The sequence below is a fragment of the Mauremys mutica genome, chromosome 20 (assembly GCF_020497125.1).
Source record: "Mauremys mutica isolate MM-2020 ecotype Southern chromosome 20, ASM2049712v1, whole genome shotgun sequence".
Lineage (NCBI taxonomy): Eukaryota > Metazoa > Chordata > Testudines > Geoemydidae > Mauremys > Mauremys mutica.
Genome location: NC_059091.1, coordinates 20,747,314 through 20,808,261, shown reverse-complemented (window position 1 = coordinate 20,808,261; position 60,948 = coordinate 20,747,314). Strand labels below are relative to the sequence as shown.

The window sequence follows — 60,948 nt, the reverse complement described above, 5'->3', positions numbered from 1 at the left end:
TCTGGTGTGATGAGCAATATTTCTATTGCTGTTGTATTGGCAGTGGATTCCATCTGAAGGACTCACAGGAACTCCTGGGGTGTTAACACAGTTCTTCTGTGGATTCAGATATATGAGGCTATTGTGATAATATATAATCTGACCTCCTGTATATCACAGGCTAGAGAATTCCACCCAGCCATTCCTACCTTAAGCTCAAAAACCTGGTTGAATTAGAGCATATAGTTTATAAAGATAACAAGGCCTTTATTGGCCTTTACTCTAGGGCAGGGGTGGGCAAACTTTTTGGCTTGAGGGCTGCAACAGTTTTCCAAAATTGTGTGGAGGGCCGGTTAGTGAAGGCTGTGCCTCCCCAAACAGCCAGGCATGGCCTGGCCCCTGCCCCCTATCCGACCCCCCCTGCTTCTCGCCCCCTGACGCCCCCCCCCCAGGATTCCTGTCCCATCCACCCCTCCCTGTCTCCTGACTGCCCCCAGAACCCCCGCCCCTGACTGCCCCGCATCGTGCCATCAAACCTCGCCTCTCATTCCTGACCCCCCCTGCCCCATCCAACCAGCCCTTCTCCCTGTCCCCTGACCACCCCCAGAACCCCTGCCCCTCACTGCCCCCTGCTGCCCCATTCAACCCCCCCTCCTTCCTGACTGCCCTGATACCTATCCACACCCCCGCCCTCCTGACCACCACCCTGAACTCCTCTGCCCTCTACTCCTCTACCCCCTATCCAACCCTGCCCCCTTACTGCGCTGCCTGGAGCACGAGGTCAGGCCGAGGCTCTGCAGCTGTGCTGCCCCAGGAGCTCGCAGCCCTGCCTCCCAGAGCATTGCGCCGGCGGCGGGGAGAGCTGAGGCTGCGGGGGAGGGGGAACAGCAGGGGAGGGGCCGGGAGCTAGCCTCCTGGGCCAGGAGCTCAGGGGCTGGGCAGGAGGGTCCTGCCTGCCGGAAGTGGCCCACGGGCCGTACTTTGCCCACCTGTGCTCTAAGGTCTCTCCAGGGCAGAGTCACGGGACTATCAAAGAGTGTAACTGTAATTACTGTAGCATAGCAAACATAACATGGCATATCCATGCTTCCCCACGGCGACTGCACAATGATAGATTCCATGTTTTCTGGTATAGACGTTAATTAATAATTGTTTCCATATTCTTCTGTTTAGATGTTAATGAATGTTCTCAGGACCCACCAGTCTGTGGCCCTCACAACCAATGCAACAACACCCGAGGGAGTTTCACCTGCCAATGTTCTCCAGGTTATTCTTCCCCCAGTGGGACCTCTTGGAAACCTGGTGACTCCCACACCTTGAACTGCACAGGTACCAGTCACTACAAGCCGCCTTGGGAAACCCAGGGAATATAATCAGCTCCTGATGGCCCCAGAAGCTAACAGCGGTCTGTGAGCCCTCTAGTGGCACGTGCTGTGGTCTGTGGTTTAGAAACTGCCCACAAACCAGTGTGGGTGTAGCTAGGCCCTTGCATGTTTGTGTATGTTTGTAGGCAGTAGCATACGGGAGCTAACGGCCCCCCTGCAATTTTTTCATATTGTTGTTAGGGGGAAAGTTGCATCTGGAGTGGTGCCACCTTCCTGGGCCCCATAAACCAGTCCCTTTAGCTTTAGCATCAGCTCTGCTGTCGACTGGACTTTGCGGGGTTTCATTTCTGTGCCCGGAAGTGTAATGATGCTTTGATCCCATCACAAAGAGATTTGATCCTTATAAGAGAGGCCCCAATGTTGGCTTCCTCCTTCCTTCCCTAGAAAATCTCATCAGCTGCCAGCCCAGGATTCTGCAAGGAGACGATTTCAAAAGCCTGTGCAGAAACAGCACCCAGCACGTATGTGTCGAATGATTCCGAACTGGGTCATCTTCGTGTGCAGGGCAAGAGGGGAAAAGGGAGAGAATGGATGTAAGGGTTGTGTGTGTAGAGTTTGTGTAGTTCACTCAGACAGTGTGTGTGCTGCTTCTGGGTTGGGTAGTATGGATGGATAGAGATGGAGAGGGATGATGGATGGGCTAGAGCTGGTACCTAGAGAAGGCTGGAGGTGGAGAAGATGGGTGGATGGAGAAATAGCCAGAGCTAGACAGAGAAGATGGATAGAAAGTTACAGTGGGTTAAAAGGAACAGAGAGGCGTAGGGACATGGACACCCATCTTCCACCCTCCAGTAGGTAGGTAGGAATGTTACAGCATTAACTCCTTTTTCCATGATTCCCCTATAGGGAAACCAACAAAACAACAGATTTTGCACCTTCCTGAATGAGACCTCAAAGACCCTGGAATCTGCATGCGGCAATGGAAACCAGTCAGTATCGCTGAAGGTCAGACGCTGTGCGCCTGTATTTGCCAGTCCCTTCCCTCCAAGGCAAAGTCCTTCCTCCTCGTCCCCAGCTGCTGCAACTGGTCTCCAGATACTTCCTTCCAGAGATAAGCCTGGGGGGAGTCTTTAAAAGCAGCTGAAAACAAGGTTTAGTTGCTTCAACTCTAGAAGAGTAGACTGGAGCCAACAGCGAGTGGAATTTCAGCTGCCAGCCAAGAGTGGGTGATGAATGTCTTGGGGCAAAGGGAACGAGTCAGTATCTTGATGGGAGCAGGTACCTGGGTGCCATGGGAGCCATGTGGAGCAGAGGGCCAGACTATAAGAAGCATGTGGAGGGGGAGGGGACCCTAAAAGCCTCCCTAACATCACCCAACCATGTAAGCAGTTGTAGCTGCCCTGGGATGTTCCGTGATGGTAAATGGGGAGAATAAGTGGTGGATCCTTGGGACCATCTCCCTGTTAACCAGTGGGCCACTGTTTGACAGCCCCTGCTTTACCCAGGGTGTCTTCTGTTTAAACCCCAGGAAGTCTCCACCTCTATCGATTTGCTTTTCTATGCCACTGCCCAGCAGTCTAATGGGAGCAAGGAGGAGGTCGCATTGGTAGCCACCATCTTTCTGCAGAGCGTAGAATCAGCAGCTTTGGCAACTGCTCGGAAAAGCCCCGGGAACGAGACGCAGACTGTCACGGGAGAGACAATGAGTAAGAAAAAGGAAAAACGTTCACACAGCTCTGAGCACCACCCGCGGTGCTCTCTGCAATGAAGGGTGGCGTCGGGGCTAGGGTGCTGGGCTAAAGCATAAGAGAGCTGGGTGCCGTTCCTGCCTCTGACACAGGTTCTTTGAGGGACCTTGGCAAATCACTTGGTGCTTATGTTTCCCTGTCTGTAAAATGGGGATATGAATCCTTCCTGCTGTTTGGGGCAGAAGCAGTCTCTTGCTCCATTTGCTTATGGTGCCCAGCACAACAGGGCTCTGATCTCAGCAAGTAGCAGGATTGTGGTAGTGCCTATGAGCCGCAGTCATGATGGAGCAGGGCCCCATTGTGCTAGGTGCAAGGCACAAAGGACATAAAGACAATCCGGGCTCCTGATTCTTCTCTCGGCTCTGCTGGTTTTACTGCAGCGTTGCTCCCTGCCGCCACGGGAGTGGGAGGAGAATCAGGCTCTGTGCTAAAGGGAGGGTAGTTTTCAAAGCAGCGCAGTGAAGAACTTGTCCTTCCGCCCCCAGCCATCGTGGCCCAGCGGGTTACGGATAACTGCAGTCGGGCAGGGAAGATGATCGAACTGACCGCTGAAAACGAGTTGATGAGCATTGACTGCACGACAGTGGTTGACGCCAGGGAACAAGGTACCATCCAGGAGTTGTCTGGACAGGCAGTGGAAGGAATGCAACCACTCCAAACCATTCCACAGCTCCAGCTCTGAGGCCAGATCTTCCAGGGCTGCAGAGGAACCTTGAAGCAGCCCTGACAGACTCCCCAGGGGGTCTTGGGTTGCTTTACACCAGCCCTCTGTGCAGTGCGTAATTTGTAATGAAAGTGGGGCTGGGACTCAAGCAATTAGGTGCCAGGACTCAAGCAACATTTTTACTTTCATAACTGACGCAGGAAATCCGGAGGTGCCGGGGCTCTGAACTGCCAAGCCCGGAGGTCCCGGGGCTCTGAACTGCCAAGCCTAGAGGTGCTGGGGCTCTGGTCCTCACACAAATTAAGCAGTGCCCTTGTGGCTTCCCTGGTGCAGAGGGCATGTCAGGGCTGGAGGGTTAGGAGAGACCAAGATGAGGGTGGATTTTCCAGGACTAGCAGCAGCGGAGCTGGAGTGCAACATGCTCTGCTGAGTCCTGGCTGGCTGATGGGCCCCTAGGAGGAAGTGTTATTCGTTGGCCAGTGCAGGGAGTAAGGAGTCCTGGGGTCTAGTCCCAATTTAGCCACTAACACTCTGTGCAAACGTGGGGAAGCTGTTCCATCTCTCTGTACTTGTGTCCTTCTCATCGCTGGTTCGGCTGTGCCCACCAGCCAAGAGCTCTTCCAGCTCGTTGCGGTGTGAGACAGGACACAGGCTGAACTGGTATCACCTCTTGCATCTTTGCTCCTGCAGGCTCTGGAGTCGTTGCCTTCATATCGTATGCCACTCTCGACTCCATCCTGAACAATAGCTTTATCGACCAGCAAAACCTGAGAGAGGATGACAAACTGGGTAGCACTACGCTGAATTCGAAGGTAGTGAGTGGGACCATTGGGAAACCCGGACCCCTCTCCAAACCTTTCTACTTCACCCTGGAGCATAAACAGGTGATTGGCAATCATGTCCCTGCTTGAAATGGAAGAGGGGCCCCTCTTGGCTAAGAGCTTTTCCCCACTGTTTTCTCTCTGTGCTTCTGTTGTCAACACTGCCGTCCTCTTCCAGTTGGCCTCACTAACGAGGGTCATCTTCAACTCCCTCTGTTTCCCTTTCTACCCCCAAGATGAGTCCAAATCTTGATGCTGCATCTTCCCCAAAAATCTGGCTTTTCCTCTCTGCCCTCGCCAAGGTTCTGGTCACCTTCCACCTATCTACTGCGGCCTGCTCTCTGGGCCCTCCAGTACCCATAATGCCCCCTACAGTCCTGCTAAAATGATCTTCCTTGCCCATCAGTACCACAGATGCCCTACAAATGGCTGAATGCTAAGGGTCCCCCAATACCACCCTAAAGCCTTGAAAAAGCCTTGAAATTCCCAGGTGAACTTGTAAACCGCAATACCTTGTACCAGTGGGGTGTCAGCTTGGAGGTCTGACTCTGCTCTCATTTACCCCAATCCAGATCAATGGACTTATACTGGTGTGAAACCGATATCCATTATTATAGTGCACATAGAGGCACACTGAGATCAGAGTCTGATTGTACCAGGCACTGCACAAACATATGGGCCCCGTCCCAAAGAAGAGAGACAAAGGGTAGGAGGGTAAACAGAGGCACAGAGACTTCTCAAGAGCTTGCACATCAGGTCAATGGCAGAGCTAGGAATACAATCCCAGTGCTCTGTCTGTCAAGCTCTGGCTCCTCTTTGGTTTAGTCTGGGCTAAACTAGCCCTTGGCTCTTTAAAGGACGAGGCTGACGCTGGTGCTGCAATTTCCGTTTCCAGAGAAAGCAAACAGAAGACAAGATTATCTGTGTTTTCTGGAACCTCACTGGCACCTGGTCTACTGAAGGCTGCAGACTTCTCCGTGCGAACAGCACTCACACCACCTGCACCTGTAATCACCTGTCCAGCTTTGCCATCCTGATGGCTTCACATGCGATCAAGGTATTTCAACCGTCCGCTTAAGCTCATGGTCCACGTGTAACAAGCTGGGGTTGCATTCGCACAGAAACTGCTGCTGTTTGCAAAAACAAACCTGAGCCCTTCGACACACAAAATGCAGGCGTCCACCACTTACGCGAAAGGAGTAATGCCTCTGGCTGTAGTTACAATGGCTGGAGCCAGCCAGTAGGAAAGTCATGATCAGGTGCACTTGGTCAGCATGTTAGATGTCAGATAGGTGGCACGGGGCGTGAGTCAGCCGGGTATTGGTTCCAATTAGTTTACAGTCATTACGAGATCCAGAGATCATCTGGGGACTGCAAACTCAACACACGTGTTGGTCCTCTGAGTTTCCTAGCGAAAGGGGCAGGGAGCAGATGGGTCCTCCATGTTCTCCAACAATGGAGCTAGAAATCTGATTGCCCTAGGAAATTATCTGGTTATTTCAGAGCCCCTGTTTCTCCAATGTGAATTTTACTTTTCCTTTAATTTTTCCTTTTGCAGGACAGTTACCCACTGATCATCATCACCTACGTGGGACTGACCCTCTCCCTGCTCTGCCTCTTCCTCGCCATCCTCACCTTCCTCCTGTGCCGCTCCATCCGCAACGTCAGCACCTCCCTCCACCTGCAGCTCTGCCTCTGCCTCTTCCTGGCGGACCTGCTCTTCCTCACCGCAGTGAAGAGCGTCACCAATAAGGTAGCGAAATCATGCAAAATCCACCCGTCCCTTATCTATCCTGTCTATTTAGATCGTAAGCTCTTGAGGGCAGGGACTGTCTTCTAAGGTGGATCTCCACTGCAGCTGGGGCGGGGGTGCCCCCCCAGTGTGCTCAGACACATGTTAGCTCCACTTGAGCTAACACACTCAAAATAGCAGTGTGGCCTCAGCAGCTTGGGCCAGCTAAGTATCCAGAGGGTCAGGCATGATTGTATGTGGGTGGCTAGCCTGGGCTGCTGCCTGGGGACTCATGCTCCCAGCTATAGCGTAAACACACTCTTACTGCGTTTTTGTACAGCGCTGAGCACGACGGGTCCTTGAACTCGTTTGAGGCCCCTAAGTGCCCCTGTAATGAAATAACAGGGGGAATGGGGCACATATGGAGCCCTTGGCATGGGGGGAAGAGGAAGCAAGGGGGGGCACACAGAGACCTACCAGAGGAGAATGGAGGGGACAGCGAATAAGGGATGATGGCATGTGGAGAGATGACAGTGGTGGGGTGGGGGTTGGGGGAAACCCAGCCCCTGGCATGAGTCCAGGCATGTGGGGATTCACAGGGAGTCCTTGAGGAAGAGGAGAATGGGAGGATGGCACAGAGAGCTTGTGGAGGTTGGGATGGAGGATGCATTCAGACTGCAAGCTACAACCTGTGTGATGCACTAATAATCAAGGTGGATTGGTTTTGCCCTTAGGCCCCTTCCCATGCCTGGTATCACAATGCCCAGAATGAATTCAGTGGTCCGTATTCTGAACTTGCTTACGCTGCTTTGACACCACTGGTCTCAACGGAGGTACCCCAGATTTACACCAGCGTCAGTAAAATGAGAATCGGGCACCAGAATTTAATTATCCCTTAGCCTCAACTCCCCAGCCATAGGAGGGACCCTGGACTGAGCCACTTAGGGTATCAACTTCACAACCACGAACTGCTGAAGATGCGCATTTGGGCCAATGCAGCTTTCCAAGGTTAAAAAATGCCCTTGGCCCACATGTGGAATACATCTAGCTGTGACTATGAGCTGGCTCAGAGAGTGAGGACAGTGCGTATGTTTCAGTCTGTGTGTTTCCTTGGTTTACTCCTCGCCCTGAGTTCTTGCCGGAAAAAAAATTAATATTGTGACCTAGTATCTGGTGTGAGTGAAACAGCGCTGCCCTCTATTGGACAGGGTCAGAACTGCCTCAACTGTTATAGTAGTTTATTTGTACTATAGTAGCCAACGAGACCCAACTGAAATCAGAGCTCCGTTGTGCTGGGCACTGCACACAGAGCAAGAGACAACTGCTACCCTGAAGAGCTTATGGTCTAAGCAGATGAGACAATGGGTGGGGGACAGAATTCCATTATCCCCATTTTACAGCTGGGGATCTGAGGCACAGGGAGATTAATTGACTTTCCCAAGGTCACATGTGAAGTCAGTGGCAGGATTGAGAACTGAACTCAGAGCAGCCTGTCTCACTATGTGTCATAAGCCCTATATTGTTAACCACTAATGGAGATTCTCTTTTAGTTTATGAGGTAGGAGCTAGTGCTTTTGGACCAGGAGGATCTGAGTTCTACCCCTGGTGCTGTGATGAATTTGAATGGCCACAGTATGCAGTGTGTTGTCCTAGATGGTCTAGGGGGTTGTTAAATATTTCACAGGTCTTGGATGCCATTTTCTCCCCAGCTTGGAAGGGACACATAACTAATGCTCAGGGCTGGCTCCAAGTTTTTTGCCGCTCCAAGCAAAAAATTTTTCCAGTGTTCCCCCGGCCCTGCCTCAACCCCGCCCCATTCCAACCCCTTCTCCAAATCCCCAGCCCCGCCTCCTCCCCCGGGCGTGCCACATTTCCCCTCCTATTCCTTCCTTCCCAGGCAAGCTGTTTTGTGGCAAGCCTGGGAGGGAGGGGGGAGAAGCGGAGGTGAGCTGGGGGTGGGGAGCGGTTCCTCTGCCCTTCCCAGGGTTATTTCCTGTGGCCCTCCCCGTGCCCTCTACTGCTGCAGCTCACCTCTGCTCAGGGCCGGCTCCCAGCTTTTTGTGCCCCAAGCGCCAAAAAAAAAAAAAAAAAAAAGGAGCCGGAGTGCCACCCCTTGGAAAGTGCCGCCCCAAGCACATGCTTGGAGCGCTGGTGCCTAGAGCTGGCCTTGCTAACGCTTCCCCTATCTCGGAGAGCTAGATGTTCAGAGTCGCTGAGCTCTCTGTCTCCCCAAGGTGGCGTGTGCTGTCATTGCTGGCCTCCTACACTACCTCTTCCTGGCCTGTTTCACCTGGATGTTCCTGGAGGGGCTGCACCTCTTCCTCACCGTCAGGAACCTGAAGGTCGTGAATTACACCAGTGCCGGCCGGTTCAAGAAGAGATTCATGTACCCGTTCGGGTATGGATTCCCAGCCCTGGTGGTGGCTATTTCTGCAGCGGTGAATCACAAAGGCTACGGAACTTCCGAACAGTACGTGCAGCGCCCATCGCAAGGGGAGAACAGATATCTCATTACCCACTCAACTCATTGGCTGAATTACAGAGAGACAATATATTCGACAATCCCCGTTTCTTCATGTTTCACACAATGCACAGTCAACCTGTGGAACTCCTTTCCAGAGGATGTTGTGAAGGCCAAGACTATAACAGGGTTTAGAAAAGAACTAGATAAATTCATGGAGGATAGGTCTATTGATGGCTATTAGCTAGGATGGGCAGGGATGGTGTCCCTAGTCTCTGTTTGCCAGAAGCTGGGAATGGGCAACGGGAAGGATCAGTTGATGATTCCCTGTTCTGTTCATTCCCTCTGGGGCACCTGGCATTGGCCACTGTCGGAAGACAGGACACTGGGCTAGATGGACCTTTGGTCTGACCCACTATGACCGTTCTTATGTTCTTATAAGACTAGTTTCTGCAAGCGATATCCATGAGACTGTCATAAAGGGAAGCAGGCAGCGTTCGCCCTGCATCTCCCACCCCACCCAGAGATCAACTCAGACAACCAAAAGGAGAGAATTCACTTCATTTTAATGCCAGGGATAATTTGTTACCCTTTTTCCTTCTTGCCTTTTAGCTGCTGGCTCACAATAGACGGAGGCTTCATCTGGAGTTTCCTTGGACCGGTCTGCCTTATTATTGTGGTGGGTATATTTAGGATGAATTATGTTTATGCCACAGGGAAAGGACTTTGATAGCGAGATGAGTCAGACATTGGGATGTTTGCTTAAGGAGTGAGTTGTGGCCTAGCTACTGTGGATTTACTCTCTGGAAAGTGACAAGGTAACAGTGGCACCTTCTTTATTTGTATTACAGTAAATTCATAAATAATTAATAAATCACACACAATTTGTTTCCAATGGAGTGGAACAAATTGATACCAAATGCTGGGGTTTGTCAGAGTTCAGCACCTCCTTAGTTCCAAAGTTATCCAGCAGAGAAAATGGAAATGTCTGGGCTGGGTGTTACGAATGAAACCAGAGCTTCGGCTATGGCAGGTATGAAACTGGACAGCCGGAGGAACATGGACAAGAGGGCAGCTGAAAGAATCCGTCTATGATCCAACAATACGTAGAGAAGGAAAGTTTATGAAACGTAACACAGAGGACAGACAGAGCAGCTGAGAAGAGAGAGGGATGGCGGAGCCTTATCTGTGCTCAAAGTGATGTCTTGTGGTGCAGGAAGGATTCAGATGACAATCGCAGCTAGAGGCTCCCATCCGGGGTCAAAGTACCATTGTGCTAGGCACTGTAGAGCCATGAAGAATTTTAGCAAGATTCAAAAAGAGATTTGGGCATTTATATGGGGAGCAAGGATAATATCCAGAGTTGTTCTAATCAGGGCTAAGAAAAGTTCTGGAAGGGATATTAAACCCCAGGCTTCAGGATTTAAATCAAGCTCTAGCTACCAAGACCAAGGGGAGAACTAATATAGGGGGAGCTTATCCCTGCCTCTGAAGCACTTGGTACTGGCCACGGTCAGAGGCAGAATCCTGGACTAGATGGACCTGGGGTCTGATCCACTCGAGTTGTTGTGTTGTTTCCACAGATGAATTTAACATTTTTTATCACAACCCTCTGGATCCTGAGAGACAAAATCTCCTCCCTCAATGCAGATGTCTCCACCCTCAAAAATACAAGGTAGGAAAGCGCTAAACCTGCCTGAGAGGTCCAGTTAGTCTTCTGCAGGGGGGGTTGCTACAGGCACTCTTGGCTCAATTAAACTGAGGAAATACCAGAGTGAAACGGACATGGTAGCAGAAAGTCATGGAGAACAGAACACTGAATACCTGGTCCTGCAAGCAGCTGAGACCCTTCAGTGCCTATTGACTTAGGTCAGAGATGAGGGTACGCAGCACCTTTTAGGAGGTGCTGAGCACCTCATGGGACCGGGCCCCGATTTTGTATGCTGGCTTTTATGTAGCACTTTTCACCCACAGATCTCAGAGCGCTTCACGATCTTTAATGCATTGATCCTCCAACACCCTGTGAGGCAGGACAGGGCTCTTATCTCCATTATAGGGATGGGGAACTGAGGCACATAGAGGCTAAGTGACTTGCTCAAGCTCACACACAAAATCTGTGGCAGAGCATAGAATTGAACCTGTGTTTCCCCAGTACTAGATTAGGGCACTAACCACTAAATCATCCTTCCTCTAAAATCAAGGGAATTTTCAATGTAATTAAAAAATTGGGGGAATCCTTGTTTGGCATAACTGAAGTATGGATAATCAAGACTGCCTTGTATAGAGCTTTCTGTTAGATCCTCCTGCATCTTCTCTTTTGGCTAGTGTAAGAACTCTTAGCCCTTTTGGTCAAGCAGAAAGTTATACATATCAGCAATGGACAAGATGTGTTAGATCATCCAGTCCCGTTTTCCTCATTCAGTGCAGGATTCTCTCCTCCAGGAAGGACACTTTTTCTAGTGTTTTGTTCAGCCTAGTTTGATGCCTTTTGCTAAACACAACTGAGACAGCATGAGGAAAACTGCACAGTGTTTTCTTGGTATCTAATTGCTAAATCCGTGTTTTCTGGAAGAGCTGGACATGTGGCCATGGTCGCTGGGATTTATAATTCACAATGGTGAGAAGAGACCCAATTTGAGGAGGGTGGGCATAGCAGTAAAAACACTTGCACTTAGCAAAGACCTTCTGTAACTGTCAATGTTTTATTGTCACAATGACTAGTTTAAATAAAGCAATTTAAACCAGTGGGACAGTATAACAGTGTGAGAGCGACCAGTGTGAGAGCGACATTACCTGTATATGCTACTTTATTTTGGGGGAGAGCTTTAAGGAGTGAGACAGATTTTGGTTTGTCTTTGGCATGCCAATGGAGAATTTTAATGGCTGTTCCTGAGAGTAGATGTTTTATAGGCTCTTGTATTTTTTATGCATATATAAACCACATATTTTTAAACCATATTTTAAGGTTTTTACCTTTATATTGTTGGGGTGCTCTTATTCTACAGGTTAGTATATTAACTTGGCTAAGCTCATTAACATATGTTAATTGGATTACTGTGGTTACCTGCGGTTAGGCATTTGTGGATGTCCTCTTTTAAAAATACTTTAAACTGGTAGTAACTGTCTTTTTGCAGTTACCCATCAGCAGTTTGCAACACAAGTGATTATTACAAAACAAGAAACAAAAAGCCTTCTAACATTTTGTGACTTATGATAACTGTTAGTTTACTGACTTATGCTAACGTATTGAGCAACTACTACTACTTAGGCTGTAAGGCCTTGCACTCATGCTAACTGCTTAAGCTATTTTATAGGTGTCGGTGAACAGGTATTTTTGTTTTTGCTACTCATTCCTTAGCCCGTTGCCCTTTATTCTTACTATGTCACTATTATTACTTCATGGTCATATGCTCACTGCCCGCGCTACAAAACGGATGTGAGGGGAAAGAGAGGGAAATTGACATGGTCAGTGTTACACCACAGGCCAGTGACAGAGCTAGGAACACAACACTGGTTTAAGTCAGACGTTACAATGCTGGGTGCTATACAAATATCTATACATGAATTAATCTTAGGTAAAATCTGTAACTCTGCTGAAACCAAGGAAGTTACACAAAGGTTCTCTCCGTCTGCTTTACTCCAGGTTACTGACATTTAAAGCCATCGCCCAGCTTTTCATCCTGGGCTGCACTTGGAGTCTTGGTCTGTTGCAAACAAAAGCGGCAGCCACGGTCATGGCGTATTTATTCACCATCATCAACAGCCTGCAGGGAGCCTTCATCTTCCTGGTGCACTGTCTCCTCAATCAGCAGGTAAAGCCAATGCCCTGTTACCTGTTCAGCTCCATTAATGTCCAGCCAGCAGAGCTTCTTTGTTCACATTTGTCCTGGTTTCACCCTTTTCAGGTGTTGTGTGCTGTTGCTCCTTTCCCTATTTTGAAATTCAGCCGTTCTCCTCCAATCTCTTTTCTCCTGCAGCTTATATTGTCCTGCTTTCATAGAGTCACAGATCTTTTTAAGGCCAGGAGGGACCATGTCTATATAACACCAACAGCCCTTGGTGGGTGGGATCGAACCTGGGAGCTCGGGAGCTAAATGCATGAGCCTCTACTGCATGGGCTAAAAGACACATAGCTCTTAGTTAAGGCTGTAACAGACTCATTAATCTCTAGCTGACCTAGGTGCCACTAGAGGGGGACAGAGCACCACACCAAGCAGACATGGGTTACATCTACACTAGAGACCTTACAGTGGCACAGCTGTACCTATGCAGTTGTGCCACTATAAGATCTCTTGTGTAGCCGTTCTATGCCAATGGGAGAGAGCTCTCCTGTCGACGTAATTAAACCACCCCCAACAAGCGGCAGTAGTTCATAGGATCATAGAATCATAAAATATCAGGGTTGGAAAGGACCTCAGGAGGTCATCTAATTCAACCCCCTGCTCAAAGCAGGACCAATCCCCAACTAAATCATCCCAGCCAGGGCTTTGGCAAGCCTGACCTTAAAAACCTCTAAGGAAGGAGATTCCACCACCTCCCTAGGTAACCCATTCCAGTGCTTCACCACCCTCCTAGTAAAATTTTTTCCCCCAATATACAACCTAAACCTTCCCCCCTGCAACGTGAGACCATTACTCCTTGTTCTGTCATCTGGTACCACTGAGAACAGTCTAGATCCATCCTCTTTGGAACCCCTTTTCAGGTAGTTGAAAGCAGCTATCAAATCCCCCCATATTCTTCTCTTCTGCAGACTAAATAATCCCAGTTTCCTCAGCATCTCCTCATAAGTCATGTGCTCCAGCCCCCTAATCATTTTTGTTGCCCTCTTCTGGACTCTTTCCAATTTTTCTACATCCTTCTTGTAGTGTGGGACCCAAAACTGGACACAGTACTCCAAATGAGGCCTCACCAGTGCTGAATAGAGGGGAATGATCATGTCCCTCGATCTGCTAGCAATGTGCCTACTTACACACCCCAAAATGCTGTTAGCCTCCTTGGCAACAAGGGACAAACCATTGACTCATATCCAGCTTCTCGTCCACTGTAACCCCTAGGTCCTTTCCTGCAGAACTGCTGCCTAGCCGCTTGGTCTCTAGTCTGTAGCTGTGCATGGGATTCTTCCATCCTCAGTGCAGGACTTTGCACTTGTTCTTGTTGAACCTCATTAGATTTCTTTTGGCCCCATCCTCTAATTTTTTCTAGGTCCCTCTGTATCCTATCGCTACCCTCCAGTGTATCTACCAGTCCTCCCAGTTATATGTCATCTGCAAACTTGCTAAAGTCAAGAAAAACACATCCACTGCTTTCCCCTCATCCACAGATCCAGTTATCTTGTCATAGAAGGCAATTAGGTTAGTCAGGCATGACTTGCCCTTGGTGAATCCATGCTGACTGTTCCTGATCACTTTCTTAGCCTTTTTCCAGTCATCCTGGACCACCCCTGATCTCTATGAGTTTTCAAAGATAATGGCCAATGGCTCTGCAATCACATCTGCCAACTCCTTGAGCACCCTCGGATGTAGTGCATCCGGCCCCATGGACTTGTGCTCGCCCAGCTTTTCTAAATAGCGCTGAACCACTTTTTTCTCCACAGAAGGTTGGTCACCTCCTCCCCATACTGTGCTGCCCAGTGCAGCAGTCTGGGAACTGACCTTGTTCGTGAAGACAGAGGCAAAAAAAGTATTGAGTACATTAGCTTTTTCCACATCCTCTATCACAAGGTTGCCTCCCCGATTCAGTAAGGTGCCCACACTTTCCCTGACCTTCTTCTTGTTGCTAACATATCTGTAGAAGCCCTTCTTGTTACTCTTAACATCCCTTGCTAGCTGCAACTCCAGTTGTGATTTGGCCTTCCTGATTTCCCTCCTGCATGCCTGAGCAATATTTATATATTCCTCTCCGGTCATTTGTCCAAGCTTCCACTTCTTGTAAACTTCTTTTAGTTATGTTGGTGGGAGAAGATCTCCCACCGACATAGTGCTGTGCACACTGCCACTTATACCAGTGAAATGATGTCACTCAGGCATGTGTTTTTTCCATACCCCTGAGTGACATAAATGTTGCTGACCATAAGTGGTAGTGCAGACATGGCCTAACCTGTGTAACGAAGGTCATAGAATTTCCCCAGGTTAAACCTTCAACAAGCCCATCAACATGTAGTTTGGTGGGAGCTGCATCAACTTGCATATCCTAAGCTAAATTTCTATCCAGACTTTGTAACCTGATGAAGTCAGTGATGTTGCCTGGGTGTGTCTGAAGTCAGAATGTGGCTCATTGCAACTAGGGGATTGAGGGCCGCTCCTCCCCTTCCCTTTATGTGTTGGAATTTGCAGTGGGGAAGATGGTCACAAGAATTTCAGTTCTTTTGCTCTGTTCAGATTTAGGACCGAGTGGTGTAAAACTATCTGAGCTTCTCATGGGACATTGGTTACATGAGCCAATGAGTGTGTTCCATATTTTTTCTAGGTGAGAGAGGAGTACAAGAGATGGATCAGAAGGATTGAAAAAACCAGAACCAAGTCTCAGACCTCCGGGCTATCTGTGTCAGCTATCCCCATGACCACCGGAACTGTAAGTGGTGCTGATCTCTTCTCCAATGCCGGCCTTGGGAACACATCCATCAAACAGGGTCTAGTTTCAGCAGCTTCACTGCTATGTAGCTGTCTACTGTATCGAATGGCCAGAATTGTTATAGGCCACCCCAATAATACCTACTTACTTTATATCTAGCTCCATCTACTCTAGCGATAATAAACAGATGCCTGCTGTGTCTTCTGTATCTATTGGCTGTATATGAGAGAGGGTTGGTGGGACTGAGGGATCAAAGCTGGTGCTGTGGAAAAACTGGGTTATTTTTAATTTTCCTTCTGTCTGGTTATCTTTAGGCTGCTGGGTTTTTACTACTGAATTGTAGTTAGTGATTATTTAAGGCACCTTGAGAATAGAATGGGTGCTCTTTTATTTTATATAAATCAGAATAATTATAAGAATAATTCCCAGCTCTCTTATAGTGCTTTTTATCTGTAGATCTCAAAGTTGGTCAGTGTAATTATTCCCATTTTACATAAGGGAAACTGAGGCACATGGAGGCATGACCCGTCAGTGGTCACCCACCAAACCGGTTGCAGAGAGGGGAATTGAACAAACTCAGGTTTCGAGTCCCAGGCCAGTGCCCTATTCATGAGGCAACACTGTCTCCCCTTAAATATCTAGATCTATCTACTAAGAAATATTTTTCTACTTTTTCCAATGATGCTTTTCTAGTGGGCCTATCATTATAGTATGTAGCTTGCTTTGTCCCCCAAGTGACTGGCACCTTACAATAGAATCATAGAATATCAGGGTTGGAAGGGACCTCAGGAGGTATCTAGTCCAACCCCCTGCTCAAAGCAGGACCAGTCCCCAACTAAACCATCCCAGCCAGGGCTTTGTCAAGCCGGGCCTTAAAAACCTCTAAGGAAGGAGATTCCACTACCTCCCTAGGTAACCCATTCCAGTGCTTCACCACCCTCCTAGTGAAATATTGTTTCCTAATATTCCACCTAAACCTCACTCACTGCAACTCGAGACCATTACTCCTTGTTCTGTGATCTGCTACCACTGAGAACCGTCTAGATCCATCCTCTTTGGAACCCCCTTTCAGGTAGTTGAAAGCAGCTATCAAATCCCCCCCTCATTCTTCTCTTCTGCAGACTAAATAATCCCAGTTCTTTATATCCTTCTTGTAGTGCAGGGCCCAAAACTAGACACAGTACTCCAAATGAGGCCTCACCAATGCCGAATAGAGGGGAATGATCACGTCCCTTGATCTGTTGGCAATGCTCCTACTTATACAGCCCAAAATGCTGTTAGCCTTCTTGGCAACAAGGGCACCCTGTTGTAGTCCAGCTGAGAACAGCATTGGTAGTATTAGCTACTGGGTGTTTGTTACATCCAGACCTGGGGGAATCCCGTGTGCCCAAAGTTCCAGTTCTGACCAGCAGAGAAATCATTTTTAATAGCAACCTCTCTCCACATTTCCTTCCCTGGGTTCTCTTGTGAGCTCTGTGGCTCTCTCAGCATGGGGTGGGCAGACATTGGCTTTTGAAACATTGTGACCAAAATTACTAGAACAGGATTGTTTTCTGAGCAAGACTGGGACTGAAGCTTCATTAGTGCTGTCAGAGTTCCCCCCACTCAGATCTCTGGGGTATAGATGTGGGGACCTTCATGAAAGACCCTCTAAGCTTATATTCTACCAGCTTAGGTTAAAACTTCCCCAAAGCACAAATTCCTTTCTTTGTCCTTGGATGGTATTGCTGCCACCACCAAGTGATTACACAAAATATTCAGGGAAGGGTCACTTGGAATCTCAATCCCCCCAAAATAACCCCTTCACCTCCTTTCCTGGGGAGCCTTGAGAATAATCTACCCATCACTTGGTTAGCAAAGTGAGCACAGACCAGACCCTTTGTCTTCAGGACACTGAAAATCAAGCAGGTTCTTAAAAGAAGAACTTTATTATTAAGAAAAAGTAAAAGAATCACACCTGCAAAATCAGGATGGAAGGTATACAGGGTAATAAAAAGATATAAAACACAGAGGACTCCCCTCTGGGCTCAGATTCACAGTTACAAAAACAGGAATAAAAATACCTCTGTAGCATAGGAAAATTCCTACAAGCCAAAACAAAAGATAACCTAACACATTTCCTTGCCCTACTCACAGTTTCTGTGCTTGTAGATGGATTATTCAGGTATATTTTCAGGAGATGTTGTACCTGCTTGGCTTCTCCCTCCATCCGGAGAGGGAACAACAAAAGGAGGGATTTTATGCTACTGCATACATAAACATTGCTACTCTCCCCCGCTATTCATGACAAGTGCAGATGGACTGGCCTCAGTGAGGAGACAGCACTGCAAGGAATTTCTAGTGGTTCCTTCACCCCTAGAGGGAAAGAATCCAGGAACTTTATCTACTGCCTTCCAGAGAGAGTCCCCCTTTTCAACATTAAACGCTCAGGTGGCCTTGACCATGTCATCACATTTTTGCTTTCTTTCCAGGAATGGGAAAAGTCCGCCTGAAAAAGTGGAGACTTCTACTGCATGTGGGGGAAAATAAAGCCCAGCTCCATTCCCAGCACCAGAAGTTCCCTTTTTTACAAAGAAGTGGAAGCTGCTTATCTCCGATATCCTCTGATAGCTGCTACTCTATGGCTTATCCTTGTATGGGGTAGGAGAGGGCTGTGTTCCCGTGTTTAATTATTTTAGTACCTTTGACTTCACCCAAGTGGTTGCAGTCTTGAATGAGGGCCTGATTCTGCTCCAGTTGAAGTCAACTAGAGCTTTCCCATTGACTTCAGTGAGAGTGGGATTGGGAGCAGAGAGCCAAAGAATTGGCAAAACTATCCAGTTAATAAAAGGTGGAAACAATGATTTCATTTTGCTGTCATTCCCCCAAACCCTAAGGCTTGCCATTTCCCAGCCTGGGAGAACTTGGGCCAGCTTCTCGTCTCAGTTTTGACTGATACAAATCCAGAATTACTGAGGTAAGTGGAGTTACTCCGGATTCACACCAGGATAGCTGCAAGCAGAATCTGGCCCCCTCTGCTTCTTTCTTTCTATTGTGCTTGATGTGCAATCGAAAACTGTGAGGTTGGCATACCTGTACCTGTTCAGCATTAAAAGCCAGGTGAGATCCTCGATCAATATGGAACTGCTTAGCATCCGCCTAGGATTTAGCCAATGTTGTAATGAGGCCATGTCTTCTCAAATTACTGCCAGCTGGGTGGACATTTGTGCAGATGAACTCTGCAAGGATGCAAAATACAGAAACAAACCTGGATTACAGAGTCAAAATCCACCTCCATTTAAGTGCTCCCCGCATGTGACAGCTCCTTATAAATATCCAAGATTCTTATTAGAGCTGAGTGGAGGATGTACAGCCAGTAATTTGCTCTTAAAATTTCCTTCTGTTTCTGTTTGTGAAAAATTATATTTGTATTATTTGTTAAGCTTTGGAAAAGTGCAGGAGGAGTCAGAGGTGAAATGAAGTGTTTGCTATGGGGAATATTAAGGGGTTGTGACTTGCACCCCATAATGCTTTATAAAATATGCTTATGAGTGTAAATATGACATAACTGGAATATGTTTTCTGCTAGATATGCCATGTAAAATATCTCTGCAAAGGTTATGATCTACTGAATATAGTCAGATATAAAAATGATGCATGCATACAAATAGGATGAAGTTATGAGTGTTGGCTCTATGCTTGTATTTAAAGTGTTTGCTGTAGGAAGCACAGAAGGCAGATTTGGTCAACATAGTGTGAAGGGATCATTCAAGTAATTAGGCGCACTAACTAGCAATGGACTTTAGGAGATGCCAATCCACATCTGAGCTTCCCTGGGGATGGTCAAACTAACATGTAAACAATGGCATTGGCCTGCAAAAAGCTGAATCATTCGTAGTCATGTGACTTGCCCCGGTGCCATCTTGTTGCTGTGATTTTGCACAGGAGAACAAAGGGGTTTCTGCCCACAAGAGAGAGAATATAAAAGGCCCTGGAAACTTCTCCATTTTATCTTGACCTGGCTCAACAGATAGCCTCTCCATCCCAAAGAGATGCCTGAAAGAACCTGAAACAAAGGACAGTAACTATGGGGGGGGGGGTGAGTGATTGCTGGACCCAGACTAGGAAGGAGTCTAGTCTATTAAAGAAGCTTATTGGAACATCTCTGAGGGTGAGATTTACCTGCATTTAGTTTCCTACTGTATTAGGCTTATATTTGTGTGTGTGTGTTTTATTTCGCTTGGTAATTTACTTTGCTCTGTCTGTTATTACTTGGAACCACTTAAATCCGACTTTTTATACTTAATAAAATCACTTTTTGCTTATTAATTGACCCAGAGTTAGTAATTAATTCCCTGGGGAGCAAACAGCTGTGCATATCTCTCTATCAATGTTATAGAGGGCGTATGAGTTTACCCCGTATATGCTTTGTACAGAGAAAAACCGATTTATTTGGGGTTTGGATCCCATTGGGAACTGGGCATTTGGGTGCTAGAGACAGGAGCACTTCTTAAGCTGTTTTCAGTTAAGTCTGCAGCTTTTGGTGGACGTGGTTCAGACCTGGGTCTGTGTTTGTAGCAGGCTAGTGTGTCTAGCTCAACAAGACAGGGTACTGAAGTCCCAAGCTGTCAGGGAAAACGGGCTCAGAAGTAGTCTCAGCACATCAGGTGGCTGTCCTCAGGGGGTCTCTCTGACCCAACCCATCAGAGGGGTATAAAAGGGTGTTGCAGGTGCGGAATACAAGATCTGTGAGAGTGGGAGACAGACCTGTCCTCGCTTACAGACAAGCCACCAACCTGAAGCAAATACTCACTAGCAACCACACATCACTGAACAAAAACACTAACCCAGGAACCTATCCTTGCAACAAAGCCCGATGCCAACGCTGTACACATATCTATTCAAGTGACATCATCATTGGACCTAATCACATCAGCCATACCATCAGGGGCTCATTCACCTGCACATCTACCAATGTGATATATGCCATCATGTGCCAGCAATGCCCCTCTGCCATGTACATTGGCCAAACTGAACAATCTCTATGCAAAAGAATTAATGGACACAAATCTGACATCAGGAATCATAACACTCAAAAACCAGAAGGACAACACTTTAACCTGTCTGGTCATTCAATGACAGACTTGCTGGTGGCAATTTTGCAACAGAAAAGCTTCAAAAACTCCAACGAGAAACTGCTGAGCTGGAATTGATATGCAAACTAGATACAATCAACTTAGGCTTGAATAGGGACTGGGAATGGCTGAGCCATTACAAACATTGAATCTATCTCCCCTTGTAAGTATTCTCACACTTCTTATCAAACTGTCTCTACTGTTATCTTGATACCACTTCAAAAGTTTTTTTCTCTTACTTAATTGGCCTCTCAGAGTTGGTAAGACCACTCCCACCTGTTCATGCTCTCTGTATGTGTATATATATCTCCTCAATATATGTTCCATTCTATGCATCCGAAGAAGTGGGCTGTAGCCCATGAAAGCTTATGCTCAAATAAATTTGTTAGTCTCTAAGGTGCCACAAGTACTTCTATTCTTTTTGTGGATACAGACTAACACGGCTGCTACTCTGAACCCTGGAAAAATATAGTGATTGTAGTAGTCTATGTTTACCTGTATCCTGTTAGAGGTTAACAATGTAACCAGATGTTTCCTGACTGTCACTATCTCTATTGATTCAAAGACCGAAAGGGAATGTTAACATTTAGATGAACTGTGAATGTGGTAATATCATTGTCTTCTTTCCTGTTTGAAGTATGTAATAAGGTCCCTGTAAGTGGCGGAAGATGGACAGTTGCCTTATGCTAATCCATGTAGCTAATTACCGGTGATGCTTAGGAAATAGGAAGTTACTTCAAAGCCACAATGCTTCCCCTATTATTCACCTGCTGTCAAGAGGCTGCTAGAGAACTATAAAAAGGACTCTTGAGCCCTGATCCTGTTAGCTCAGATCTGCTAAAGCTTCATCAAGGGAGGTTTGAGTTGGAAGACTGAGGTCCCTAGCTCCAGACTGGGTCACATTTATGGAACTAATTCTGAAAGAACTTTTTGCAACTCTGAAGCTCACTATCTCTAGTGTGAACTGACCTAAGAACTCAAATCATACCTGTATGTATAATCTTTAACTAATACTCTCTCTTTTCTTTTTCAATAAATCTTAGTTTAGAATAAGAATTGGCGGTAAGAGTGTATTTGGGTAAGATCTGAGATATTCATTTACCTGGGGGATAATGTGTCTGATCCTTTGGGATTGGTAGGACTTTTTATACAATGAACAAGATTTTCAGTAATCCTCATCATATTTGACTTGGCTGTCTGGGTGGGAGCCCAAGGCTGGGTTCCTTTAAGGGAACTGTGTTTTGGCTTCTGAGTAACCAGTAAGGTATTGTAGAAGCTGTTTTGTTGCTGGCTTGGTGAATCTAAGAATTAGAAATAACCACGAATTTGGAGAATCATCTGCCCCATTCTTTGTAGTTTTCCCTGATTGAGCAATCTCAGTGTGACACCCCCCCGCCCCGGCACTGTGGTCATAGGCACCATGAGGTTTGTGTGGTGGGAAGGTGGGTATTGTGGCAGTGAGTACAATGGGATGCAGTTGTAGGAATGAGGTGTTGCTCGAGAGGGCTGTCCTGGGGGGGGGGGGGGGAGGGGCGGGGAGGTGGTAAGAGAGAATGGGGGTTGTTGTGGGATAGTGTGATGTTCCCCTCTGGTGTTATTTTATCGCTGATCTGCTAGGCCTCTCCAATCCTTGACTCTTGGAGCCAGCCTTACCCTGCTCTGCTGTGAGCACCCCCATTCCTGGGCTGTTCACGCACAGCCACTGGCATGTAAGCTGCTCCCAGATACTTGCAAGCGAATGACACTAGCCAATATCTCCAGTCCCAGACACAACTCTGGACGCACATCAGTTTCTTGTGGTGTACTTGTTAAGTCTGTGGGTACAACACTGAAAACCCCCCTATGCCATTCTCCATTGTCTATTGCTCTATATAAAAGGTCATAGACACAGAGGTGGGTACTCATCTATTTAGATAACAAGCTATAGGCCAACTTTGCTTTCTGAGTAAAAGGTCTTAATATAGATATGCTAACTTTGCTTTAGCTTAACATACAGGATATGGCCTGTAGGTCTCTTGCATTACAGCCAAACTTACTTTAATATAAATCTATAAACCTATTACAATAACCCAAGTACTTAAACTATAAGAAAAGATCTATATATATGCAAGCAAGCAGGTTAGTCCTGTAGGCTACAGACTCGACCGTTGGCTCAGATATGGCTAGAAGTGCAGTGGTCACACCTTCTGGTTGCAATGTAGGTACACCCTTAGCCCCCACGAGGGACCCCTGGGTGTTTCTTTGTTCTGAGACATGGGCTTGTGGCTTCAAAGGGGAAGTTTCTTTCACAAGAAGTGTCACCATCCTGCACCAGGGCGATGAGAAGAGGCTGCTGCAGGAAACCAAGTTGGTGAACTGAGCTCTGGCAGGGAGATAAGGCAGCAGAAAGCTGCAGCGATAAAGCAGAGAGATTGGTGCTGCATGATGTGTTAACCCTCGCCGTGCTGGGTGGATGGGGATTAATAGTATGTGGCCTCTTCTCTTCCCCGCCACAACTTCCCATTGTTCTCCCTGACAGGGTCCTTTGTCTCCACAGCTGTCTCCTAGCAACAGAGCACAAGATCCTCTGTGATGTGTTATCTCAGGTCCTCTGAGGCATAGTGCTGCAAACACAGTGCCTAGGGCAGTGCCAGGAACGCTGGTAGTCAGGTGCTAGAGCCCTGTCCGGCTGGCCCAGTTGGGCCCCATGACCTCTACTTCAGACCTATCCAGAAGTGAGAGTCATTCCAGAGCAGAGGAGGGCTTGTAGGGAGAGACCCTGCAGCAGCTAAGTCAGAAGAAATGTTGTGTTCCCTCTATTCTAGGGCCATTCAGGGCTGTGCCTAGCCCTCGGTGTAAGTTAGAGCAGCCTTGAGGTTGTTCTAACTTACTTTGCAACCTATAGCCTCCTGGGGAGCAGGGAAGAGATGCAGTACAGTGTACTTTGGTCATGCCCCTGATTTGCCCTCTACTCTGGGAGCAGGGGGATGCGGGGCCCCTATGCCAACTAGCGAGGACCCTTACTCATGGGACATTTACAAAAGGGAGCCATTTCCACCCACTTTACGCTGCTAGAATGGCCTAAAGGGGCTGGCATGAAATCGAGACGGGGCACAGAGTCTGTGTTTCCCTTTCTATAACCTGTACAGTCAGCCCCAAGCCCCAGAACAACTTCCTACCCCAGCAGGAAAGGCAAAAGTGATAGGCAAAAAGGTCAGAGTTAGTTACCAAAACAAAATATAAGCACGCATCTGAACTCTTGACCCTATTAGACTAGGCAACATCTAGATCAGGGATAGACAACCTATGGCACGTGTGCCGAAGGCGGCACGCGATCTGATTTTCAGTGGCACTCACACTGCCCCGGTCCTGGCCACCGGTCTGGGGAGATCTGCATTTTAATTTAATTTTAAATGAAGCTTCTTAAACATTTACAAAACTTTATATACAACAATAGTTTAGTTATATATTATAGACTTATAGAAAGAGACCACCTAAAAACATGAAGATGTATTACTGGCACGCGAAACCTTAAATTAGAGTGAATAAATGAAGACTCGGCACAGCACTTCTGAAAGGTTGCCGACCCTTGATCTAGATGAAGCAGTTTTTCTCACCCTGCTGGATATTGCAGTTCATAGTGCACAGATTTCACCCTTGAAATCTGGGCCAGTCCCCTCTGTTGGAGTCTTCAGAGTGTTCTTGTTGCTTGCAGCGTAGGTGGGTGAAGGTGAAAGACCCAGCATGTGGCCACTGGGTTCTGTTTTATACCCTCCATCCCATGTGCTTGGGGAGCACAAGTCCAGGCATGTCTGGGGGGCCTTGCTGAGTCTCCAGACAGGGCTGAGCAGTTTCCCTGGTGTGGCCTCATGCAAGTGAGTCATCGCATTGTAGCTCCCTTGCTGGACACTGGCTGTTCATAGAATCATAGAATCTCAGGGTTGGAAGAGACCTCAGGAGGTCATCTAGTCCAACCCCCTGCTCAAAGCAGGACCAGCACCAACTTTGGCTGTTGATGGGTTGTTTGACACCCCGCCCGGGTGTTGGTTACTTTCCTTGCTGTTGACTCTGGGGAGCAAATCTCTGGCTTTTTCCCCAGCTTACAGCATGTTTTAGTGACAGCCATACAACACAATTCTCATAACTTCATGTGCATTAATACTATACATATATGGATAGAGAAATGACTTTTAGCAGATCATAACCTTTCCCCTGATAACTTACAATGCCTGCTTTATATATAAGATCACAGTTATATAAAAATGAGGAATATGAGGGTTACAAGCAGGGCCGGCTCCAGACCCCAGTGCGCCAAGTGCGCGCTTGGGGCGGCATTTTGCTGGCAGGGCGGCAGGCGGGTCCAGCGGACCTTCCGCAGTCATGCCTGCGGGAGGTCTACCGGAGCCGTGGGTCCAGCGGACCTCCCGCAGGCCTGACTGCGGTGGGTCCGCTGGTCCCGCGGCTCCAGTCAACCTCCCGCAGGCATGACTGCGGACGGTTCGCTGGTCCCGCGGCTCGGGTGGACCTCCCGCAGGCATGCCTGCGGATGCTTCACCGGAGCCGCGGGACCAGTGAACCCTCCGCAGCTGTGGGAGGTCCACTGGAGCCACAGGACCAGCGGACCCTCCGACTGCTTGGGGCGGCCAAATTCCTAGAGCCGCCCCTGGTTACAAGACGCTCCCACAAGCTATAGAATGTTACATGTGGTTCCCAGGAACCATCCAGGAGGTTATTTAAAGCCTTCACATGCCACTATTATTATTAGCCAGTTTCAGTTCCCAAAAGGCAAGGAGCACAGTTTCCCCTGCTACTTTCCTTCCTGTAGATTGCAGGGAGGTAGGCAAGGGAGCTGGAACTATTTTTATAGTGGGAGGGGGATGCTGCTGATGGAAACCGTGTATTTGGTGTTTGTTATTAGTGCTTCAACCTGAGGGGCATGGCAGCGTCCCTAGTACCAGCACCACTGGAGGTAGGTTTACCCTCATAACAAATGTTAGCTAGATGCTTAGAGGCCATTGTGGGCAGGGGAGTTGTTTCTGTCCGAAGAGAGAGACAGCTGAGATAAGGAACTGTGATAAAAAGCCCCAATAAAAACTGTGTCATTCAGCAAACTTCCTCTAAGAAAGATCACAAGAGGATAAAGTAGGTACAGTTTTCTTGCCTTGTTGCAGAAGGCAGTGGCCACCATGAAGCAGCTCATCTCCCACCTTCTGGGTAAGTTTGAAAAGAATTGGATTAATTTTTTGGGGGGGGGGGGTTGGCAAAAAACCAACAACTTAGCTTAAGCTCCTTGGGGAAGGAAACCTGTCTTTGTTCTCTGTTTGTACAGCTCCTAGCACAAGGGTCCCTGACCGGCTGCTGCCATAATAATTGTGTTGGGATCTGTGTAGGGCCCTTCACTGATGGGCATTCAGCCCAGATCTGTGTCTCTGGAAATGGACACCCGTTTTATCAATGATCTGGAAGAAAACATAAAATCATCAGTCAGAAAATTAATAAACCACCGATTCCAAGGTCAGACAGGACTAGTGTGAGCATCTCGTCTGACCTCCTGTCTACATAGACCAGAGACCTACCCCCAAAATTATTCCTAGGGCCGATCTCTTAGAAACACGTCCAATCTTGATTTTAAAATCGTCAGGGATGGGAAATCTACCATGACCCTTGGTAAATTGTTCTAATGGTTAATTACCCTCACTGTCAAAAATGTACGCCTTCTTTCCAGGCTGAATTTGTCTAGTTTCAACTTCCTGCCCTTGGATTGTGTTACACCTTTCTCTGCTAGATTAGAAAGCCCAATATTAAATATTTGTGTACATGCTTATAAACGGTAATCAAGTCACCCCTTAACTTTCTATTCGTTAAGCCAAATAGATCGAGCTCTTTGAATATTTCACCTACACGTGTGCCCCAATCCTCTAATTCTGCTGGCTCTTTTTGACCCCGCTCCCATTTATCTCCACCCTTTTTGAACTGCAGGCACTGGGACTGGACACAGAATTCCAGTTCACCAATGCCAGATACCCATGTCAAATAATCTCTCTGCTCCTACTCGAGATTCCCCTGTTCATGCATCCCTGGATTGCATTAGCTCTTTCAGCCACAGTGTCACACCGGGTGCTCATGTTCAGCAGTTTGTAGAAGACCCGCAGATTGGGGGAGCAGTAAATAAAGAAGAGGACAGATTACTGATACAGAGTGAGCTGGATCGTTAGGTGAGCTAGATGCAATCAACACTCTGTGCCTCAGTATGGCCAAATGTTAGGTCTAGGATGTATTTACAGGTGGGGGACTCTCTCCTGGGAATCAGTGACTCTGAAGAAGACTTGAAGTCATGGTGGATAATGAGCTTAAAAACACGAGCTCCCAGGGCAATCCCATAGTCAACAGGGGCTGATGTGATCATTCGATGTATAAACAGGAGGATATCAAGTAGGAGCAGAGAGGTTATTTTACCTCTGTATTTGGTCCTGGTGCAATAGCAGCTGGAATCCTGTGTCCAGTCCTGGTGCCCACAGTTCAAGGAGGATGTCGATAAAAGGAAACGGTTCAGAGAAGAGCTACGAGAATGGTTAGAGGACTAAAAAACGTGCCGTACAGTGAGAGACCCCAGTAGCTTATCAAAGAGCAGGTAAAGGGGTGACCTGATCACAGTCTAGAAAAACCTTCCTGGGGAACAGCAAGTTGATAATAGAGGGCTCTTCAATCTAGCTGACAAAGGCTTAAGAAGACCCCATTGCTGGAAGTTGAAGCTAGACAACTTCAGACTGGACAAATGTCCAGTTTTTTTTAACAGTCATGGTCTTTAACCATTCGAACAACTTGCCAAGGGTTGCGGTGGATTCTCCATCGCAGGATGTTTTTCTAAACTGGGTTCTAGCTCAGCCACAGCTGTTGGACTCAAAGCAGGAATTAATTCAGGGAAGCTCTCTGGCCTGTGTTATGCAGGAGGTAAGTAGATGATCAGTGATCTCTTCTGGCCTCTAAATCTATGAATACGCTGGTGGCTAGGCCTGGTGTACATTTATTATTAGTCATTACTGGCTAATAAGCAAGTCCACATGCTACCTATCATACTGAGTCCTTTGCTATTTATTGTTCCATGTTGATTATGAATTCTTTCTTATGGCTTGTGAATCAATATGTTACTGATGTTCTTACAGCCGCACCTGGCAGATTAGAACCCCATTGTGCTAAGTGCTGTAAAGCTAAATAACAAAAGACAATTCCCACCCCGAAGCGATTATGCTCTTTTTGGCTCTGATTCTGCAAGGAGCCCCCTTTGGAGTCCGATTGACCTTAACGGGCGTAGGGATCTTTTATGTTGATCATCATTAGCTAGAGAGAAGGAGGGTAAAGAGAAGCGGTGGGGTGGGAGGACAGGATAAGAGGACACAAGCAGACTGAGTTGTGGGCGTGCTTGGAGAGCCTTGCCCCTGGGGGTACGCACAGGTCTTCCAGGGGGTACATCAACTCTAGATATTTGCCTAGTTTTACCACAAGCGAGATAAAAAGCACTAGCGCAGTCAGTACAAACTAAAATTTCCTACAGACAATGACTTGTTTATACTGCTCTATGTACTATTCCCTAATGTAAGTACAGTATTTATTTTCCAATTGATTTATTTTATAATGATATCATAACAATGAGAAAGTCCGAAATTTTTCAGTAACAGCGTGCTATGTAGGGTGACCAGACAGCAAATGTGAAAAATTGGGATGGGGATGGGGGGTAATAGGAGCCTCTATAAGAAAACCCCCCCCCAAAATCAGGACTGTCCCTATAAAATCAGGACATGTGGTCACTCTAGTGCTATGACACTTTTGTATTTTTATGTCTGATTTTGTAAGCAAGTAGTTTTTAAGCGAGGTGAACTTAGGGATATGCAAGACAAATCAGGCTCCTGAAAGGGCTGCAGTAGTCTGACAAGTTTGAGAACCACTGTCCTCACTCATGATGCAACTCAGAGAAGCCATATAACAAATAGAGGATTTAGTTAGTAAAACTTCCTTAGGACATGGGACCATCTGGGTCATTGAGTCCAGGCCCCTGCTGTTGTTCACAGTCCCATCATATAACAAAATTTTATGAATGGGGTGAATTCCATCTTCTGATAGGTGGGTTATTTGCCACCACTAGCCCTATTGGAAAACTGTTCCAGAACCTCCTTCCTCTAATATCCAGCCATCTTAAATCCACAAGGGAAAGTGCCCCGTGTAATGGGATGCAAAGTGCTGGGTCGCAAACACAAAGGGGTGAGAGTTGGGAAGAGCACACGGCTAAGGGTTGTGAGCTCCTCTGCTTCTACTGTGCCTGGCATGACCCATTGTTCTATTGTAAACTGCTGAATCCATTGTGGGTAAAATAAGCTGAAAATGTTTTTGATCCAAAAAGGTTTAGTCCCTTTATCTTTACCATGTGCCTCTGCATTTCTTAGTTCCAGCTGAGTGTGGGAGAGGAAATATCAAATAGCCATTCTCTGGAGCTGCTACAGTGCAGGGAACAGAAGTAAACTTCTGAGAATGCCTCCTGCATTCCCAGCTCCAGAGGGTTTTTTGCTGAGCAGCTGGGCTTCTGATGGTGGCATCCAAAGCATGTATCTGAGGCTCAACTGTCAATGAAGGTAGCAGAGGGTCAGTTGATACACAGTAGAACTGCGGCAGCAGGTTACAAGGAAGTGGTGTTCTGAGATGATTTCATAAATGTCCAGTGGGGACATTGGCTAATAGGAGAAGTGAGTTACACTCTTACAGTGTAGATGTGGGAACGAGACAAACCCTGATTGTCCTCACTCAGTGTTTACTCAGACAAAACTCCCTTTGGGTTTAACGACTGAGGCCAGCTCATCAGTTGCTGTAGCTCTGCTGAAGTCAATAGAGCCACACTGATTTGTAGGCTGAGCACAACTTGATTTTTTTTTTCAATTAAAATTTTCTTGGGTATGGGAAACTATGGAGGGGTCAGGCCATCGGGGAAGTCAGACAATATTTGTTTAATGACAGTAGACCTTGTAATTGTTAAAACAGAAATTGTCAATATAAAATCACAATATATAAAGTAAATATCCTGAAATCAAACTGTAATAAGTTCTCAAGCAGCATTTTTCTTATTTTTCCTATCGGTCAATTTCAATAGTTATTGATGGAAATATTTTTTCACGGGTTTGGGTGTGTATGGCGAAATTGACGTTTACCAACATCTACCAATAAAAATTGAATCCTTCCAATCCTACTAGTTTACAGGTCCCCATCCTCCCCACGAGGAGGGTTTGGCCCTCTGAAAATTCCCCCAAATTGCTTTTATTATCTATAGACTATATTCCAGACGTGCTTGGGGGTCTCCACCGGTATCAGGGCCTTCTCTGCTAGGCGCTGTATGGACACAATGCTTACCTTGAATTTACAGTTTAAATAGAAAAGATGGACCTAGGGGAAACTGAGAGGGGTAAGGACTTGTTCAAGGTCAACTTGCAGGTCAGTGACTGAGCCAGGAATGACACCTTGATCTCCCAGCCTACTGCTCTATCCACTAGGCCACACAGCCTCCTACAGGGTAACAGCACTAAAACCCAGTGCGGTAAGAGCATTCTTGGTTGTTTCTCCTCTTTCAGGCTTTTGCTGTCTCGTCTGCTTCACGGTGACTCAATGTTTCACCAGCGATGGTAAGTTGATGCCTAGAAACATGGACAAACTGCTCCAGATCTGAACCCCAGTGTGTTCTTTCAGCCTTGGATTCCCTGAAATGTGCGTCTTATACTGCTCAGTAGACCCTTGGGCAGTATAAGTTCGTAGATAGTCCGACTATCCAAAAAAGGGTAATGTTAATGTCCCAGCCATTGTTATCTCAGTAGAGGTTTCCCAAACACTTCAATGAAATAAAATGGTTTAAATAAAACAATAAAACATGTTTATTAATGAGAGAGAGAGAGCTTTTAAGTGGTAAGTCTCAAAAGTCAGAATTGGTTACAAATGAAATAAAAAGATAAAACCTCAAGCTAATTCCTAAATGTTCCCAAGCTAAATAAGATTTGAAGCCAACATCCTTCTTACCACACCAGATGCTGCTGGAAGTTCTCAGTACAGAGGCTGGATTTCCTTTTATTCTGGGATCACTCCCCTTAGTTCAGTGTTTTTCAAGGATTCATTGATGTTATAAGCAGAGAGAGATAAGTTAGACAAGAGAGGTGGGTACAGGCATTTTTTATCCCCCTTCTTACACCCCAATCCTTGGGTGCTGGAAATACCCTGGCTGGGTCCCGTGGGTAGGCAGTATGTGAGTGCCAAACAGTCTTTCAGCTGATTTGTACATTTCCAGTTTAGAACTTCCCAGTTGGTGAATCTCCAATTAACCAGGGGATGACTTTTCCGTGTTGCTGGCATGCCAGTGTGTCCTTATCTCTGAGGAACTGGCTTATGAGTACAGTAGTTACAAAATATTTTAATAATAATCATGCAGCAAAAACTCATAATTTCTCATGCAGTGTTTGTTACACACATTTCAAGAAGATAATAATATTCATCAGATAATGCGTGTCAAATGATACCTCACAGGGAATACTTTGTACAAAATAGATCATAGCCATATAAAAGTGGTGAATATGGGCTACAGGGAGTCATAGCTACCCTTCCCACATCCTCCTGTTTCCCTGGCTTCAGGGGAGAGGGATGGAGGCCTTTTTTTGATCCTTTCTCTGATGTCTCAAGAAGAGTGGCCAGCTGCCTTGGTCCTCCAAACTCAGCCACCTGCTCTGTTAGGTCCACACTTTCTCCCTCGCTGCATTAACAAGGTTAATGCATGAATGTGAACCACATAGAAGAAGTCAAACAAAAGGTGCAAAGGGTTATCTGTTGATCTCTCTAAACCACATAGTTCCTTCTTGCTTTCACAGTTGACCGATGTCAGGATTCATCTACTTGCCCTGCTTTTGCAAAATGTGAAAATGTTCCTGGGGGCTACCACTGCACCTGCAAACGCGGGTTTCTATCTACTTCTGGGGAGCAAAACTTCACTGATCCAACAGTGAAGTGTGTTGGTGAGTATCAGCTCCGGAGCACTGCTAAGTGAGCGGGAGCTGTGTAATGTGCGAGAGTAATGGAGGTTGCTGTAATGCCATTGGGACCAGGTCTTGCAGTTTCCGGAAAAGTTATGTATCAGTGTACTCCACTGACTGGTGAGCATGCTGCAGTGATTAAGGGTATGTTTACACTTCCATCGAGCTAGCATGCTAACAATAGAGGGTAGCCAAGCAGTGGTGAGTGGTGGGATGGAACCGGGCCTGGAAACCAATGTGTGGAAGTAGGGTGGGGAGACAGATCTGTCCAGACAACAGGAAGCAGAGAGAAGAAGGGACTGTCTGGATAAAGAGAGTGGGTCAAGGAGCTGGTCTAGGGGAACAACAATGAGATTGGATTAAATACCTGGGAGGGACATTGCGACTGGGACTCTGTGGGACTGGGGAATGTTGTGGGGCAGAGTGGCAGTGGGCACAGCTGGAAACTAAGCGGGGAGGAGAGAGACAAATGGAATGAGGAGCTGGTATGCAGGGGAGCTGGCACTGACTGGAAGAAGAGACTGGGACTGGGAGGGGAGGATTAGGTGCAGGGGAACTGGGACTGGTTGGAAAAGGAGACCCGGACTGGAATGAGACACCTGAGGCGTTCAGATTGGGATGGGGATAAGAGTCAGGGATGGGAAGAGACAGCACTGGAACATGGAGACGTGGTGGGGAGGGATAAGGCTGAAGGAGCCAAGCTTGTTTATGAGCACACAGAAGAGTCTGTGCCCACTAGTGGACACTCCCCTCCAGAGCCTGGAATTGCAGCCGTTTCCAGCTCTTCTGAGTCCCCACCCAGCAACTGGCCAGGCTTGGTTCCGTCAGTTCTGCATGACTCCCTAGGCGTGGGTGAGTGTCCCAGCAGGAAATCTTGTCCTTGCCAGGCCACTCACACCATGACCTTTGGAGTTACTTTTATGCTTGCAACGATGGCCATACATTGAGCTCCGCAGTCAAGATCTTTATTGACAGCAACGTAACCAGATCCCTTCAAAATTATCTCTTGTTGCTGCTGGACGTGGACATGGACTTTAAGACAAATTGCTGACCCTAACGGGGGTTTAGGCTGTTTCTGAACTACAATTCACTGTAGCCTGTTCACAGGCTCAAAACCTCCCTACCCCCAAATCCCATCCTTCAGTCTTACAGTGAAATTCCCCAGGGTGAAACCTGAACTTCTGTGTACTCTTAATCCCCCAACCTGGGGTTCCTTTTACGTTGCTCTACTGTCAGACCAGCCACTCCTGGCCTGCTCATGCGCAGATACTAGCCTGGAAAATCACTCCCAGATGTTTACATGAATGCTGTCCCAGCCATCCATGGATAGCTACGCTGCGACTCCCACGTATTCCCACTCCCAGCCTTGGCTCCCCAGAAACGTGCATCTTATACTGCTCAGTAGACCCCTGGACATTATAAGATCATAGATAGTCCGACATTCCAACAAAGGGTAATGTTTACGCCCCAGCCTTTGTTATCTTAAGTAGAGGTTTCCAAATACACTCGTTTAGATAAAACAATAAAACACGTTTATTAATGAGAGACTGCGAGATTTTTAGTGGTAAGGCACAAAAGTTTGAATTGGTTACAAAAGAAATAAAAAGATAAAACCTCAAGTTAATTCCTAAACATTCCCAAGCTAAATAAGATTTGAAGCCAACATCCCTCTCACCGCACCCGATGCTGCAGGAAGTTCTCGGATCACAGGCTGGATTTCCTTTCATTCTGGGACCACTCCTCTTAGTTCAGTGTTTTTCAAGGATTCATTGATGTTATAAGCAGAGAGAGATAAGGTAGACAAGAGAGGTGGTTACAGGCATTTTTGTCCCTATTATTATACCTCAATTATTGTGTGCTGGAAATACCGTTGCTGGGTCATCTGGATAGAAAGTATGTGAGCACCAAACTGTTTTTCCGCTGATTTGTACTTTTCATGTTGAGAACTCCCCAGTTGGTGAATCTCCCATTAAATGGGATGACACTTTAGCAGGTTGCTTGCATGCGAGAGTGTTCTTGTTTCTGAGGAACTTGCTTATGAGTACTACCAAGGAATTACAAGATATTTCGGTAAGAATCATACAGCAAAATCTCATAATTTCACATGCAGTGTTTGTTACACACATTTCAAGAAGATAATAATATTCATCAGATTATGAGTATCCAAATGATACCTCACAGGGCATACTTTGTACAAAATAGATCATAACCATATAAAATTTTTGTATATGGAATACAGGCTGTCCCAGCTATCCTCCCACATCCTCCTGTTTTCCTGTATTCAGGGGAGGGGGATGGAGGGCTTTTCTTGATCCTTTCCCTGATATCTCGAGAAGAATGGGCAGCTGCCTTGGTCCTCCCACCTCATCCACTTGCTCTTTTAGGAACACACTTTCTCCCTTCTTGCATGATTAACAAGGTTAATGAATTAATCTGAACCATAGTGAAGTAGTCAACCAAAACATGCAAAGACTTATCCGTTGCTCTCTTTGAATGACATGGTTCCTTCTTTCTTTCATAGTTGACAAGTGTCGGAATTTGTCTACTTGTCCTCCTTTTGCAACCTGTGAAAACATCCCCGGAGGCTACCAGTGCACCTGCAATCAGGGGTTTGCATCTAGTTCTGGGGAGGAACACTTCACTGATCCTGCAGTAAAGTGTGTTGGTAAGTATCGGCTCTGGAGCCCAGCTAAGTGAGCGAGAGCTCTGTAATGGAGCAACTGTAATGTAGGTTGCTCTAATGCCATTGGGCCCAGCTCTTGCACTTGCCCAAAAAGTTATTTATTCGAGTACTCCACTGACTGGTGAGCATGCTGCCTTGATTAAGGGTACGTCTACACTTCCATCGAGCTAGCATGCTAACAATATAGAGTAACCAAGCAGGTGCGACTGGTGGGATGGAACTGGGCCTGGAAACCTGTGTTTGGAAGTAGGGTGGGGAGACAGATCTGACCAGGCAACAGGATGCAGGGGGAAGATGGGACTGGCTAGATAAAGAGAGTGGGTCAAGGAGCTGGTCTGAGGGAACAACAATGAGATTGGACTAAATATATGGGGAGGGCCCCTGAAACTGGGACTCAGTGGAACTGGGAAGTGTTGTGGGGCTGGCAGATGTCACAGCTAGAAACTAAGAGGGGAGGAGAGAGACAAATGGAATGAGGAGCCGAGATGCAGGGGAAGTGGGACTGGCTGAGAAAAGAGACCCAGTCTGGGATGAGACCCCTGAGGCGTTCTGATTGGGACGGGGACAAGAGCCAGGGATGGGAAGAGACAGCACTGGGACAGGGAGAAGTGGTGGGGAGGGATAAGGCTGAAGGAGCGAAACTTGGGTAAATAAGATTTGAAGCCAACATCCGTCTCACCACACCAGATGCTGCAGGCAGGTCTCAGTTCACAGGCTGGATTTCCTTTTATTCTGGGACCACTCCTCTTAGTTCAGTGTTTTTCAAGGATTCACTGATGTTATAAGCAAAGAGAGATAAGACAGACAGGAGAGGTGGGTACAGGCATTTTTGTCCCCCTTCTTACACCCCACTCCTTGGGTGCTGGAAATACCCTTGATGGGTCCCGTGGGTAGGCAGTATGTGAGCGCCAAACTGTCTTTCAGCTGTTTTGTACATTTCCTGTTTAGAACTCCCCAGTTGGTGAACCTCCGATTAACCAGGGGATGACTCTTTTCTGTGTTGCAGGAATGCCAGTTCTTGTCTCTTAGGGACTGGCTTATGAGTACTACACAGTAGTTCCAAAATATTTTAGTAATAATCATACAGCAAAATCTCATAATTTCACATGCAGTATTTGTTACACACATTTCAAGAAGATAATTATATTCATCAGATTATGAGTTTCCCTAACAGGGAATACTTTGTACAAAATAGATCAAAGCCATATAAAAGTGGTGAATATGGGCTACAGGGTGTCACAGCTACCCTTCCCACGTCCTCCTGTTTCCTTGGCTTCAGGTGAGAGGGATGGAGGCCTTTTCTTGTTCCTTTGCCTGATGTCTTGAGAAGAGTGGCCTGCTGCCTTGGTCCTCACACCTCAGCCACCTGCTCTGTTAGGTCCACACTTTCTCCCTCGCTGCATTGTTAACAAGGTTAATGCATGAATGTGAACCACATAGAAGAAGTCAAACAAAAGGTGCAAAGGGTTATCTGTTGCTCTCTTTAAACCACATAGTTCCTTCTTGCTTTCACAGTTGACCGATGTCAGGATTCATCTACTTGCCCTGCTTTTGCAAAATGTGAAAATGTTCCTGGGGGCTACCACTGCACCTGTAAACGCGGGTTTGCATCTAGTTCTGGGGAGCAAAACTTCACTGATCCAACAGTGAAGTGCGTCGGTGAGTATCAGCTCCGGAGCACTACTACAAGTGAGCGGGAGCTGTGTAATGTGCGAGAGTAATGGAGGTTGTTGTAATGCCACTGGGACCAGCTCTTGCAGTTTCCGGAAAAGTTATGTATCAGTGTACTCCACTGACTGGTGAGCATACTGCAGTGATTAAGGGTACATCTATACTTCCATCGAGCTAGCATGCTAACAATAGAGGGTAGCCAAGCAGGTGCGAGTGGTGGGATGAGACTAGGACTGGAAACTGGCGTGTGGAATTACTGTGGGGAGACAGATCCGTCCAGGCAAGAGAGTGCAGGGAGAAGATGGGACTGGCTGGATAAAGAGAGTGGGTCTAGGAGCTGGTCTGAGGGAACAACAATGAGGTTGGACTAAGTACCTGGGAAGGACACTGGGGCTGGAACTCAGTGGGACTGGGGAATGTTGTGGGACTGGCAGTGGGTGCAGCTAGAAACTAAGCGGGGAGGAGAGAGACAAATGGAACGAGGAACTGGGATGCAGAGGAACTGGGAGTGGCTGGGAAAGGAGACCAGGACTGGAATGAGATACAGGAGGCGTTCCGATTGGGACAGGGACAAGAGCCAGGGATGGGAAGAAACTGCACTGGGACAGGGACAAGTTGTGTTTGGGGGAGATAAGGCTGAAGGAGCCGAGCTTGGGTATGAGCAGGCAGAAGAGTCTGTGCCCACTAGTGGACTCTCCCCTCCACAGCCTGGAATGGGATCCAAGATTCCAGCTCTTCTGACTCCCCACCCAGCGCATGGCCAGGTTTGGTTCCGTCAGTTCTGCACGACTCCCTAGGCGTGGGTGAGTGTCCCAGCAGGAAATCTTGCCCTTGCCAGGCCACTAACACCATGAACTTTGGAGTTACTTTTATGCTTGCAACGATGGCCATGCATTGAGCTCCGGAATCAAGATCTTTATTGACAGCTACGTAACCAGACCCCTTCAAAATTATTTCTTGTTGCTGCTGGATGTGGACATGGATTTTAAGACAAAATAGTGACCCTAGCGGGGGTTTAGTCTGTTTCTGAACTACAATTCACTGTAGCCTGTTCACAGGATCAAAACCTCCCTACCCCCAAATCCCATCCTTCAGTCTTAAAGTGAAATTCCCCAGGGTGAAACCTGAACTTCTGTGTACTCTTAATCCCCCAACCTGGGGTTCCTTTTACGTTGCTTTACTGTCAGACCAGCCACTCCTGGCCTGCTCATGCGCAGATACTAGCCTGGAAAATCACTCCCAGATGTTTACATGAATGCTGTCCCAGCCATCCATGGATAGCTACGCTGCGACTCCCACGTATCCCCACTCCCAGCCTTGGCTCCCCAGAAACGTGCATCTTATACTGCTCAGTAGACCCCTGGACATTATAAGATCATAGATAGTCTGACATTCCAACAAAGGGTAATGTTTACGCCCCAGCCTTTGTTATCTTAAGTAGAGGTTTCCAAATACACTCGTTTAGATAAAACAATAAAACATGTTTACTAATGAGAGATGTAAGGCACAAAAGTTAGAATTGGTTAGAAAAGAAATAAAAAGCTAAAACCTCAACCTAATTCCTAAAGATGACCAAGCTAAACAAAAATTGAAGCCAACATCCCTCTCACCACACCAGATGCTGCAGGCAGTTCTCAGTTCACAGGCTGGATTTCCTTTCATTCTGGGACCACTCCCGTTACTTCCCTGTTTTTTAAGGATTCATTGATGTTATAAGAAAAGAAAGAGATAAGGTAGACAGGTGAAGTGGTTACAGGCATTGTTTCCCCCCTTTTTACACCCCAATCCTTGTGTGATGGAAATGCCTTTGCTGGGTCCTGTGGTTGGGCAGTATGTGAGCACCAAACTGTCTTTCAGCTGATTTGTAAATTTCCGGTTGAGAACTCCCCAGTTGGTGAATCTCCCATTAAAGGGGATGACTCTTTATCATGTTGATTGCATGCCAGTGTGTTCTTGTCTCTGAGGAAATTCCTTATGAGGACTACCCAGGAATTACAACATACTTCAGTAATCAGATATTAGGAATGGCAATATACAAAAACCTGTAGGAGAACACTTCAACCTCCCTGGCCACACAATAGCAGATCTTAAGGTGGCCATCCTGCAGCAAAAAAACTTCAGGACCAGACTTCAAAGAGAAACTGCTGATCTCCAGTTCATCTGCAAATTTGACACCATCAGCTCAGGATTAAACAAAGACTGTGAATGGCTTGCCAACTACAGAACCAGTTTCTCCTCCCTTGGTTTTCACTCAACTGCTAGAAGAGGGCCTCATCCTCCCTGATTGAACTAACCTCGTTATCTCTAGCTTGCTTCTTGCTTGCATATATAAACCTGCCCCTGGAAATTTCCACTACTTGCATCCAAAGAAGTGGGTATTCACCCACGAAAGCTCATGCTGCAAAACGTCTGTTAGTCTATAAGGTGCCACAGGATTCTTTGCTGCTTATACTTCAGTAATAATCATTGTGCAAAATCTCATAATTTCACATGCATGTCTGCTACACACATTTCAAGAAGGTGATAATATTCATCAGCTTATGAGTTTCCAAATGATACCTCACAGGGCATACTTTGTACAAAATAGATCAAAGCCACATAAAAGTGGTGAATATGGGCTACAGGATGTCACAGCTACCCTTCCCACATCCTTCTGTTTCCTTAGCTTCAGGGGAGAGGGATGGAGGCCTTTTCTTGATCCTTTGCCTGATGTCTTGAGAAGAGTGACCAGCTGCCTTGGTCCTCCTACCTCAGCCACCTGCTCTGTTAGGCCTACACTTTCTCCCTTCCTGCATGATTAACAAGGTTAATGAATTAATCTGAACCATACTAAAGAAGTCAAACAAAAGGTGCAAAGGGTTATCTGTTGCTCTCTTTGAATGACGTGGTTCCTTCTTCCTTTCACAGTTGACAACTGTCGGAATTTGTCTACTTGTCCTGCTTTTGCAACGTGTGAAAACGTCCCTGGAGGCTACCACTGCACCTGCAATCAGGGGTTTGCATCTAGTTCTTGGAAGAAATACTTCACTGATGCAACAGTGAAATGCGTCGGTGAGTATCAGCGCTGAAGCCCAGCTAAGTGAGCGGGAGCTCTGTAATGGGGCGAGTGTAATGTACATTGCTCTAATGCCATTGGGACCAGCTCTTGCACTTGCCCGAAAAGATATGTATCAGTGTACTCCACTGACTGGCGAGCATGCTGCGGTGATTAAGGGTACGTCTACACTTCCCATCGAGCTAGCATGCTAACAATAGAAGATAGCCAAGCAGGTGCGAATGGTGGGATGGAACTGGGAAAGGAAACCAGTGTGTGGAAGTAGGGTGAGGAGAGAGATCCGTCCAGGCAACAGGATGCAGAGGGAAGATGGCACTGGCCAGATAAAGAGAGTGGGTCAAGGAGCTGGTCTGAGGGAACAACAATGAGATTGGACTAAGTATCTGGGCAGGGACCCTGAAACTGGGAGTCAGTGGGACAGGGAAATTTTGGGGGGCTGGCAGTGGGCACAGCTAGAAACGAAGAGGGGAGTAGAGAGACAAATGGAATGAGGAGCTGGTATGCAAGAGAACTGGGACTGTCTGGGAAAGGAGACCAGGACTGGGATGATACACCTGAGGAGGTCCGATTGGGACAATATCCAGGGATGGGAAGAGACAGCACTTAGACAGGGACATGTGCAGGGGGGGGATGTGGCTGAAGGGGCCGAGATTGAGTATGAGCAGGCAGAAGAATCTGTGCCCACTAGTGGACTCTCCCCTCCAGAGCCTGGAATGGGAGCCAAGATTCCAGTTCTTCTGACTCCCCACCCAGCGCCTCGCCAGGCTTGGTTCTGTCAGTTCTGCATGGCTCCCTAGGCGTGGGTGAGTGTCCCAGCAGGAAATCTTGCCCTTGCCAGGCCACTCACACCATGACCTTTGGAGTTACTTTTATGCTTGCAACGATGGCCATGCATTGAGCTCTGGAGTCAAGATCTTTACTGACAGTACATAACCAGGCCCTTTCAAAATGATTTCTTGCTGCTGCTCGTGGTGGAAATGGATTTTAAGATAAAATGGTGACCCTAGTGAGGGTTTAGTCTCTTTCTGGACTAAAACTCACTGTAGCCTGTTCACAGGATCAGAACCTCCCTACCCCCAACTCCCATCCTTCAATCTTTCTGTGAAATTCCCCAGGGTGAAACCTGATCTGCTTTTTCCCCTTAGCCCCCCAACCTGGGGTTCCTTTTACACTGCTTCACTGTCAGACCAGCCACTCCTGGCCTGCTCATGCACAGATACCAGTCTGCAAAATCACGTCCATTTGTTTACATGAATGCTGTGCCAGCCATCCCTGGATAGATACACCGCGACACCCACATATCCCCACTCCCAGCCTTGGCTCCCCAGAAATGTGCATCTTATCCTGCTCAGTAGACCCCTGGACATTATAAGATCATAGATAGTCCAACATTCCAACAGAGGGTTAAACTAAAGGTGCAAAGGGTTTTCCGTTGCTCTCTTTCAGTGACATGGTACCTTCTTGCTTTCACAGTCGACCGATGTCAGGATTCATCTACTTGTCCTGCTTTTGCAAAATGTGAAAATGTTCCTGGGGGCTTCCACTGCACCTGCAAACGTGGGTTTGCATCTACTTCTGGGGAGCAAAACTTCACTGATCCAACAGTGAAGTGCGTTGGTGAGTATCAGCTCCGGAGCACTGCTAAGTGAGCGGGAGCTCGTAGTAGGGCGAGAGTAATGGAGGTTGCTTTAATGCCATTGGGACCAGGTCTTGCAGTTTCCAGAAAAGTTATGTATCTCTGTACTGCACTGACTGGTGAGCATGCTGCAGTGATTAAAGGTACGTCTACATTTCCATCGTGCTAGCATGCTAACAATAGAGGTAACCAAACAGGTGCGAGTGGTGGGATGCAACTGGGACTGCAAACTGTCCCAGCCATCCATGGATAGATACATTGTGACACCCGCATATCCCCACTCCCAGCCTTGGCTCCCCAGAAATGTGCATCTTATCCTGCTCAGTAGACCCCTGGACATTATAAGATCATAGATAGTCCAACATTCCAACAGAGGGTTAAACTAAAGGTGCAAAGGGTTTTCCGTTGCTCTCTTTCAGTGACATGGTACCTTCTTGCTTTCACAGTCGACCGATGTCAGGATTCATCTACTTGTCCTGCTTTTGCAAAATGTGAAAATGTTCCTGGGGGCTTCCACTGCACCTGCAAACGTGGGTTTGCATCTACTTCTGGGGAGCAAAACTTCACTGATCCAACAGTGAAGTGCGTTGGTGAGTATCAGCTCCGGAGCACTGCTAAGTGAGCGGGAGCTCGTAGTAGGGCGAGAGTAATGGAGGTTGCTTTAATGCCATTGGGACCAGGTCTTGCAGTTTCCAGAAAAGTTATGTATCTCTGTACTGCACTGACTGGTGAGCATGCTGCAGTGATTAAGGGTACGTCTACATTTCCATTGTGCTAGCATGCTAACAATAGAGGTAACCAAACAGGTGCGAGTGGTGGGATGCAACTGGGACTGCAAACTGTCCCAGCCATCCATGGATAGATACATTGTGACACCCGCATATCCCCACTCTCACCCTTGGCACCCCAGTATTGTGCGTCTTATACTAGTCAGTAGACCCCTTGCATTATAAGAACATAGATAGTCTCACATTCCAACAAAGGGTAATGTTTATGCCCCAGCCTTTGTTATCTTAAGTAGAGGATTCCAAAACACACTGGTTTAGATAAAACTATTGTGATAAACTCAGGACAGACAGCTGCAAGGGAGAGGTAGAAATCAGTCCCAGAGGGTTAAAAGGCCCTCCTCCCTATCAACTGCGGGGTAACTACAGGTCAGTCAGGTTCAGCTGAGAAGGGGTTACCAAAGTATCAATTAGAATCAGCTGAGAGGGAGCTACCTGAGGTTAATTAGGATCAGCTGATTCCAAGTAAGGGCTGCCTGAGACGTTTTTAAACCCTCCCCTGGGGGGGAAGGAGGGGAGGAGAGAAGAGAGAGAAGGAGCCCTGCTGCCAGTAGGTGAGGAGCAGCAAGACAGCGAGCCTCACCAGGAGGAGAGGCAGTAGTCTCTCCCACAAGGGAGAAAAATAAGCTAAAAAGGAGAAGGAATGGACTTCCCCTGTGCCCCAAGGGAGACCATATTACCCAAGCCTGTCTCGCCAGGGCTAACCGCAGCGGAGGCTGGGGAGACCAAGAAGGTGCCTTGCCATACTATAAAACATGTTTATTAAGGAGACAGTGAGAGATTTTTTGTGGTAAGGCACAAAAGTCAGAATTGGTTGCAAATGAAATAAGATAAAAACTCAAGATAATTTATAAACATGACCAAGCTAAATAAGATTTGAAGCCAACATCCCTCTCACCACACCAGATACTGCAGGGAGTTCACAGTTCACAGGCTGGATTTCCTTTCATTCTGGGACCACTCCTCTTAGTTCAGTGTTTTTCAAGGATTCATTGATGTTATAAGTAAAGAGAGATAAGGTAGACAGGAGAGGTGGGTAAAAGCATTCTTGTCCCCCTTCTTACACCTCAGTGCTTGGGTGCTGGAAATACCATTGGTGGGTCCTGTGGGTAGGCAGTATGTGAATGCCAAATTGTCTTTCAGTGATTTGTACATTTCCTGTTTACAACTTCCCAGTTGATAAGTCTCCGATTAACCAGGGGAGGACTCTTTAGCATGTGGCTGGTATGCCAGTGTCTTCTTGTCTCTGAGGAACTGGCTTATGAGTACTACACAGTAGTTACAAAATATTTTAGTAATAATAATACAGCAAAATCTCATAATTTCACATACAGTATTTGTTACACAGATTTCAAGAAGATAATAATATTCATCAGATTATGAGTTTCCAAATGACACCTCACAAGGCATACTTTGTACAAAATAGATCATAGCCGTATAAAAGTGGTGAATATGGGGTGCAGGGTGTCCCAGCTACCCTTCCCACATCCTCCTGTTTCCCTGGCTTCAGAGGAGGGGGATGGAGGCCTTTTCATGTTTCTTTGCCTGATGTCTCGAGAAGAGTGTCCGGCTGCCTTGGTTCCCACACCTCAGCCACCTGCTCTTTTAGGTCCAGGCTTTCTCCCTCACTGCATTGTTAACCAGGTTAATGAATGAATGTGAACCACATTGAAGAAATCAAACAAAAGGTGCAAAGGATTATCTGTTGCTCTCTTTAACCCACGTAGTACCTTCTTGCTTTCACAGTCGACAGATGTCAGAATTTATCTACTTGTCCTGCTTCTGCAACCTGTGAAAATGTTCCTGGGGGCTACCACTGCACCTGCAAACGCGGGTTTGCATCTAGTTCTGGGGAGCAAACCTTCACTGATCCAACAGTGAAGTGCGTTGGTGAGTATCACCTCCGGAGCACTGCTAAGTGAGTGGGAGCTCTGTAGTGGGGCGAGAGTAATGGAGGTTGCTGTAATGCCATTGGGATCAGCTTTTGAACTTGCCAGAAAGTTATGTATCGGTGTACTCCACTGACTGATGAGCATGCTGCAGTGATTAAGGGTACGTCTACACTTCCATCGAGCTAGCATGCTAACAATAGAGGGTAACCAAGCAGGTGCGAGTGGTGGGATGGATCTGGGCCTGAAAACCAGTGTGTGGAAGTAGGATGGGGAGACAGATCTGACCAGGCAACAGGATGCAGGGGGAAGATGGCACTGGCCAGATAAAGAGAGTGGGTCAAGGAGCTGGTCTGGGGGAAAAACAGTGAGATTGGACTAAGTACCTGGGAGGGACACTGGGCCTGGGACTCAGTGGAACTGGAGAATATTGTGGGGCAGGGTGGCAGTGGGTACACTGGAAACGAAGAGGGGAGGAGAGAGACAAATGGAATGAGGAGCTGGGATGCAGGGAAACTGGGACTGACTGGGAAAGGAGACCAGAACTGGGAGGGGAGAATTTGGTGCAGGGGTAGACTGGGACTGTCTGGGAAAGGAGACTGGGAGTGGAATGAGACACGTGAGGCGTTGTGATTGGGACGGGGACAGGAGCCAGGGGTGGGAAGAAAGTGCACTGGGACAGGGACAAGTTGTGTGTGTGGGTATAAGGCTGAAGGAACCAAGCTTGGGTATGAGCAGACAGAAGAGTCTGTGCCCACTAGTGGACACTCCCCTCCAGAGCCTGAAATGGGAGTCAAGATTCCAGCTCTTCTGACTCCCCACCCAGCACCTGGCCAGGCTTGGATCCGTCAGTTCTGCATGACTCCCTAGGCGTGGGTGAGTGTCCCAGCAGGAAATCTTGTCCTTGCCAGGCCACTCACACCATGACCTTTGGAGTTACTTTTATGCTTGCAACGATGGCCATGCATTGAGCTCTGGAGTCAAGATCTTTACTGACAGCTATGTAACCAGGCCCTTTCAAAATTATTTCTTGCTGCTGCTGGTGGTGGAGATGGATTTTAAGACAAAATGGTGACTTTAGCGGGGGATTATTCTCTTTCTGGACTAAAACCCACTGTAGCCTGTCCAGAGGATCAGAACCTCCCTACCCCCAACTCCCATTCTTCATTCCTACTGTGAAATTCCCCAGGGTGCAACCTAACCCCCTGACCTGGGGTTCCTTGTATGCTGCTTTACTGTCAGACGAGCCACTTCTGGTTTGCTGATGCACAGATACTAGCCTGCAAAATTACTCCTAGATGTTTATATAAATACTGTCCCAGACATCCATGGATAGATACTCTGCAACACTGATATATCCCCACTCTCAGGATTGGGTCCCCAAAAATGGGCATCTTAGACTGTTCCATAGACCCATGGACATTATAAGATCATTGTAAGATTATAGTCTGACATTCCAACAAAGGGTAATGTTTATGCCCCAGCCTTTGTTATCTCCAGTAGAGGTTTCCCAAACACACTGGTTTAGATAAAACAATAAAACACGTTTATTAACGAGAGAGTGAGAGATTTTTAGTGTTAAGGCACAAAAGTTTGAATTGGTTACAAAAGAAATAAAAAGATAAAACCTCAAGTTAATTCCTAAACGTTACCAAGCTAAATAAGATTTGAAGCCAACATCCCTCTCACCACACGAGATGCTGCAGGCAGTTCTCAGTTCATGGGCAGGATTTCATTGACATTATAACCAGAGAGCGATAAGGTCGACAAGATTCTGCAAGGAGATGATTTCAAAAGCCAGTGCGGCAACACGACCCAGCACGTATGTGACATGTGATTCTCAATTGGGTCATCTTTGTGTTCAGGGCAGGAGAGAAAAAGGGAGAGAATGGATGTTGTTGTCCCCCTTTAAATACCCCAATTCTTGTGTGCTGGAAATACTCTTGCTGAGTCATGTGAATAGGCAATATATGAGCACCATACTGTCTTTCAGCTGATTTGTAAATTTCAGAGGACTCCTCAGTTGGTGAATCTCCGATTAGCCAGGGGATGACTCTTTAGCATGTTGTTGGCATGCCAGTGTGTTCTGGTCTCTGAGGAACTTGCTTATGAGTACTACACAGTAGTTCCAAAATATTTTAGTAATAGTCATAAAGCAAAATCTCATAATTTCACATGCAGTGTTTGTTACACACATTTCAACAGGATAAGAATATTCATCAGATTATGAGTTTCCAAATGATACCTCACAGGGCATACTTTGTACAAAATAGATCATAGCCATATAAAAGTGGTGATTATGGGCTACAGGGTGTCACAGCTACACTTCCCAAGTCCTCCTGTTTTCCTGGCTTCAGGGGAGAGGTAAGGAGGCCTTTTCTTGATCCTTTCCCTGATGTCTTGAGAAGAGTGGCCAGCTGCCTTGGTTCTCCCACCTCAACCACCTGCTCTGTTAGGTCCACACTTTCTCCCTCGCTGCATGATTAACAAGATTAATGAATTAATCTGAAACATACTGAAGAAGTCAAACAAAAGGTGCAAAGGGTTATCCGTTGCTATCTTTGAATGATGTGATGCCTTCTTCCTTTCACAGTTGACAGGTGTCAGAATTTGTCTACTTGTCCTGCTTTTGCAATGTGTGAAAACGTCCCTGGAGGCTACCGCTGCACCTGCAATCAGGGGTTTACATCTAGTTCTGGGGAGGAACACTTCACTGATGCAACAGTGAAATGTGTCAGTGAGTATCGCCTCCGGAGCCCAGCTAGGTTAGTGGGAGCTCTGTAATGTGGCGAGAGTAATGGGTGTTGCTCTAATGTCAGTGGGACCAGCTCTTGCCCTTCCCCGAAAAGTTATTTATCCGTGTACTCTACTGATTGGTGAGTATGCTGCAGTGATTAAGGGTACGTCTATGCTTCCATCGAGCTAGCATGCTAACAATAGAGGGTAACCAAGCAGGTGTGAGTGATAGGATGGACTGGGACTGGAAACCAAGGTGTGGAAGTAGGGTGGGGAGAGAGATCTGACCAGGTAACAGGGTGCAGAGGGAAGATGGGACTGGCCAGATAAAGAGATTGGGTCAAGAAGCTGGTCTGGGGGAACAACAATGAGATTGGACTAAGTATCTGGGGAGGGACACTGAAACTGGGACCAATGGGACTGGGAAACGTTGTGGGGCTGGCAGTGGGCTCAGCTAGAAACTAAGAGGGGAGGAGAGAGACAAACAGAATGAGCAGCTGAGATGCAGGGGAAGTGGGACTGTCTGGGAAAGGAGACCGGGACTGGGATGAGACACCTGAGGTGTTCTGATTGGGACTGGGACAAGAGCCAGGAATAGGAAGAAACAGCACTGGGACAGGGAGAAGTGGTGGGGAGGGATGAGGCTGAAGCAGCCAAGCTTGGGTATGAGCAGGCAGAAGAGTCTGTGACCACTAGTGGACACTCCCTTCCAGAGCCTGGAATGGGAGCCAAGATTCCAGCTCTTCTGAGTTCCCCACCCAGCATCTGGCCAGACTTGGTTCCGTCAGTTCTGCATGACTCCCTAGGCATGGGTGAGTGTCTCAGAAGGAAATCTTGTCCTTGCTGGGCCACTCACACCATGACCTTTGGGCTCCATAAACCAGTCCCTTTAGCTTTAGCATCAGCTCTGCTGTCGACTGGACTTTGCCGGGTTTCATTTCTTTGCCCGAAAGTGTAATGATGTTTTGATCCCATCACAAAGAGATTTGATCCTTATAAGAGAGGCCCCAATGTTGGCTCCCTGCTTCCTTCCCTAGAAAACCTCTTCCGCTGCCAGCCCAGGATTCTGCAAGGAGATGATTTCAAAAGCCAGTGCGGCAACATGACCCAGCATGTATGTGTCAAGTGATTCTCAATTGGGTCATCTTCGTGTTCAGGGCAGGAGGGAAAAAGGGAGAGAATGGATGTGAATGGATGTTTCGTGAACTCAGACAGTGTGTGTTCTGCTTCTGGGTTGGATATTATGGATGGACAGAGATGGAGTGGGAGGATGGATGGACTAGAGCTGGCACCTAGAGAAGGGTGGAGATGGAGAAGATGGGTGGATGGAGAAATAGCCAGAGCTAGATAGAGCGGATGGATTGAAAGATACAGTGGGTTAAGAGGGCCACAACAGTTGGTTGGACATGGATAGGAATGTTACAGCATTAACTCCTTTTTCCCTGATTCCCCTACAGGGAAACCAGAAAAGCAATAGATTTTGCACCATCCTGAATGAGACCTCAAAGACCTTGGAATCTGCATGTGGCAATGGAAACCAATCAGAATCCCTGAAGGTCAGAGGCTGTACCTGTATTTGCCAGTGCCTGCCCTCCAAGGCAAAGTCCCTCCTGTTCGTCCCCAGCTTCTGCAACCAGTCTCCAGATACTTCCTTCCAAAGATAAACCTGGGGGGAGTCTTTAAAAGCAGCTGAAAACAAGGCTTAGTTGCCTCTATTCTAGAAGAGTAGACTGGAGCCAACAGCCAGTGGAATTTCAGCTGCCAGCCAAGAGCGGGTGATGAATGTTGTGGGGCAAAGGGAACGAGGCAGTATCTTGATGGGAGCTGGTAACTGCGTAGTATGGGAACCATGCGGAGCAGAGGGCCAGACTATAAGAAGCACGTGGAGAGGTAGGGAACCTTAAAAGTCTGCCTAACATCACCCAATCATGTAAGCAGTTGTAGCTGTCCTGGGATGTTCCATGATGGCGAATGGGGAGCATAAGTGGTGGATCTATGGGACCATCTCCCTGTTAACCAGTGGACCACTGTTTGACAGCCCCTGATTTACCCTGGGTATCTTCTTTTTAAACCCCAGGAAGTCTTCACTTCTCTCGATTCGCTTTTCAATGCCACTGCCCAGCAGTCTACTTGGAGCAAGGAGGAGGTTGCATGGGCAGCCACCGCCTTTCTGCAGCGTGCAGAATTGGCTGCCTTGGAAGCTGCTTGGAACAGTTCCGAGAATGAGCCGCAGACGATCACAGCCGAGACGATGAGTAAGAAAAAGGAAAAACCTCTGTACAGCTCTGATTGCCTCCCTAGCTGCTCTCGGCGATGAAAGGTGGCCTCGGTGCTAGGGTGCTGGGCTAAAGCATAAGAGAGCTGGGTGCCTTTCCTGCCTGCTTGCTCGCACGGTGCTTATGTTTTCCATGTAAATGGGGACACGACTCCTTTCTGCTGTTTGGGGCAGGAGCGGTCTCTTGCTCCATTTGCCTATGGTGCCCAGCACAACGGGGCTCTGATCTCAGCAAGTAGCAGGATTGTGGTAGTGCCTATAAGCCGCAGTCATGATGGAGCAGGGCCCCATTGTGCTAGGTGCAAGGCACAAAGGACATAAAGACAATCCGGGCTCCTGATTCTTCTCTCGGCTCTGCTGGTTTTACTGCAGCGTTGCTCCCTGCCGCCACGGGAGTGGGAGGAGAATCAGGCTCTGTGCTAAAGGGAGGGTAGTTTTCAAAGCAGCGCAGTGAAGAACTTGTCCTTCCGCCCCCAGCCATCGTGGCCCAGCGGGTTACGGATAACTGCAGTCGGGCAGGGAAGATGATCGAACTGAACGCTGAAAACGAGATGATGAGCATTGACTGCACGACAGTGGTTGGTGCCAGTGAACCAGGTACCATCTGAGAGTTGTCTGGACAGGCAGTGGAAGGAATGCAACCACTCCAACCCATTCCACAGCTCCAGCTCTGAGGCCAGATCTTCCAGGGCTGCAGAGGGACCTTGAAGCAGCCCTGACAGACTCCCCAGGGGGTCCTGGGTTGCTTTACACCAGCCCTCTGTGCAGTGCGTAATTTGTAATGAAAGTGGGGCTGGGACTCAAGCAATTAGGTGCCAGGACTCAAGCAACATTTTTACTTTCATAACTGACACAGGAAATCTGGAGGTGCTGGGGCTCTGAACTGCCAAGCCCAGAGGTGCCAGGGCTCTGAACTGCCAAGCCTAGAGGTGCTGGGGCTCTGGCCCTCGCACAAATTAAATGGTTCCCTTGTGGCTTCCCTGGTGCAGAGGGCATGTCAGGGCTGGAGGGTTCAGACAGACCAGGATGGGGATGGATTTTCCAGCTCTAGCGGCAGCGGAGCTGGAGTGCAACATGCTCTGCTGAGTCCTGGCTGGCTGATGGGCCCCTAGGAGGAAGTGTTATTCATTGGCCAGTGCAGGAGTAAGGAGTCCTGGGGACTAGTCCCATTTTTTCCATTAACACTCTGTGCAAACTTGGGGAAGCCGTTCCATCTCTCCGTACTTGTGTCCTTCTCATCACTGGTTCGGCTGCACCCACCAGCCAAGAGCTCTTCCAGCTCATTGCGGGGTGACACAGGAGACAGGACACAGGCTGAATTGGTATCACCTCTTGCATCTTTGCTCCTGCAGGCTCTGGAGTCGTTGCCTTCATATCGTATGCCACTCTCGAGTCCATCCTGAACAATAACTTTATTGACCAGCAAAACCTGAGAGGGAATGACAAACTGGATAGCACTACGCTGAATTCGAAGGTAGTGAGTGGGACCATTGGGAAACCTGGTCCCCTCTCCAAACCTTTCTACTTCACCCTGGAGCATAAACAGGTGATTGGCAATCATGTCCCTGCTTGAAATGGAAAAGGGGCCCCTCTTGGCTAAGAGCTTTTACCCACTGTTTTCTCTCTGTGCTTCTGTGGTCAACACTGCCGTCCTCTTCCAGTTGGCCTCACTAACGAGGGTCATCTTCAACTCCTTCTGCCTCCCTTTCTACCTCCAAGATGAGTCCAAATCTTGATGCTGCATCTTCCCCAAAAATCTGGCTTTTCCTCTCTGCCCTCGCCATAGTTCTGGTCACCTTCCACCTATCTACTGCAGCCTCCTCTCTGGGCCCTCCAGTACCCATAATGCCCCCCTACAGTCCTGCTAAAATGATCTTCCTTGCCCATCAGTACCACAGATGCCCTACAATTTGAATCTTTCCACTGGCTCTTTCTTCTCCACCACATTAAGTTTAAATGAGGAAGCAATTCAACTTAAAATTGAAAATGGGTGAATGCTAAGGGTCCAGCCATACCCACCCTAAAGCCTTCAAAAAGCATGGAAATTCCCAGGTGAACTTCTAAACTGCAATATTTTGTACCAGTGGGGCGTCAGCTTGGATGCCTGACTGTTCGCGTTTACCCCAATCCAGATCAATGGGCTTATATTGCTGTGAAACCGATATCCGTTATTATAGTGGCACATAGATGCACACTGAGAGCAGAGTCCAATTATACCAGGCACTGCCCAAACACATGGGCCCTATCCCAAAGGGTACGTTTATACTTACCGCGCGGGTCGACGCGGCGAGTTCGACTTCTCGGAGTTCGAACTATCGCGTCTGATCTAGACGCGATAGTTCGAACTCCGGAAGCGCCGCGGTCGACTCCGGTACTCCACCGCGGCAGGAGGAGTTGGCGGAATCGACCTTGGAGCCGTGGAGTTCGCTTCCGCGGCGTCTGGACGGGTAAGTCATTCGAACTAGGGTAGTTCGAATTCAGCTACGTTATTCACGTAGCTGAATTCGCGTACCCTAGTTCGACCCCGGGGCTGTGTGTAGACCAGGGCAAAGAAGAGACAAAGGGTAGGAGGGTAAACAGAGGCACAGAGACTTCTCAAGAGATTTCACATCAGGTCAATGGCAGAGCTAGGAATACAATCCCAGTGCTCTGTCTGTCAAGCTCTGGCTCCTCTTTGGTTTAGTTTGGGCTAAACTAGCCCTTGGCTCCTTAAAGGACAAGGCTGATGCTGGTGCTGCAATTTCTGTTTCCAGAGAAAGGAAATGGAAGACAAGATTATCTGTGTTTTCTGGAACTTCACTGGCACCTGGTCTACTGAAGGCTGCAGACTTCTCCATGCAAACAGCACTCACACCACCTGCACCTGTAATCACCTGTCCAGCTTTGCCATCCTGATGGCTTCACATGCGAGCAAGGTATTTCAACCATCCACTTAAACTCATGGTCCACGTGTAACAAGCTGGGGTTGCATTCACACAGACGCTGTGGCTGTTTGCAAGAACAAACCTGAGCCCTTCGACACACAAAATGCAGGCGTCCACCACTTACGCGAAAGGAGTAATGCCTCTGGCTGTAGTTACAATGGCTGGAGCCAGCCAGTAGGAAAGTCATGATCAGGTGCACTTGGTCAGCATGTTAGATGTCAGATAGGTGGCACGGGGCATGAGTCAGCCGGGTATTTGTTCCAGTTAGTTTACAGTCATGAGATCCAGAGATCATCTGGGAGCTGCAAAATCAACACACGTGTTGCTCCTCTGAGTTACCTAGTGAAAGGGGCAGGGAGCAGATGGGTCCTCCATGTTCTCCAGCAATGGAGCAAGAGATCTGATTGCCCTGGGAAATTATCCGGTTACTTCAAAGCTCCTGTTTCTCCAGCGTGATTTCCAAACTTTACATTTTCTTTAATTTTTCCTTTTATAGGAGAGTTACCCACTGACCATCATCACCTATGTGGGACTGACCCTCTCCCTGCTGTGCCTCTTCCTTGCCATCCTCACCTTCCTCCTGTGCCGCTCCATCCGCAACGTCAGCACCTCCCTCCACCTGCAGCTCTGTCTCTGCCTCTTCCTGGCCGACCTGCTCTTCCTCACCGCAGTGAAGAGCGTCACCAATGAGGTAAAGAAATCATGCAAAATTCACGCCCCTCTTATGTATCCTGTCTATTTCGATCGTAAACTCTCCAGGGCAGGGACTGTCTTCTAAGGTAGGTCTCCACTGCAGCTGGGGCGGGGGTGCCTCCCAGAGTGCTCAGACACATGCTAGCTTCGCTTGAGCTAACACACTCAAAATAGCAGTGCAGCCTCAGCAGCTTGGGCCAGCTGCCTGAGTAAGTACCCAGAGGTTCGGTCATGATTGTATGTGGGCGGCTAGCCTGGACTGCTTCCTGGGGACTCATGCTCCCAGCTGCAGTGTAGACACACGCTTACCGTGTATTTGTACAGCGCCGAGCACGACCGGTCCTTGAACTTGTTTGGGGCCCCTAAGTGCTCCTGTAATGAAATAACAGGGGGGAGAGGAAGCAAGGGGGGCCACACAGAGACCCTACCAAGGGATGATGAATGCGGGACAATGGTATGTTCCTGCCAACCCCCACCCCACCACTGTCATCTCTCCTGGCATGAGTCCAGGCATGTGGGGATTCACAGGGAGTCCTTGAGGAAGAGGAGAATGGGAGGATGGCACAGAGAGCTTGTGGAGGGAGGGGTGGAGGATGCATTCAGACTGCAAGCTACAACCTATGTGATGCACTAATAATCAAAGTGGATTGGTTTTGCCATTGGGCCCCTTCACATGCCTGGTATCACAATGCCCAGAATAAATTCAGTGGTCCGGATTCTGAACTTTCTTACACTGTTTTGACACCACTGGCCTCAATGGAGGTACCCCAGATTTACACCAGCATCAGTAAAATGAGAATTGGGCTCCAGAGTTTAATCATAATAGAATATCAGGGTAGAAGGGACCTCAGGAGGTTATCTACTCCAACCCCCTGCTCAAAGCAGGAGAAATCCCAAGACAGTTTTTTTTTTGTTACCCCAGTTCCTGAAATGGAACCCTCAAGGATTGAATTCCCAACCCAGGGTTTAGCAGGCCAATGCTCAAACCACTGAGCTATCCCTCCCCAAGAATGGTTGCTTGGAGGGGACATATCGAATAACTAACGCTTCCCCTGTCTCAGCGAGCTAGATGTTCTCAGTCCCTGGGCTCTCTGTCTCCCCCAGGTGGCGTGTGCTGTCATTGCTGGCCTCCTACACTACCTCTTCCTGGCGTGCTTCAGCTGGATGTTTCTGGAGGGGCTGCACCTCTTCCTCACCGTCAGGAACCTGAAGGTCGTGAATTACACCAGCGCCGGCCAGTTCAAGAAGAGATTCATGTACCCGTTCGGCTACGGATTCCCAGCCCTGGTGGTGGCTATTTCTGCAGCGGTGAATCACAAAGGCTACGGAACTTCTGAACAGTACGTGCAGCGCCCATCCCAGAGGGAAAACAGATATCTCATTACCCACTCAACTCATTGGCTGAATTACAGAGAGACAATATATTCGACAATCCCCGTTTCTTCATGTTTCACACAATGCACAGTCAACCTGTGGAACTCCTTTCCAGAGGATGTTGTGAAGGCCAAGACTATAACAGGGTTCAGAAAAGAACTAGATAAATTCATGGAGGATAGGTCTATTGATGGCTATTAGCTAGGATAGGCAGGGATGGTGTCCCTAGCCTCTGTTTGCCAGAAGCTGGGAATGGGCGACGGGATGGATCAATTGATGATTCCCTGTTCTGTTCATTCCCTCTGGGGCACCTGGCACTGGCCACTGTCGGAAGACAGGACACTGGGCTAGATGGACCTTTGGTCTGACCCAGTATGGCCATTCTTATGTTCTTATAAGACTAGTTTCTGCAAGCTACATCCATGAGACTGTCATAAAGGGAAGCAGGCAGCGTTCTCCCTGCATCTCCCACCCCACCCAGAGATCAACTCGGACAACCAAAAGGAGAGAATTCACTTCATTTTAATGCCAGGGATAATTTGTTACCCTTTTTCCTTCTTGCCTTTTAGCTGCTGGCTCACAATAGAGGGAGGCTTCATCTGGAGTTTCCTTGGACCAGTCTGCCTTATTATTGTGGTGGGTATATTTAGGATGAATTATGTTTATGCCACAGGGAAAGGACTTTGAAAGTGAGATGAGTCAGACATTGGGATGTTTGGTTAAGGAGTGAGTTGTGGCCTAGCTACCGTGGATTTACTCCCTGGAAAGTGACAAGGTCACAGTGGCACCTTCTTTAGTTGTATGACAGTAAATTCATAAATAATTAATAAATCACACACAATTTGTTTCCAATGGAATGGAACAAATTGATACCAAATGCTGGGGTTTGTCAGAGTTCAGCACCTCTTTAGCTCCCAAGTTACCCAGCAGAGAAGATGGAAATGTCTGGGCTGGGTGTTACGAATGAAACCAGAGCTTCGGCTATGGCAGGTGTGAAACTGGGCAGCCAGAGGAACATGGACAAGAGGGCAGCTGAAAGAATCCATCCATGATCCAACAATACGTAGAGAAGGAAAGTTTATGAAACGTAACACAGAGGACAGACAGAGCAGCTGAGAAGAGAGAGGGATGGCAGAGCCTTATCTGTGCCCAAAGTGATGTCTTGTGGTGCAGGAAGGATTCAGATGACAATCGCAGCTAGAGGCTACCATCCGGGATCAAAGTACCATTGTGCTAGGCACTGTGAATCCATGAAGAATTTTAGCAAGATTCAAAAGAGGTTTGGGCATTTATATGGGGAGCAAGAATAATATCCAGAGTTGTTCTAATCAGGGCTAAGAAAAGTTCTGGAAGGGATATTAAGCCCCAGGCTTCAGGATTTAAATCAAGCTCTAGCTACCAAGACCAAGGGGAGAACTAATATAGGGGGAGCTTATCCCTGCCTCCAAAGCACTTGGTACTGGCCACGGTCAGAGGCAGAATACTGGACTAGATGGACCTGGGGTCTGATCCGCTCGAGTTGTTGTGTTGTTTCCACAGATGAATTTAACATTTTTTATCACAACCCTCTGGATCCTGAGAGACAAAATCTCCTCCCTCAATGCAGATGTCTCCACCCTCAAAAACACAAGGTAGGAAAGCGCTAAACCTGCCTGAGAGGTCCAGTTAGTCTTCTGCGGGGGGGGTGTTTGATACAGGCGCCCTTGGCTCAATTAAACTGAGGAAATTCCAGTGTGATGCAGACTTGGTATCAGAAAATCATGGAGAACAGAACACTGAAAACCTGGTCCTGCAAGCAGCTGAGACCCTTCGTGGGTATTCACCCATGAAAGCTCATGCTCCAATACTTCTGTTAGTCTATAAGGTGCCACGGGACTCTTTGTTGCTTTTTACAGATCCAGATTAAATGGCTACCCCTCTGATACTTGACTTTTTCTAGTGTTTTGTTCAGCCTAGTTTGATGCCTTTTGCTATGCACAACTGAGACAGCACAAGGAAAACTGCACAGTGATTTCTTGGTATCTAATTGTTAAATCTGTGTTTTCTGGAAGAGCTGGACATGTGGCCATGGTCGCTGGGATTTATAATTCACAATGGTTAGAAGAGACCTAATTTGAGGGGGGCGGGCACAGCAATAAAAAGACTTGCACTTAGCAAAGACCTTCTGTAACTGTCAATGTTTTATTGTCACAATGACTAGTTTAAATAAAGCAATTTAAACCAGTGGGACAGTATAACAGTGTGAGAGCGACCAGCCCCATTACCTGTATATGCTACTTTATTTTGGGGGAGAGCTTTAAGGAGTGAGACAGATTTTGGTTTGTCTTTGGCATGCCAATGGAGAATTTTAATGGCTGTTCCTGAGAGTAGACGTTTTATAGGCCCTTGTATTTTTTATGCATATATAAACCACATATTTTTAAACCATATTTTAAGGTTTTTACCTTTATATTGTTGGGGTGATCTTATTCTACAGGTTAGTATATAACTTGGCTAAGCTCATTAACATATGTTAATTGGATTACTGTGGTTACCTGCGATCAGGCATTTGTGGATGTCCTCTTTTAAAAATACTTTAAACTGGTAGTAACTGTCTTTTTGCAGTTACCCATCAGCAGTTTGCATCACGTGATTATTACAAAACAAGAAACAAAAAGCCTTTTAACATTTTGTGACTTATGATAACTGTTAGTTTACTGACTTATGCTAACGTATTGAGCAACTACTTCTACTTAGGCTGTAAGGCCTTGCACTCATGCTAACTGCTTAAGCTATTTTATAGGTGTCAGTCAACAGGTATTTTGTGTTTTTGCTACTCATTCCTTAGCCCTTTGCCCTTTATTCTTACTATGTCACTATTATTACTTCATGGTCATATACTCACTGCCCACGCTACAAAACGGATGTGAGGGGAAAGAGAGGGAAATTGATGTGGTCAGTGTTACACCACAGGCCAGTGACAGAGCTAGGAACACAACATTGGTTTAAGTCAGATGTTACAATGCTGGGTGCTATATAAATATCTATACATAAATTAATCTTATGTAAAATCTGTAACTCTGCTGAAACCAAGGAAGTTACACCAAGGCTGAATCTGCCTGGTATGGCTATGCATAGGCTGCTTTTGCTGTCAGCTGACTTTAGTATCTGGTTCCGTCAGTCTGCATTGTACTCTCACATGCTACAGCAATGGGCATACAACAAACCCTTCAATCATTTAGCGACCTATTCCATATCATGAGTGCGGTGTAAGGACTAATGGACCAAATCTTGAATGGCAAGCCATGGTTTCTAGCGAATGTGGTGTTCTCCTTGCAGGACTTTATTATAGTGGTTTCCAAGTCAATCAGAATGGGAGAGAAAGGATGGTTCAGTGCTTCGGGTACTGGTCTGGGCTGTGGGAGACCTGGGTTCAACTCCCTGTTCTGACACAGCTTTCCTATGTGACCTTGGGCAAGTTGCTTAATCTCTCTATGCCTTGATTCTTCAACTTTAAAATGGGGATAGGGCACTGTCCTACCTCACAGAATGGTTCTGAAGGTAAATAGCTTCAAGGCTGTAAGATGCTCTGATACTTCACCTGAAGGATCAGGAATAAAAAGGGGGGAGAAATACCTACCTGGAATTAGAGAACAGGTAAAACCTTCACTGACCCAGCTCATTGAAATAACAGCTGCCCCCAGATGTGTGGTACTGATGGCCAGAGCCTGCTTGCAGCAAAATCAGGAAATGAACAAGATGCAGAAGGGCTGGCAAACTGGGGCCTGGTCCAAACTCAGTGAAGTCAATGGCAGTCTCTCTCTGTGCTTCGGAGCAGGCCCATAGAGCGTAAAGGGGACGGAAAAAGCCATTCTCATCTGGTTGGCATAGGGCCTGTTTGTAGAAGCGCTATCTAGAAGCATTACCCACCATTGGTCCCTAGGGGAATTTTGCATAGTTGCTACTTGGAGGGTGTAAGCCATCCTGCCACAGCCCACAGAGCCCACTGACTTAGTCTCTCTGCATAGGGTTGTAATGGGCTCTCTCCATCTGCTTTACTCCAGGTTACTGACATTTAAAGCCATCGCCCAGCTGTTCATCCTGGGCTGCACTTGGAGTCTTGGTCTGTTGCAAACAAAAGCGGCAGCCATGGTCATGGCATATTTATTCACCATTATCAACAGCCTGCAGGGAGCCTTCATCTTCCTGGTGCACTGTCTCCTCAATCAGCAGGTAAAGCCAATGCCCTGTTGCCTGTTCAGCTCCATTAATGTCCAGCCAGCAGAGCTTCTTTGTTCACATTTGTCTTGGTTTCACTCTTTTCAGGTGTTGTGTGCCTATTGCTCCTTTCCCTATTTTGAGATTCAGCCATTCTCCTCCAATCTCTTTTCTCCTGCAGCTTATATTGTGCTGTTTTCATAGAGTCACAGATTTTTTTAAGGCCAGGAGTGACCATGTCTACACCAACAGCCCCTGGTGAGTGGGATCGAATCTGGGAGCTCAGGAGCTAAATGCATGAGCCTCTACTGCAGGGGTTGGCAACCTTTCAGAAGTGGTGTGCTGAGTTTTCATTTATTCACTCTAATTTAAGATTCCGCATGCCAGTAATACATTTTAACATGTTTAGAAGGTCTCTTTCTATAAGTCTATAATATATAACTAAACTATTGTTGTATGCAAAGTAAATAAGGTTTTTAAAATGTTTAAGAAGCTTCCTTTAAAATTAAATTAAAATGCATAGCCCCTTGGACTGGTGGTCAGGACCTGGGCAGTGTGAGTGCCACTGAAAATCAGCTCGTGTGCCGCCTTCAGCCCCCGTGCCATAGGTTGCCTACCCCTGCTCTACTGCATGGGCTAAAAGCCACATGGCTCTTAGTTAATCTCTAGCTGAACTAGGTGCCACTAGAGGGGGACAGAGCACCACACCAAGCAGACATGGGTTACATCTACACTAGAGACCTTACAGTGGCACAGTTGTACCTATGCAGTTGCGCCACTGTAAGATCTTTCGTGTAGCTGCTCTATGCTGATGAGAGAGAGCTCTCCTGTCGACGTAATTAAACCACCCCCAACAAGCAGCAGTAGCTATGTTGGTGGGAGAAGCTTTCCCACCGACATAATGCTGTGCACACTGCCACTTACACCTGCAGCAAGCCCATTAATATGTAGTTTAGTGGGAGCTGCATCAACTTGCATTTTCTAGGCTAAATTTCTATCCAGATTTTTCAACCTGATGAAGTCAGGGATGTTGCCTGGGTGTGACTGAAATCAGAATGTGTCTCATTGCAACTAGGGGATGGAGGACCACTCCTTCCCCTTCCCTTTACGTGTTGGAATTCGCAGTGGGGAAGATGGTCACAAGAATGTTAGCTCTTTTGCTCTGTTCAGATTTAGGACCAAATGGTGTAAAACTATCTGAGCTCCTCATGTGTTACATGAGCCAATGAGCATGTTCCATATTTTTTCTAGGTGAGAGAAGAGTACAAGAGATGGATCAGAAGGATTGAAAAATCCAGAACCAAGTCTCAGACTTCCAGGCTATCTATGTCAGCTATGCCCATGACCACCGGAACTGTAAGTCGTGCTGATCTCTTCTCCAATACCGGCCTTGGGGACACATCCATCAAACAGGGTCTAGTTTCAGCAGCTTCACTGCTATGTAGCTATCTACTCTATCGAATGGCCAAAGTTGTTATAGGCCATCCCAATAATATCTACTTACTTTATATCTAGCTCCATCTACTCTAGCGATAATAAACAGATGCCTGCTGTGTCTTCTGTATCTATTGGCTGTATATGAGAAAGGGTTGGCGGGACTGAGGGATCAAAGCTGGTTCTGTGGAAAAACTGGGTTATTTTTAATTTTCCTTCTGTCTGGTTATCTTTAGGCTGCTGGGTTTTTACTACTGAATTGTAGTTAGTGATTGTTTAAGGCACCTTAAGAATAGAATGGGTGCTCTTTTATTTTGTATAAATCAGAATAATTATAAGAATAATTCCCAGCTCTCTTATAGCACTTTTTATCTGTAGATCTCAAAGTTGGTCAGTGTAATTATTCCCATTTTACATAAGGGAAACTCAGGCACATGGAGGCACGACTCATCGGTGGTCACCCACCAAACCAGTTGCAGAGAGGGGAATTGAACAAGCCCAGGTCTTGAGTCCCAAGGCAGTGCCCTATTCACTAGGCAACACTGTCTCCTCTTAAATATCTAGATCTATCTAATAATAAATATCTTTCTACTTTTTCCAGTGATACTTTTCTAGTGCGCGTATCATTATAGTATGTAGCTTGCTTTGTCCCCCAACTGACTGGTGCCTTGATGTAGTCCAGCTGAGAACAGCTACTGGGTATTTGTCACATCCAGACCTGGGGGAATCCCATGTGCCCATGGTTACTGTTCTGACCAGCAGAGAAATAATTTTAAATAGCAACCTCCCTCCATATTTCCTTCCTTGGGTTCTCTTTTGAGCTCTGTGGATCTCTCAGTGTGGGGTGGGCAGACACTGGCTTTCGAAACATCATGACTTAAATTACTGGATCAGGATTGGTTTCAGAGTGGTAGCCGTGTTAGTCTGTATCATCAAAAACTACGAGGCGTACTTGTGGTACCTTAGAGACTAACAAATTTATTTGGGCATAAGATCAGGATTGTTTTCTGAGCAAGACTGGGACTGAATCTTCATTAGTGCAGATGGACTGGCCCCAGTGAGGAGACAGCACTGCAAGGATTTTCTCCTGGTTCCTTCACTCCAGAGGGAAAGAATCCAGGAACTTTTGTCTACTGCCTTCAAGAGAGAGTTCCCCTTTCCAACATTAAACACTCAGGTGGCCTTGACCGTGACGTCTTTGCTTTCTTTCCAGGAATGTGAAAAGTCCTCCTGAAAAAGTGGAGACTACTACTGCATGTGGGAGAAAATAAAGCCCAGCTCCATTCCCAGCACCAGAAGTTCCCTTTTTTACAAAGAAGTGGAAGCTGCTTATCTCCAATCTCCTCTGATAGCTGCTACTCTATGGCTTATCCTTGTATGGGGTAGGGGAGGGCTGTGTTTCACGTGTTTAACTATTTTAGTACCTTTGACTTCACCCAAGTGGTTGCCATCTCCACCCTGAAGTCCTGAATTAGGGCCTAATTCTGCTCCAGTTGAAGTCAACTGGAGTTTTTCCATTGACTTCAGTGGGATTGGGAGCAGAGCAAATCTATCCAGTTAATAAAAGGGGGGGAAATGATTTCATGTTGCTGTCCTTCCCCAAAACCCAAAGGCTTGGCATTTACCATCCTGGGAGAACTTGGGCCAGCTTCTCATTCAGTTTCGATTGATACAAATCCAGAATTACTGAAGTCAGTGGAGTTAATCCGGATTCACTCCAGGATACCTGCAAGCAGAATCTGGTTTCTTGTGCTTCTTTCTTTCTACTGTGCTTCATGTGCAGTCGAAAACTGTGAGGTTGGCGTACCTGTTCCTGTTCAGCATTAATAGCCAGGCGAGACCCTCGATCAATATGGAACTGCTTAGCATCTGCCTGGGATTTAGCCAGTGTTGAAATGAGGCCATGTCTTCTCAAATTACTGCCAGCTGGATGGATATTTGTGTAGATGAACTCTGTGAGGATGTAAAATACAGAAACAAGCCTGCATTAGAGAGTCAAAATCCAGGCTTGCCTATTAATTGACCCAGAGTTAGTGATTAATTCCTTGGGGAGCAAACAGCTGTGCATCTCTCTCTCTCTTGGTATTATAGAGGGCGAACAATTTATGAGTTTACCCTGTATAAGCTTTATACAGAGTAAAATGGATTTATT

General features: G+C 47.2%; 2 protein-coding genes across 2 annotated transcripts; both read left to right on the top strand.

Annotated features, from left to right (window-relative positions):
* The first annotated feature begins 1,891 nt into the window (after window positions 1-1,891).
* On the top strand, window positions 1,892-17,792 carry LOC123353823 (adhesion G protein-coupled receptor E3-like). The gene is made up of 13 exons (XM_044995235.1): window positions 1,892-1,897; window positions 2,211-2,309; window positions 2,833-3,010; window positions 3,538-3,657; window positions 4,407-4,600; window positions 5,433-5,594; window positions 6,096-6,290; window positions 8,504-8,739; window positions 9,343-9,409; window positions 10,314-10,405; window positions 12,374-12,542; window positions 15,196-15,300; window positions 17,772-17,792. Exons 1-13 carry the CDS (start codon window positions 1,892-1,894, stop codon window positions 17,790-17,792), a joined length of 1,644 nt encoding a protein of 547 aa, XP_044851170.1.
* Window positions 17,793-25,579: 7,787 nt separating this feature from the next.
* On the top strand, window positions 25,580-60,136 carry LOC123353822 (adhesion G protein-coupled receptor E1-like). The gene is made up of 22 exons (XM_044995234.1): window positions 25,580-25,607; window positions 30,005-30,055; window positions 33,966-34,109; window positions 35,643-35,786; window positions 38,706-38,849; window positions 40,327-40,470; window positions 40,936-41,079; window positions 43,021-43,164; window positions 45,757-45,900; window positions 46,937-47,013; window positions 47,357-47,455; window positions 47,977-48,154; window positions 48,652-48,771; window positions 49,527-49,720; window positions 50,928-51,089; window positions 51,595-51,789; window positions 52,896-53,131; window positions 53,735-53,801; window positions 54,705-54,796; window positions 57,209-57,377; window positions 58,614-58,718; window positions 60,010-60,136. The coding sequence occupies exons 1-22, from the start codon at window positions 25,580-25,582 to the stop codon at window positions 60,028-60,030; spliced, it is 2,802 nt and encodes a 933-aa protein (XP_044851169.1). The 3' UTR covers window positions 60,031-60,136.
* The last annotated feature ends 812 nt before the right edge of the window (window positions 60,137-60,948 follow it).

What these genes read in the sequence shown, in the direction of transcription:
- LOC123353823 (XM_044995235.1), top strand. An exon ending in GGCTACGGAACTTCCGAACA is followed by an intron (nt 8,740 to 9,342) that starts GTACGTGCAGCG and finishes CTTGCCTTTTAG; the next exon opens with CTGCTGGCTCACAATAGACG. An exon ending in ACTGTCTCCTCAATCAGCAG is followed by an intron (nt 12,543 to 15,195) that starts GTAAAGCCAATG and finishes TATTTTTTCTAG; the next exon opens with GTGAGAGAGGAGTACAAGAG.
- LOC123353822 (XM_044995234.1), top strand. Translation starts at nt 25,580, where the DNA reads ATGAAGCAGCTCATCTCCCACCTTCTGG. An exon ending in GCTCATCTCCCACCTTCTGG is followed by an intron (nt 25,608 to 30,004) that starts GTAAGTTTGAAA and finishes CTCCTCTTTCAG; the next exon opens with GCTTTTGCTGTCTCGTCTGC. An exon ending in TCCAACAGTGAAGTGCGTTG is followed by an intron (nt 41,080 to 43,020) that starts GTGAGTATCAGC and finishes TTGCTTTCACAG; the next exon opens with TCGACAGATGTCAGAATTTA.